At 42.4% G+C, this 70307-nt stretch overlaps 1 protein-coding gene across 1 annotated transcript; it reads left to right on the top strand.

Moving 5' to 3' along the window:
* Positions 1-26189: 26189 nt before the first annotated feature.
* anos1a (anosmin 1a) lies at positions 26190-44768 on the top strand. The gene is made up of 14 exons (XM_020504543.2): positions 26190-26524; positions 29069-29116; positions 34194-34253; positions 34581-34803; positions 35115-35299; positions 35505-35634; positions 36194-36405; positions 36830-36962; positions 40212-40343; positions 41792-41880; positions 42018-42189; positions 42447-42673; positions 43115-43256; positions 44096-44768. The coding sequence occupies exons 1-14, from the start codon at positions 26327-26329 to the stop codon at positions 44146-44148; spliced, it is 2004 nt and encodes a 667-aa protein (XP_020360132.1). The 5' UTR covers positions 26190-26326; the 3' UTR covers positions 44149-44768.
* Positions 44769-70307: the final 25539 nt, after the last annotated feature.

Genomic DNA, 70307 nt, shown 5'->3' with positions numbered 1-70307 from the left:
AAAAGCTGAAATGTCATCTTTCCATTTGAGTCAATAAGTATTCAACCCCCTTGTTGTTGAAAGCCTAAATAAGTTCAGGAGTACAAATTAGCTTAACAAGTCACACAAGTTGCATGAACTCACTGTGTGCAATACTATTGTTTAACATGATTTCTGAAAGACTACCTCGTCTCTGTACCCCACACATACAGTGAATTCTAAACACAGATTCAAACACAAAGACCCGTGAGGTTTTCCAATGCCCCGCAAAGAAGGGCACCTATTGGTAGATGGGGGAAAAAAAGAAAAAAAAAGCAGACATTGAATGTCCCTTTGAGCATGGTGAAGTTATAATTACACTTTGGATGGTGTATCAATACACCAAGTCACTTCCAAGTCCGGCTCCAGGCGTAAGTCGCTTATGTGTGTTTTTTTTGGAACTCAGTCGGGGTCTGAACTTATTGTTGCGAGTTAGAATAGTAGAATACACAAGGTGCAAGTTCAAAATATTGTTTTGTCTGTCACTGACAGTCACTCAATTAGCCATGTCAGCTAACAATTTTTAGATTGCTAAGTTTGACTGGCCAGTTATCTAAACTTGGGGCATGTTTGTAGAAATGCAGTAAATTTGCTTCAAAACGGCAAATAATTCTGTCTGCCACATGGCAAAATGAGTAGAATTGCATAGAACGTGTTATAAAATTTCTAAATTTTCTATCCACTGCATGGCAAAAGTGTAGAACTGCAGAAAACTTTCTTTAAAACAGCAAAAATGTCTCTGTGCCCCATGGCAAATGTGTAGAACTGCATGAAATTTGTTATTTATTTATTTTATTTAACCTTTATTTAACCAGGTAGGCTAGTTGAGAACAAGTTCTCATTTACAACTGCGACCTGGCCAAGATAAAGGAAAGCAGTGCGACACAAACAACAACACAGAGTTACACATGGAATAAACAAACATACAGTAAATAACACAATCGAAAAAGTCTATATACGGTGTGTGCAAATGAGGTAGGATAAGGGAGGTAAGGCAATAAATAGGCCATAGTGGCGAAATAATTACAATATAGCAATTAAACACTGGAGTGATAGGTGTGTAGAAGATGAGTGTACAAGTAGAGATACACGGGGTGCAAAGGAGCAAAATAAATAACAATATGGGGATGACGTAGTTGGATGGGCTATTTACAGATTAGCTATTGACAGGTGCAGTGATCTGTGAGCTGCTCTGACAGCTGGTGCTTAAAGCTAGTGAAGCAGATATGAGTCTCCAGCTGCAGTGATTATTGCAGTTCGTGCCAGTCATTGGCAGCAGAGAACTGGAAGGAAAGGCGACCAAAGGAGGAATTGGCTTTGGAGGTGACCTGTGAAATATACCTGCTGGAGCGCGTGCTATGGGTGGGTGCTCCAGCAAATAAAATTTGCTGTTTTAAAAAAAATCTCTGCCCCATGGCAAAATTATTAGAATTGCAGGTAATTTGCTTTAAAGGGCAACATTTCAACCTCATTTGCATTTTAGGGTTAGGGTTAGCACAATATCAGTGTCAACATATGTGAAATTGGCTCATTTCTAAGTTTTGTAGAATTAAATATAAAGTTGAAATGTTCTACCCGATGACATCATCAAAAGGTTAAAAAAAATGAAGCAATATGAGATTCAAGGTAATGTGGGGAGCAAGAAAATACCCTACCTTGTGCTAGATACTCGTTCAGGTGTCACGAATCCCTCCGGATCCCTCCGGAACTTTCATCACGCACACCTGTCCCTTATTCTCACTGATTAGTATTTGAATATATGTGCACTTTGGTTTCCATGGTCTTGTCGATTATTGTTACTATGTCTGCTGGTGCTGTGTGAGTACCTGTGCTGTGTGAGTACCTGTGCTGTGTGTTTTGGCTTTCGTGCCCTTGTGGATTGCGCAGATGATTACAGGTCTCGTCCTGTGGGTTAATCATTGTACGCGTGTGTATTTATTCAAGGTACTCCTCTCTCTTTTGTTTGGGTTTCAACCCTGTGTTTTTATTACGTGTTTGTTTGGTCTTCGTCGCCGTGCCCTTACACGGCACTCTGTAATTTGGGATTAATAAAAAAAACTATTACACATTCCTGCGCCTGTCTCCTGACTCTCTTCATACCACCGTGACATCCAGGTTTTGAAAATCACTGTTTTGTACTTCTAATCCTACCATGTGATGTCACAGAGAAGCATTTGTTTTAAGACATTGTCTTTTTAACCACAGATCATAGACGAGCACTGTTTTCACATTCACTGCCTTTATTTTTTCCCCTCATTAATCTACACACAATACCACATAATGACAAAACGGGTTTATAGAATTCTTTTGCTTATTTCTTTAAAAAAATACACATTTACATCAGTATTCAGACCCTTTATTCAGTACTTTGTTGAATCACCTTGCGCAGTGATTACAGCCTTGATTCTTCTTGGGTATGACGCTACAAGCTTGGCACACCTGTATTTAGGTAGTTTCTCCCATTCTTCTCTGCAGATCCTCTCAACCTTTGTCAGGTTGGATGGGGAGTGTTGCTGCACAGCTATTTTCAGGTCTCTCCAGAGATGTTTGATATCCGGGCTCTTACTGGGCCACTCAAGGACATTCAGAGACTTGTCCCGAAGCTGTGCCTCGACAAAATCCTGTCTCAAAGCTCTACGGACATTCCTTCTATGTCATGGCTTGGTTTTTGCTCTGACATGCACTGTCAACTGTGGGAACTTATATAGACAGTTGTGTGCCTTTCCAAATCATGTCCAATCAATTGAATTTACCACAGGTGGACTCGAATCAAGTTGTAGAAACATCTAAATAAGGTATTTCTGTTTTTTATTTTTAATACATTTGCAAAAATGTCTAAAAACCTGTTTTTGCTTTGTCATTATGGGGTATTGTGTGTAGATTGCTAAGGATTTTTAAAAGTCCATTTTAGAATAAGGCTGTAACGTAACAAAATGTGGAAAAAGTCAAGGGCTCTGAATACTTTCTGAAGGCACTGTATATAGACACTGGTTTGTTGCTGAAAATGATGAGGTTCATTTCCCTTTAAAAGTCTCCACATGGGTAGAATTGAAGGAAATGTGCTTTAAAAATGCTAAATGTATCTCTGCCAAATTGCAAAATTAGCAGAATTGTTTGAAATCTGTTATAAAATTGCTACATTTTCTCTCCACCCCATGACAAAATGTGTAGCACTGCAGAAAATGTGTTTTAAAACTGCAACATTTTCTGTACGTCTCATGACAAAATGGGTAGAATTGCAAATGAACTTTAAAACGTACATTTTTCTCTCTGCCGTCAAGAGGGGGGGGGGGTCTACTAAAACATTTTGCCCTCTTGGCCCCTCAACCAAATCTCACTTAGGGCCCAAAAAAGCTATATCCAGCCCTGATCACTACAAAGACAGGTGTCCTTCCTAACACGATACCAACCTAAATGACAGAGTGAATAGATGAAAGCCTGTTAAGAATAAAAAATATTTCAAATCATGCATCCTGTTAGCAATAAGGCACTAAATTAAACCTGCAAAAAATGTGGCAAAGAAGTTAAGTTTATGTCCTGAATACAAAGTGTTATGTTTCCAACACAACATATCACTGAATACCACTCATATTTTCAAGCATGGCGGTGGCTGCAACAGGTTATAGGTATGCTTGTCTTTGGCAAGGACTATGGAGTTTTTAAGTGTAAAAATAAACGTAATAGAGCTAAGCACAAGCAAAATTCTAGGTAAAAACCTGGTTGTTTGCTTTTCAACAGACCATGGGGAGACAAATTCACCTTTCAGCAGGACAAAAACATAAAACACAAGGCCAAATATACACTGCAGTTGCTTACCAAGACAACATTGAATGTTGCTGAGTTGCCTAGTTACAGGTTTGACTTAAATCTATGCTTGAAGAATTTTTTAAAAGAATAATGTGCAGATATTGTACAATCCAGGTGTGCAAAGCTCTTAGAGACTTACCCAGAAAGACTCACAGCTGTAATCTAACTTGTATTGAATCAGGGCTGTGAATATTTATGTAAATTAGATATTTCTGTATTTCATTTTCTCTAAATGTGCAAACATTTCTGAAAACATGTTTTCATTTTTTGTTATGGGGAATTGTGTGTAGATGGGTAATGAAAAAAAAGATTTAAACCATTTTCAATTTAAGGGGTATGAATACTTTCTGAAAGCACTGTATCCCACAGAAAGCTAAGTATTGAAATAACCAAATCTAGTTTACGTAATGATTTAGAGACTGAAAATATTCTGAATATACAGTGGGGCAAAAAATTATTTTGTCAGACACCAATTGTGCAAGTTCTCCCACTTAAAGATGAGAGGCCTGTAATTTTCATCATAGGTACACTTCAACTATGACAGACAAAATGACAACAACAAAAAAATCCAGAAAATCACATTGTAGGATTTTTTAATGAATTTATTTGCAAATTATGGTGGAAAATAAGTATTTGCTCAATAACAAAAGTTTATCTCAATACTTTGTTATATACCCTTTGTTGGCAATGACAGAGGTCAAACGTTTTCTGTAAGTCTTCACAAGGTTTTCACACACTGTTGCTGGTATTTTGGCCCATTCCTCCATGCAGATCTCCTCTAGAGCGGTGATGTTTTGGGACTGTTGCTGGGCAACACGGACTTTCAACTCCCTCCAAAGATTTTCTATGGGGTTGAGATCTGGAGATTGGCTAGGCCACTCCAGGACCTTGAAATGCTTCTTACGAAGACACTCCTTCGTTGCCCGGGCGGTGTGTTTGGGATCATTGTCATGCTGAAAGACCCAGCCACGTTTCATCTTCAATGCCCTTGCTGATGGAAGGAGGTTTTCACGCAAAATCTCAAAATACATGGCCCCATTCATTCTTTCCTTTACACGGATCAGTCGTCCTGGTCCCTTTGCAGAAAAACAGCCCCAAAGCATGATGTTTCCACCCCCATGCTTCACAGTAGGTATGGTGTTCTTTGGATGCAACTCAGCATTCTTTGTCCTCCAAACACAACGAATTGAGTTTTTACCAAAAAGTTATATTTTGGTTTCATCTGACCATCTGACATTCTCCCAATCTTCTTCTGGATCATCCAAATGCTCTTTAGCAAACTTCAGACGGGCCTGGACATGTACTGGCTTAAGCAGGGGGACACGTCTGGCACTGCAGGATTTGAGTCCCTGGCGGCGTAGTGTGTTACTGATGGTAGGCTTTGTTACTTTAGTCCCAGCTCTCTGCAGGTCATTCACTAGGTCCCCCCGTGTGGTTCTGGGATTTTTGGTCACCGTTCTTGTGATCATTTTGACCCCACGGGGTGAGATCTTGCGTGGAGCCCCAGATCGAGGGAGATTATCAGTGGTCTTGTATGTCTTCCATTTCCTAATAATTGCTCCCACAGTTGATTTCTTCAAACCAAGCTGCTTACCTATTGCAGATTCAGTCTTCCCAGCCTGGTGCAGGTCTACAATTTTGTTTCTGGTGTCCTTTGACAGCTCTTTGGTCTTGGCCATAGTGAAGTTTGGAGTGTGACAGATTGAGGTTGTGAACAGGTGTCTTTTATACTGATAACAAGTTCAAACAGGTGCCATTAATACAGGTAACGAGTGAAGGACAGAGGAGCCTCTTAAAGAAGAAGTTACAGGTCTGTGAGAGCCAGAAATCTTGCTTGTTTGTAGGTGACCAAATACTTATTTTCCACCATAATTTGCAAATAGATTCATAAAAAATCCTACAATGTTATTTTCTGGATTTCTCAATTTGTCTGTCATAGTTGAAGTGTACCTATGATGAAAATTACAGGCCTCTCTCATCTTTTTAAGTGGGAGAACTTGCACAATTGGTGGCTGACTAAATACATTTTTGCCCCACTATCTAATCAGATTTATGTAACCCTTTTTCTAAGCATGCATGTAGCATTTTAGCCAGTGATGTTCAATTCATGATAATCCAATTTAGGTTTGTGACTAAGTGTACTTTGTAGTGAAGAGGGTTGATGAGTAATGCGACCCTTTGTGATCAACCTATAAAAGTGTAATATAGGAGAAATGGTCTAGCTCAGAGAGTCGTACAGTGAATCACGCAGAGCACGACATACAATAGAAAGACCAACAGCAGCATAGAGAATTAACATGCCTATTTCAATAGGCCAACATAATGTGAAGGAGTTCTGGAGAATATATCAGATTTGTCATATTTGCTTGCTAGGCTTATACCCCGTATATCCATTTGATTCTATGTGTATTTTATTATATTCTATTTCTCTGGAAGCAAATAATGTAACGTTCGTCGGAAGAAGTGGACCAAGGTGCAGCGTGGTACATGTTCATGATACTTTATTTAATCTGAACACCAAACAAAACAACATCACGTTCTGAAGGCTACGCAGAGCTAACAAAAAAAAAAAACATCCCACAACCTAAGGTGGCCAAAGAGGCTGCCTACGTATGATTCCCAATCAGAGACAACGATAGACAGCTGTCCCTGATTGAGAACCATAGCCGGCCAAAACATAGAAACCCAAAACATAGAAATAAAGAACATAGAATGCCCACCCAAATCACACCCTGACCAACCCAAATAGAGACATAAAAACACTCTCTAATGTCAGGGCGTGACAAATAAAGTGAGAACATTCTTGTTTTAACCTGATTTTAAACGTACAGTATACTCCCATTTTATTTGGCATATTGTCAGTACAGTGCTGTAAAAAAAAGGATTTACTCCCTGTCTAATCTTCTCTATTGTTACATATTTTTTGATACTGAATGTTATCAGATCTTCAACCAAAACCTAATATTAGATAAAGGGAACCTGAGTGAACAAATAACACAACAATGATATACTTATTTCATAAACAAAGTTATGCAACACTCAATGCCCTTGTGTGAAAAAGTAAATAACCCCTTTCACTCAATAACTGGTTGTGCCACATTTAGTTGCAATGACTCCAACCAAATGTTTCCTGTAGTCGTTGATCAGTCTCTCACGTCAATGTGGAGGAATTTTGTCCCACCTTTCCATGCAGGACTGCTGTAACTCATCAACATTTGTAGGTTTTCAAGTCCTTTCACAACATCTCAAATGAGATTAGGTCTGGACTTTAACTAGGTCATTCCAAAACCTAATTTCTTAATTTTTTTGCCATTTTCATGTAGACTTGATTGTGTGTTTTGGATCATTGTCTTGCTGCATGACCCACCTTTGCTTCAGTTTCAGCTCACAGACGGATGGCCTGACATTCTCCTGTAGAATTCTCTGATACAGAGCAGAATTCGTGGTTCCTTCTATTAAGGCAAGTCGTCCAGATCCTGAGGCAGCAAAGCATTCTCAAACCATGACACGACAACCACCATGCTTGACCGGTGGTATAAGGTTCTTACTGTGGAATGCAGTGTTTTTTGGTTTTTTTTGCCAAGCAAAATGGGAGCCACTCAGACCTGCAGCATCAGGTAGGTTCACAGCGCAAGCTGCACAGCCTCCTCATCCTTTGGTTTGGCTTCTCTTCAAGGTTACCCACCACTTTGGCATGCTAGGAAGGCCTAACGTTTCAACTCTTTATATTTCCCCCTTTTTTCTTGTCAATGTTTTAATTGTAATTTTCAAAGCTTTACAGGTTTATTTCAAATAGTTCATCTTCTTTTCTTCTTCCCCCGCCTCCTTTTTCAACCCTTTAAAAAAAATGAAAAATAGGTGGAAGATGAAAAGGTGTGTTTAGCTACTGTAACTGCTATATAGCACAATCACATGGCTACATCACAATTACAGCTGATGCCAGTTCAGGATATTAAACCCAATGATCCTTTCATTTGAGTGATAGGCTACCCATTCCAGTACTGTATGTATTCACGTCTGACACTGCACCATTGTCCTTGCTTTAAAAATAACACTTAACATTTTTTAAATCTGGTTCTTTTCCCACAGCACTGTCTTTGTCAGTCAAATATTGCTGTATAACAGGAGGGGCCAGAGGAAGGAGAGTTACACTGAAACCTGCAGAGGTCTAGAAGGTAAGATGGGCGAAAGGGCACTGACCTCACACTTTTTGAACCTGTTTGAAACGTCTGTCTGAGCCTAGGACACAAAGACTTTCAGGCATTGAACAATATGTTAACTGTAGTGTCTATATAGGTTATACTGTTGAAATGTGTCTTTCTATCTCCTAGAACCACAGCCAAACATGAAAGTCTTTGCTTTTGGTCTCCTGCTCCTGGTGGCCGTCATCTATGGTAAATATCATCTCTTCATGTTGAACCATCCTAATGTTTTTATTTTCAAAAGTTCAGATAAAAAAACCTTGATAGTTGGTTGATAGTGTGCACTAGACTACACACTATGGCTATGGCCAGTGACTTTCAAGGTTGAGTTTTGGTTCATGTTTCTCTATTTCTCTCTCTTTCTCTCTCCCCTCTCTCAGGTGAGGCCCTGCAGTGCCATAACTGTATCCGGGCCACGCCAGTCAGTGGTGATTGTGTGGAGACCTGTCCTCCTGAGCTGGACTCCTGTGCTGAGCTGGACGCCTTCCCCTTATGGTGAGTCCCAGCACCATTCAGTCGGCATGGCATATAGCCACAATCACTGCAGAGACGCCACAGTGCCTTATTCATCCGACCAGAAATCAATCAAAGACATACACACACACACACTATTTACTAGGTAGACCTACAAGATTATCACTCAGTCGTCAGTCATTACCCACTGGACAAAAACTGGTTGAATCAACGTTGTTTCCAAGTCATTTTAACCCCCCAAAAATCTGTGATGACTAATTGGATTTGCAAAAGTTAATCAATCACCCAGCTTTTACCCTAAATCCAATGTCATGGTGACATTTCTTGTTGATTTCATGTTGAATTCACGTTAGTTGACAACTCAACCAAATGTAATCAGAACTAGATGTTGAACTGACGTCTGTGCCCAGTGGGTATCGTTATCATCATCTCTCTCCCCCCTCTCTATCTTTGTCTCTCTATTTCTCAAGAGAACACCTTCCAGAAGTCCTGCTTCAAGATGATAGAGTGCCTGAAGCTTGGTGTAAACAAGGGTCTGAGAGTCACCTGCTGCAACTGGGACAACTGCAACGTATAAGACCCATGGCCCATACTCACCTTCTGTATCATTGGTATGCGTGTGGCTGGAGCCCAGTTCAAATGGCAATGAAATACATTCAGTATAGCAAAATGACATTTGTTATCTTTTGTTCCTGATTTCAATATATGTCAAAATGTCATAAGAAGAACTTCTTTACATGTGATACGAATGATTCATCATCCAACACCACCTCTTACATAAACTACGCACACCAGTCAGTTGTTTTGTTGAGCTTTGATATTTCCAAAGGTTCTTTACACCCTGTCCCAATATGGAATGTCCCAGTGTGGAACATGACATTTCAAACCTTTGTCTTGTGAAATCTGGGAATGTCCATTCCTTTACAGAGAGACATAGGGGTACTACTTGTGCTAAACCTGAGTAAATAGATTGCCCAATATCTCACACAAGTGACTCATAGATAACAGCTTTATTAGCATACTATGCTGTATAAAAGGAGAAGAAGAAGGAGAGGAGAGTAAAGGAAGCTTAATACACCTAAAGGAAAAACAATCAGGTGAGCAACTACTCTACTATCTACAGCACCTAATAACTTTGTCTCATGATACTGTGCTACTGGGGTTGTGAAATGGTTGGTTGCAGAATGTTTCTGCACATTTCAAATAACCAAGACTTACATGTAGCAATTGTTGAACATCCCACCGCATAAAGGGAGTCTTTGGTGATGCCTTTTTTCTGTTGTCGGAACGACAGTTCAACAGACTCCTGAAGAAAGACAAAAGGAAAGATGAAAGCTATATGTTTTTCTCTCCTTCTCTTGCTGCTGGCATGTAGCTTTGGTGAGTCTGCCCATCAAGGTCTTCATCTTATTTCATGTCTTTATTTGACAGGGACAATGCCAAATAAACACATTCATCTGTACCAGATTAAAGCTTGCTTGCTTATTCTTATCTCCATTCTTTAATCTCCAGTCTCCCAGTTTACACAATGGATAACCAGGCTCCCTCTAATAAAACAGAGGTAATGTTGTTATTCTGTTTTCTCCAGGAGAGGGCCTGAAATGCAACCGTTGTGTTGGAAAAGGCTGCAGGAACACAGTGGAGACCTGCCGTATTGACCATGACACATGCGGCACGGTCTTATTCAAGCCCCCACTCCGTACGTATCTATTATCCCCATTCACTAGGCAGTATACCCTGAGTTTCATCTGTATATATCCCTTCACTAGGCACTTTACTATGTGTGTAACCCGAGGATCAGTAACCAATCGGTAAAACACTAAATACCTGATCCTTTTGATTGACATCTAAGGAAAACATTTGCTTTATCCAATCAAGAAAATGTGCTGGTTTGTGTCTTCTATATCTGGTGTCTTACCCTGTCTCGCTTCTCTCTCTACACAGCTATCTTGTACTTCAAGAGATGCATGAAGATGTCAGAATGCATGTTGCTGGGAAGCAACAAGGATATTGATGCCTTTTGCTGCACCAACAACCAATGCAACTGAGAGACACATACTCTGTCTAACATACTATACAGTCCATTTATTGTACTAAGCTGAATATCACTAATCAATGCACATGATTGAAACTGTTAAGAAGTAACATAAAGTTGAACTTTTTTCCAAACAGTTTGCATTTGAATTATTATTTATGTTTGACATAATTAACCTGTGATTAGCCAGGTGATGGCCTGGAACATGAGCACTGCACTAAGCAAGTTCATTTTATATATGATAAGTCATATACAAGTCATATACAGAACTAGTTTATAGTCTATATTATGTATTACCCAATACCACAGAAAATATAATATAAACTCCATTTAGTTGTTCTGTTGAGGGTTTGATATTTTAAGTTATCATTACACAATGGGAACAGAGCAGACCGTGGATAACTATAGTTTTAACTATGCTTTGCAGAATGTACGTTTTTCCGGGAAATTAACTATTTAAATATAGATCCCAAAAAATGACTACAGCTCTCAGAAATGGACCACTTTTTAAAACTATTTGAATGGATCTCTGAAAGTGACTAGTTTAACTATTTGAATACAGATCTGAGAAAGCAACTCCAAAAAGTATTTGAATACAGATCACAGGAAGTGACTACTTTTCTCAAACTATTTGATTGGCTGACTTCAACTAATCGCAGGGCTGTATTTGAAACTTTGGTTCCTGATTTCAACATGTCGAAATTTCATAAGTTGTTTACTTGTGATATGAATGATTCATCATCCAACACCAACTCTTACATAAACTACGCACACCAGTCAGTTGTTTTGTTGAGGTTTGATATTTCAAAAGTCTCTTTACACCCTGTCCCAATGTGGAACACAATTGCTGTTTTGTGGCACGCCCTTTAGTGTCTTGCACAATCTCTCGGGAAAACCTGGAATTTTAATTGATTTAGAAACAAACATTATTATTGCTACAGATGTAACATGCGCGCTGGGAGTCAGGAAGCAAGTTCAGGGAGTGAATAATATAATAAATTAAAACATAATACAAAACATGAACAGCGCACAGGCATGAAACTGAAACAACGACGCCTCGGGAAGGAACCAAAGGGAGTGACATACATAGGGAAGGTAATCAGGGAAGTGATGGAGTCCAGGTGAGTAATGACGCGCAGGTGCACGTAACGATGGTGACAGGTGTGAGCCATGATGAGCAGCCTGGTGACCTATAGGCCAGAGAGGGAGCACACGTGACAGTACCCCCTCCCCGACGCGCGGCTTCAGCCGCAGGATGTCAACCAAAATCACGATCCTAGGGATCAGGAGCGAACCAGTCACCTCACCTCTGCTGAGGCGCGGGAAACCTGTCAGTCCGGATGAGACGCGGGAGCATGGCAACCTAGAGTGCTGGAGAGCGCATACGTGACGGCACCCCCTCCCTGGCGCGTTCGGCTCCAGCTGCAGGACGCCAACCAAAGGGACGATCCCAGGGATCAGGAGTGGACCGGTCACCCCCGCTGATGTGTGGGAGCCCGTCGAGCCCGCTGAGGCGTGGGAGCCCGTCGATCCCACTGAGGCGTGGGAGCCCGACGAGCCCACTGAGGCGTGGGAGCCCGTCAAGCCCGCTGAGGCGTGGTAGCCGGTCGAGCCCGCCGAGGTGTGGGAATCAAACAAAACGGCTGAGGCCTTAGCTCCAGTTCTGACACCAGGACCCGACATCATCTCCAACACGAAAACAAAAAAAACTCCCTGATGCTTCCCTTTGGGCACAACTAAGATGGCGTAGCAGTGAAGACGTGCGTGTTTGTTTGTCCTCTCATGTACTTTTGTATTTTTTGTATTTTTCGTATTTTTTATTTTTTTGTATATATATTTCAATTTATTTTCAATCTCTTTTCGATTTTTAATTTGATTATACCTTCCGATAACCTGATAACTCACCCATTGTGATACGGAATCGCTATTATTAAAAATTTTAGAACACATTCAATAACCTCGCGGGAGCATGGTAACCTAGAGTGCTGGAGAGAGCATACGTGACGGTACCCCCTCCCTGGCGTGTTCGGCTCCAGCTGCAGGACGCCAACCAAAGGGACGATACCGGGGATCAGGAGTGGACCGGTCACCCCCGCTGAGGTGTGGGAGCCCGTCGAGCCCGCTGAGGTGTGGGAGCCCGTCGAGCCCGCTGAGGCGTGGGAGCCCGTTGAGCCCGCTGAGGCGTGGGAGCCCGTTGAGCCCACTGAGGCGTGGGAGCCCGTTGAGGCGTGGGAGCCCGTTGAGCCCGCTGATGCGTGGGAGCCCGTTGAGCCCACTGAGGTGTGGGAGCCCGTCGAGCCCGCTGAGGCGTGGGAGCCCGTTGAGCCCGCTGAGGCGTGGGAGCCCGTTGAGCCCGCTGAGGCGTGGGAGCCCGTTGAGCCCACTGAGGCGTGGGAGCCCGTTGAGCCCACTGAGGCGTGGGAGCCCGTATTTTTTGTATATGTATTTCAATTTATTTTCAATCTCTTTTCGATTTTTAATTCGATTATACCTTCCGATAACTTGATAACTCACCCATTGTGATACGGAATCGCTATTATTTTTAATTTTAGAACACATTCAAGAACCTCCAGCAGCTAACCAGCTAATTAGCTACAAGCTATTTAGTCATTGTTAGTCAATGCTAGCGGCTTTTACCTTCTGCACAGATACCAGCCCTGTTTTTAGCCTGAATAATACCTGCTAGTCTACCAGTATCGGACTGTCTATCCACAACAACGCCGGATTCCTGCCGTAATCCCTGGACCACTACTTCTGATCTTCACAGCTAGCTTGCAGCTAGCTAGCTCACAGCTTGCTTGCACTCACCATGGTACCCAGTACGGAAGCTATCCCTGAGGCCCACCTCCCGGCCTACTCAGCTGTTCACCCGAACCCCACTCATACACGGCTAGAGCCCAATACTCCTCCGGATCCTTGCTGTAAACTCTGGACCTTGGCACCGGATCACCACTGCTACCGATTGGATATAGTAACTAATGCCACTGCCACGAAGCTAGCACCAGTTAGCCGTCAGCCAGGCACATCTCCCGGCTAGCAAACTAAATTCCACAATACCTCTTTCGCCACCTGGCTTGGATTCTCTGTCGACGCAGCGCCCCGCCGCACCACCACGACTGGTCTGCCGACGAATACTCCGTCTGCATCCGGCCTCCGTTTGAGCAGACGCTCCTACTAGCCCAGGGCTACTAACTTTAAACGCCGTGTCGCTAGCGTAGGGGCGGCTTCCCTGTTCCATCTACTGTAGCTCCCTGGACACTATGATCACTTGGCTACATAGCTGATGCCTGCTGGACTGTCATTAATCACGGTACTCCATTCTGTTTATTAATTTTTTATCTGTCGGCCCCAGCCGCAAACTCAGGCTCTGTGTGTAGTTAATCCGACCTTCTTTGCCTAGTCATCGCCATTTTACCTGCTGTTGTTGTGTTAGCTGATGTTTTAGCTAGCTCTCCCAATCAACACCTGCGATTACTTTATGCCTCGCTGTATGTCTCTCTCAAATGTCAATATGCCTTGTATACTGTTGTTCAGGTTAGTTATCATTGTTTTAGTTTACAATGGAGCCCCTAGTTCCACTCTTCATACCTCTGATACCTCCTTTGTCCTACCTCCCACACATGTGGTGACCTCACCCATTACAAACAGCATGTCCAGAGATACAACCTCTCTTATCATCACCCAATACCTGGGCTTACCTCCGCTGTACCCACACCCCACCATTCCCCTGTCTGCGCAGTATGCCCTGAATATACTCTACCACGCCCAGAAATCTGCTCCTTTTATTCTTTGTCCCCAATGCTCTAGGCGACCAGTTTTGATAGCCGTTAGCCGCACCCTACTCCTCCTCTGTTCCGCAGGTGATGTGGAGGTAAACCCAGGCTCTGCATGTCCCCAGGCATCCTCATTTGTTGACTTCTGTGATCAAAAAAGCCTTGGTTTCATGCATGTCAACATCAGAAGCCTCCTCCCTAAGTTTGTTTTACTCACTGCTTTAGCACACTCTGCTAACCCTGATGTCCTTGCTGTGTCTGAATCCTGGCTCAGGAAGGCCAACTATAACATTTTCCGTCAAGATAGAACTGCCAAAGGGGGAGGAGTTGCAGTCTACTGCAGAGATAGCCTGAAAAGTAATTTCATACTTTCCAGGTCCATACCCAAACAGTTTGAACTTCTAATTTAAAAAATGAATCTCTCCAGAAATAAGTCTCACTGTTGCCGCCTGCTACCAACCCCCCTCAGCTCCCAGCTGTGCCCTGGACACCATTTGTGGATTGATCGCCCCCCATCTAGCTTCAGAGTTTGTTCTGTTAGGTGACCTAAACTGGGATATGCTTATTAACACCCCGGCAGTCCTATAATCTAAGCTAGATGCCCTCAATCTCACACAAATCATCAAGGAACCCACCAGGTACAACCCTAAATCTGTAAACAAGGGCAACCTCAAAGACGTTATCCTGACCAACTGGCCCTTCAAATACACCTCCGCTGTCTTCAATCAGGATCTCAGCGATCACTTCCTCATTGCCTGTATCCGCTACGGGTCCGCAGTCAAACGACCACCCCTAATCACTGTCAAACTCTCCCTAAAACATTTCAGCGAGCAGGCCTTTCTAATTTACCTGGCCCGGGTATCCTGGAAGGATATTGACCTCATTCCATCAGTCGAGGATGACTGGTCGTTCTTTAAAAGTAACTTCCTCACCATCTTAGATAAGCATGCTCCATTCAAAAAATGCAGAACTAAGAACAGATATAGCCCCTGGTTCACTCCAGACCTGACTGCCCTCGACCAACACAAAAACATCCTGTGGTGGACTGCAATAGCATCGAATAGTCCCCGCGATATGCAACTGTTCAGGGAAGTCAGGAACCAATACACACAGTCAGTCAGGAAAGCAAACGCCAGCTTTTTCAAGCAGAAATTTGCATCCTGTAGCTCTAACTCCAAAATGTTCTGGGACACTGTAAAGTCCATGGAGAACAAGAGCGCCTCCTCCCAGCTGCCCACTGCACTGAGGTTAGGTAACACGGTCACCACCGATAAATCCATGATCATCGAAAACTTCAACAAGCATTTCTCAACGGCTGGCCATGCCTTCCTCCTGGCTACTCCAACCTCGGCCAACAGCTCTGCCCCGCCCGCAGCTACTCGACCAAGCCTCCCCAGCTTCTCCTTCACCCAAATCCAGATAGCAGATGTTCTGAAAGAGCTGAAAAACCTGGACCCATACAATTCAGCTGGGCTTGACAATCTGGACCCTCTATTTCTGAAACTATCCGCCGCCATTGTCGCAACCCCTATTACCAGCCTGTTGAACCTCTCTTTCATATCATCTGAGATCCCCAAGGTCTGGAAAGCTGCCGCGGTCATCCCCCTCTTCAAAGGGGGAGACACCCTGGACCCAAACTGTTACAGACCTATATCCATCTAAGGTCTTCGAAAGCCAAGTCAACCAACAGATCACTGACCATCTCGAATCCCACCGTACCTTCTCCGCTGTGCAATCTGGTTTCCGAGCCGGTCACGGGTGCACCTCAGCCACGCTCAAGGTACTAAACAATATCATAACCGCCATCGATAAAAGACAGTACTGTGCAGCCGTCTTCATCGACCTGGCCAAGGCTTTCGACTCTGTTAATCACCATATTCTTATCGGCAGACTCAGTAGCCTCGGTTTTTCTAATGACTGCCTTGCCTGTTTCACCAACTACTTTGCAGACAGAGTTGAGTGTGTCAAATCGGAAGGCATGTTGTCCGGTCCTGCCGCAGTCTCTATGGGGGTGCCACAGGGTTCAATTCTCGGGCCGACTCTTTTCTCTGTATATATCAATGATGTTGCTCTTGCTGCGTGGGGATTCCCTGATCCACCTCTAAGCAGACGACACCATTCTGTATACTTCTGGCCCTTCCTTGGACACTGTGCTATCTAACCTCCAAACGAGCTTCAATGCCATACAACACTCCTTCCGTGGCCTCCAACTGCTCTTAAACGCTAGTAAAACCAAATGCATGCTTTTCAACTGCTCGCTGCCTGCACCCGCACTCCCGACTAGCATCACCACCCTGGATGGTTCCGACCTAGAATATGTGGACATCTATAAGTACCTAGGTGTCTGGTGAGACTGTAAACTCTCCTTCCAGACTCATATCAAACATCTCCAATCTAAAATCAAATCTAGAATCAGCTTTCTATTTCGCAACAAAGCCTCCTTCACTCACGCCGCCAAACCTACCCTAGTAAAACTGACTATCCTACCGATCCTCGACTTCGGCGATGTCATCTTCAAAATAGCTTCCAATACTCTACTCGGCAAACTGGATGCAGTTTATCACAGTGCCATCCGTTTTGTTACTAAAGCACCTTATACCGCCCACCACTGCGACCTGTATGCTCTAGTCGGCTGGCCCTCGCTACATATTTGTCGCCAGACCCACTGGCTCCCGTTCATCTACAAGTTCATGCTAGGTAAAGCTCCGCCTTATCTCAGTTCACTGGTCACGATGGCAACACCCACCCATAGCACGTGCTCCAGTAGGTGTATCTCACTGATCATCCCTAAAGCCAACACCTCATTTGACCGCCTTTCCTTCCAGTTCTCTGCTGCCTGTGACTGGAACGAATTGCAAAAATCGTTGAAGTTGGAGACTTTTATCTCCCTCACCAACTTTAAACATCTGCTATCTGAGCAGCTAACCGATCGCTGCAGCTGTACATTATCCATCGGTAAATAGCCCACCCAATTTACCTACCTCATCCCCATACTGTTTTCATTTATTTACTTTTTTGCTCTTTTCCACACCAGTATCTCTACCTGCACATGACCATCTGATTATTTATCACTCCACTGTTAATCTGCTAAATTGTAATTATTCGCCTACCTCCTCATCCCTTTTGCACACAATGTACATAGACCCTTTTTTTCTTTCTTGTTTTCTACTGTGTTATTGACTTGTTTTGTTGTTTACTCCATCTGTAACTCTGTGTTGTTGTCTGTTCACACTGCTATGCTTTATCTTGGCCAGGTCGCAGTTGTAAATGAGAACTTGTTCTCAACTAGCCTATCTGGTTAAATAAAGGTGAAATAATTTTTTTTAAAGAAAATTGGTGAAGCGTCATTCTGTAACATGTGCGCTGGGAGTCGGGAATCAAGTTCAGGGAGTGAATCATTTAATAAATAAATGAAAACAATACAGAACATGAACAACGCACAGACATGAAACAGAAACAATGACGCCTCAGGAAGGAATCAAAGGGAGTGACATATACAGGAAAGGTAATCAGCGAAGTGATGGAGTCCAGGTGAGTCTAATGACATACAAGTGCGCGTAACGATGGTGACAGGTGTGCGCCATGATGAGCAGCCTGGTGACCTAGAGGCCAGAGAGGGAGCACACGTGACAGCGAAATCATATTCCAAGTTTTATATTTCCATTTTACAACAAATTACATTTTCATCAAAAATCCCACACAGCTATTTTTAGAGTATATATAGAGTAGGCTAAGGGAACTACTTGTGATAAACCTGAGTAAATATTGCCAATATCTCACACAAGTGACTCATAGATTAGCATATTATGCTGTATAAAAGGAGAATGAGAGGAAAGTAAAGTATTACTACAACAGACACTACCACTACTGTAATGTATTTGAAAACCATACATACAGTACTTGGAAACAAGCTAGGAAACACACCACATTTTCTTCAGGATATGTACTTTTCAGTGATCACTGTTAGCCTAAAGAGTTTATTAGATAGATAGAACTACAGCTAGCTATCAGTTGACCTGAATATAAACATATTCTACATAGTTCTTCAACTACCACAAAAACACTTTTATAGAGCAGCCATCTCTTGATGCACCATCATATTTCTCCCGGCAAATAATAGCTTCAAACTTTCCAATCATTATATAATCATTCAACTTCATTCACACTGAACATTTTACAAAAGTAAATTGTGCATCTACTCATCTAAAACCCACAGCATGTATGATTTAGAGTTGCTTTACTTTCCTAAGAGTGCTGTCCACATGAACCTTCTTTTTATTCCCATCTTCTGACATCTTCGCTTTGTCCTATGTCGTTCTTCTTTTAGTTTTCACACGCAACAACTCTAGTTTAGAAATGTTTGTGATATAGCTGCCCCGCAATCTAATATAATATGGTTGATATAGTAGTCTATCAAAGTAATCAAACAAATCATTTGACTACAGTGCCTTCAGAAAGTATCATATCCCTTGACATATTGAACTTTTGTTGTGTTACTGCCACAATGTATTAAATAAATTCTTTTTTTATCTCACCCATCTACACACAATACCCCATAATTACAAAGTGAAAACATGTTTTTAGAATTGTAGCAAATAAAAATGAAATACAGAAATATCTAATTTACATTTGTATTCAACCCACTGAGTCAATACATGTTAGGATCACCTGTGGCAGCGATTACAGCTGTGAGTCTTTCTGGGTAAGTCTCTAAGAGCTTTGCACACCTGGATTGTACAATATTTGCACATTATTCTTTACAAAACATTACAAGCTTTGTCAGGTTGGTTGTTGATCATTGCTAGACAGCCATTTTCAAGTCTTGCCATAGATTTTGAAGCCAATTTCAGTTAAAAATTTAACTAGGCCACTCAGAAACATTCAATGTTGTCTTGGTAAACAGCTCCAGTGTATATTTGGCCTTGTGTTTTAGGTTATTGTTCTACTGAAAGGTGAATTTGTCTCCCAGGGTCTGTTGGAAAGAAAACTGAACCCGGTTTTCCTCTAGGACTTTTCCTGTGCTTAGCTCTATTCCGTTTATTTTTACACTTAGAAACTCCCTAGTCCTTGCCGAAGACAAGCATACCTATAACCTGTTGCAGCCACCACCATGCTTGAAAATATGAGTGTTATTCAGTGATGTGTTGGATTTGCCCCAAACATAATACTTTGTATTCAGGACATAAAGTTAACTTGTCTTAATTATGTGGCTTAATTTCTTTGCCACATTTTTTGCAGTTTTAATTTAGTGCCTTATTGCTAACAGGATGCATGATTTGGAGTATTTGTATTCTGTACAGGCTTCCTTCTTTTCACTGTTGATTGTTGTGTTACATTCACTGGACCAATTAAACTTCATGTACAATTACCATCTAGTTTTATTCATGTATTTGACAGGGACCATGCCAATTAAACACATGGGCCAGATTAAAGCTAGATTGCTTATTCTCATCTCCATTATCTCATTTTACACCATAAATAACCAGATTCATCACAATAAAACGTAGATGATGCAGTTCTTCGGTTTTTCCAGGAGAGGGCCTGAGATGCAACCTTTGTATTGCCAATGGCTGCAGAAACACAGTGGAAACCTGCCGTATTGACCATGACTCCTGCGCCACGGTCATATTCAAGTACCCACTTCGTCCGTACGTATCTATTATCCCCATTCACTAGGCAGGCAGTATACCCTGAGTTTCATCTGTGTATATCCCTTCACTAGGCACTTTACTATGTGTGTAACCCGAGGATCAGTAACCAATCGGTAAAACACTAAATACCTGATCCTTTTGATTGACATCTAAGGAAAACATTTGCTTTATCCAATCAAGAAAATGTGCTAGTTTGTGTCTTCTATATCTGGTGTCTTACCCTGTCTCGCTTCTCTCTCTCCACAGCTATCTTGTACTTCAAGAGATGCATGAAGATGTCAGAATGCATGTTGATGGGAAGCAACAAGGACATTGATGCCTTTTGCTGCACCACCAACCAATGCAACTGAGAGACACATACTCTGTCTAACATACTATACAGTCCATTTATTGTACTAAGCTGAATATCACTAATCAATGCACATGATTGAAACTGTCAAGAAGTTTGTTCCAAACAGTTTGCATTTAATTATTATTTATGTTTGACATAATTAACCTGTGATTAGCCAGGTGATGGCCTGGAACATGAGCACTGCACTGAGCAAGTTTAGTTTATAGCTGATACATACAGGACTAGTTTATAGGCTATATGATGTATTACCCAGTAACACAACGTAAAATATAGACTCCATCCAGCTGTTCTGTTGAGGGTTTGATATCTTAAAATTGTCATTACACACCCTGTCCCGATGTTGAATGTCCCAATGGGGAACAGAGCAGACCTTGGATAACTCTGCATTGTGGAAAGTCACTATTTATCCAGTGGAGCAAATAGCTTCTTAGGAGGTAACTACAACTATTTAAATACAGATCCCAAGAATGACTACTTTTTAAAACTATTTGTATTTTCAAATACACCACAAAATATAATGATTTTCGGCCCAGGTCTGGAACAGTCACTGTTATGTGGCACTGGTCGCTGTAAACTTTCTTGTCTTGCGTAATCTGTTCTGAAAATCCAGGAATTCCCAGTCTGATATTCAGATCCAGACCAGAGGACATCTAGGAAATGCTGTGCTAAGGAAGGACAGCTCCGCACACATCGAAAGGAAACTTAACCAGGTCAGAGATTCTGTTTGAGTTGTAACCTACCTGCAACTACTTCCCTATTTACTGCTCATAACGACGCACTATAACAGAGCTTCAAAATCGCCACGAGAACAAACAGAGACACTAAAATGCTTTAAAAGTTGTCAGGTGTCACAAATATTTGTCTCAATTAAATTGTGCTACTTGGGTTTCACCATGTCTATCATTATACACATGTGAAGCAGTGGGACAGGACCAACTGTATACATCTGTCACACTACGCGCTCTTTGATGACATATGTTCTATCGTTAAAACGACAGCTCAAAAGACACCTGAAGAGAAGGAAATATGAAAGTGGTGTGTGTTTGTCTCCTTCTCCTGTCTTAAAGCTACGATGAGTCTGCCCAAAAAGAGTACTCTTATGTTTTACTAGGTATGATAAACTGTCTCACTGAATACTTGCTTGGTTATTAACCAGACTGAACTATTGTGACATCATTTTTTTTAGCATTGTTTATCATGGAGCGTTCAGTCAGGTTTAACCAAGCTACTGAACAATTATTTTCACCATTGTTTAAAGTGGAGCGTTCAGTCAGGTTTAACCTAGCTACTAAACTACACCAGAGATAATGCTGGTCTACTGTATGTCCAGGAGAGGGCCTAAGGTGCAACAAATGTCTTGACAGTGGAGACCACAGCCGAGACACAGGGGAGACCTGCCAAAGCGGAAAAAAAAGGTCTGCACAAGAATCGCTCAAACACTCACTTCGCATTTAGCTCCCTCCTTCACTTGGCCACTTTACCTTGTGTTTCATCGGTGCGACCTACCAAGGTTAAATGATCAGTAAAACACACACATTTTGGAGTAGGAGTGCTGATCCTGGATCAGTTTAGCCTTTTAGATCATAATGAATAAGATTATATGGACACGGAAGACCTATTCCTGGATCAGAACTCTGAAATGCTTTATAAATACAGGCCCAGGTTATGTCTCTTAGATATCTGGTATTTTCAATCCTCTCCACAGCTCCCTAAACATTTAAGAGATGCATGCAGATGTCAGAATGCCAGATGTTTGGAGACGAGAGTGAGAGCATTCATGGCTGGTGCTGTCCCTCCCGCCTACGCAACTGAGAAAACCGTTGACTACCATAGTTGATTCTATAATTTGGTGTGATGTCTGGCACCGCAAGAGTACCACATATGTAGTCCATTTACCATCTATTACTGTTGTTCTGAAGCAGTTACAAAATGAAAGTTGCTTCGTTCCCCAACAATTTGATTTGTTTATTGATGTCAGCTTTAACTTGAATGCATGATTCAGTTTGATAAAATAGATGGGCCTATACAGATATCATCTGACTCTTTAGCATGTGATTGGTCAGGTAAGTTGATGGCATAAAATATGAGCACTGAGCAGGACTATTTGCCACCACCCAAGGCTTGAGCTGCTCTGCCGTTACTATAGTGACCAAGTGGGAAAGATCCAGGTGGCATTTCGAGAAGACTTCCCATGGCAGCCTGCCGTGTCACAATTCCCAGATCACTACACCATCTTTATCAGGTACTTCACATATAAAGTTGTATTTACGTAACAGTGAAAAGACAGTTTATATGAGGACAGCACTGTGTTTACACTAGAGTTTCACAGACACCTGTGAAGCACAAGAACTCAGATGAGATTATTACATTCTTGTGGTGACATTTACATAACCATTCTATAATACCTGGTAAAGAAAATATCTTGGACTATCCTGTGTTTGGTTATGCAGTGATGATGAGAGTCTTGGCTATATCTTTCCTTCTTCTGATGAGTTCTATTTGTGGTATGTGAGTGAATAGAATGATCCGGAGATAACTTCAAAAGAACACTGAAACTCTTCCACTCTGTGTAAACTGAGTTTGTGGTCCGGTGTCGCCCAGACACTCCCAATGACGATGTGTGTGGAGACGTCTCATTTATCACTTGGTTATTGGAATGAATTATTTCAGATCAAATGTGAAAAAGCCACAAATCAAGGTTCCACTCACTCTAATTCCTCCTCGTCCCCAATATCTCTATTGGGGAAAATCATCTACAACATTACGATCAGTGAAATCTTGTTTTTATATCGTTTGTGTATGTTTGTTGATGTTGGGATTGCATCTGTTTTGTGTCCGATAGTCCACCTCTCTCTCCTTGTAACGGTGTCATGTTTCTGAGGATTCAGCAGCAGCAAGGAGTGTGGACATCTCCAGTGAATCGAGGGAGGACTCCTCCACACCCACTGCTGCAAATATGACCTCTGTAACCACTAAAGAGAGTGCATTTAAAATGTCTCCTCTCCTCATCCATTTGTTATATCACACACAGCCTAAAAATAAAATGAATAAATATCTGCATGTTTACACAGTTCGTGGATCTTTTTCTGGGGTTATAGTCTTAGGTTGCAGATGTTTTTTAGGTTGCAGTTTCACACTTAAACCCAGGAAATATTACCACATAATTACAACATGATTTCTTGGCCGATTTGTCAACAGTGAAAAGAAACTGGTACATAATTCACCCACTAGATGTCAACAGAGCTCCGGGTTCCATCATAGTCCAATAAAAAGAGCTTATGGTTTAGGTGGACACAGCATAAAGATCACTCCATTGTGACAGACATGCATTATTAATACGCTGAATGAAACTACATTTATCAGTTTCCTACAAAACATTGTGATCATGCATTTGAGATGAATAAAACCAAAATGTATTAATAATTCAAACTCGATACAGATAATGATTATTTGGATGTGTCCCAAATGGCACCATTTCCCTATATAGAGCATTCATTTTGACCAGGGCTCATAGGGCTCGTGCACTACTCTGAACAGGGCCCATAAGGTGAAACGTAGTGCACTGTGTAGGGAATATGGTGCCATTTGGGACTCAGCCCTAGTGTCAAGAGACTCTGTGTAGTGGTGTATTGACTAAAACACCCATGCTGAGAGACAAGCTTTGTCTGTGTCAATAGTTATTGATTTATTTCATTACACTCCAATAACCGATCGTTACACCTCCTAGGGAATTGTATGATCGCGCTCCAAATGTGATTGTTGTTTTCTAAATACTAACACAGTCGGGGCAATATTTGTATTTGTAAACAAAGGTTGCCAACGAAAATCCCCCCACTCGCACACACATGCACACACACACTCGCGCACACACACACACACACACACACACACACACACACACACACACACACACACACACACACACACACACACACACACACACACACACACACACACACACACACACACACACACACACACACAAACACACACACACACAAACGTTGATGGCTGAAGTAGGCAACTCATATCATGTCCATTCCTCCCTTCTCACATAGACACAGGGGTTCCCTGACCCTTGTTTTATGACCCATATTGTAGGGGACACCCCATTGGCAGAGGCTTCCCCCAGTCAGGAAAGGAAACCACCAGGGTTGTGGAAAATACCATTCAGCAGCCTGAAGGAGACTACAGGACCCCACACCAACTAGCTACTTCTTCCACCACATAATTGCAAGGATCCCCTCTCTGCACACACGCATGCATATAAGTACATTTTCTTTAACATTTTTTTTAAAGGAGCAGGGGGTATTCCTCCTCTTGAAAGTTGCAGTGTGGTTGGACCAGCAGGTGAATAAAATGTACATGCGTAATTTATTGAGTAACTCTGGCATTGCCTGATATATAGCCTTAGAGTTTAAAAGGGTCATCTGTAGTTGAAACAATAACAAAGTGGCTACTCTGCCTCTGTTTTGGTAAAAATAAAGAGCTCTTGATGCAAGGACTGAAAAAATATAGGTTGAAGTTTATTTTGAGGCTATATAGTGTTTGTTTACATGTACAATGTTTGCACACATTGAAGTAAAACAAGCTTATATTTTTGGTTCTGAGGCATTAGAAATTAGGCATTTATAAGTTATGTTCTTCTTATTTTATGAGCCCAAAATGGATGTAGCATCTGTGGATTGCCCCTTTAAGATACAGTCACACACTGTTACTCAGCGTTGCATGACCAAGGATTTGAGAGGGGCCCCTCAATACATGATTTCATTTAAACATGCAATTGCGGTCCAAATGACAGAAGACAGAGACTGAGTTACCAAACTCTTCACATTTTACTCTCCGCAATCTCCCTCTGTGTAAACTAAAGCTACTGTGAATGGACAGATTGAACCTGACTCTGGTTCTGAACTGCAGCCAGTGTCAGAAACGCTCCTCACCTGTAGACTAATTATGACACTGTAATTAGTAGACAGCACAGCTGCTGTGATTCCACACAGCTCAGCACAGCTCCACTCTATAAAACCTAACATAGAAGAGGTGTGGGCCAGTCATTATCACCCCAGGAGGCTAACGCACCAAGCAAAGACTATTTTTTCAACGAGCATGAGCAAATAATACCAACTACGGGAAGATTCCTTCAATATTTCCTACACGTCATATTCTCTCCTTTCCGTGGGCCAGAAAACAGTGCCAAAACGTGGAGAGATACTTTGTGAGATATGGTAGTGGTTAGTTTTTATAGTTTTGCCCATAAAAATGTTGTTCTCTGCTACCGGTGAAAATGATGGGGATCCCTGGAAGCTGTGTAACTTCCCGCCCCCCAGATAGGTTTCCATGAGGCAACAAACGTGTTAGTTAGGAAAGTTTCAATGAATGAACAAATGAATTACTTAATGAATAAATTTATGAAAATGAAGGGATGAATCCCAAATAAGACACAACGAATATGTAGAAAATTGTTTTTTTCAGTACAGTCAAGGATAACATTTAAGAGATTATGAAGTGATTGTTGCAATTCTATGTTTTTTTTGGGGCTCCAGAAAATGCATTGGGCAAGACCATAAACAGGTGTAGTGAGTTGCAGGTGAACAGGAGCTCTGAGGGGTGGTTTCTGTCGATTTTGTTAATGTATAATTACCATGTATCAAAATTCATTCTTCTTTAGAAGCAGGACATTATCATTAAAGATAATACTAGACCTAGTTTTATAATGTGAAGTAAATGAGCCCTTACATTTAGATTGTAATTTTGGAGGCTATTTGGCAATCATCATTTAAAATATGTCAGTAATTAAACAATTAGATGGCATCAGTCCAAACTCATCACACACATCATACCTGAGATCATTTGCCGTTTATGGGAGATGTTTTCCAATGTCTGGCTTGAGCTCAGATCCTGACTCCTCCCTTCGACGTAGAAGTTTCATCAGTTTCCCGTGCTGCATCCACAAAACTGTCATAAACCCGTCCCGTCGCGACGAGGGGAAACACGCAAGAGAAAAGTCCTCGACGATGTCATTATTCGAAAGTCGAGGTGTGTTTGCGAGTCTTTGTTGGTGGAGTATCTTGTTCTTGAGTGTCAATGCGAAGACGCGGAAGAAAGACGAGACCCAGTCGACGAACGACATCTACCGAGGGAGATGTGCGTCCAGGTGCCTCAGCTTGCACAGCACGCGCATAGCGACGCTCTCCAAACAATCTCAGGTGGAGGTAAGGCCAAAACAAGCGGGCGAGCATGCTGCTGTCTTCATGGAATAAAGTCAAAGTTGGATCAAAAGAAGGCAATCCGAATTTTTCTACTGCATTCTATAATATTCCATTGACTTTTTATGCGTAAATGTTTTAATAAACAAGAATGTGCTTGAAATAGACCACCCATTTAATGAACGTGTTTTTATTTTTTATTTTATTTGTTGATTTTGTTGATTATTAACGATAACTGAAGTTTTGTTTTTGGCCTCATAACTGCTTTAGATTTGGTAAGTTTGCAAGCAAACTAGACACAATATATGGAGACAATTCAGTACCAATGTTCTGACAGGAAACGGACTATACACTGTACTCCTCATTAGAAAGTTCTCTTTAATTAACATGTCCCATTTTTTAAATCTGACTCTGCCTTGAGAAGTGGAGCAACCTACTGGCTGATGGAAAGAGATGGAGGCTTGTTATCCTAATTATGTCCATACCAAGCCCATCACTACCCATCCAGTCCCAAGCCTACCACACTGTGACTGAGCCACCCATGTCACATGATCAAGTTCATGTCCTCCTCCTCCTTGGATAACATACAGTACATGCAGATAACTTAGCCTTAGCAGTGAACATGCCCAGTTACTCACTCTTCAGCCTCAGGATTTGGAAGGATGGCCCCGTGAGAATATCCGCTAGTATACTCCCACATAGTAGGCCTATATAGTTGCCTGAATGAATTGATCCATAGAGAATATGGAATGGGGAACTAGTGAGATTAGCTATGGTTTATTATCATAGGACTGGAACTGCACTGACATCAGATCATTAGCCACACGGTCAAGCACTTGTGACCTCTCGAAGGGTCAGGATATGACCTTTAACCTGTTTAATCACTACTTCCCCACGGATCATGTAGCAGGGTCAATGTTAGATTGCAAGGGCAGTCCATCTATTCCCTCTGTGATGGAATTCCTGTCATAGATCAAAGATCAAATCTACCCATTGTAGGAGTGGATAGGATACTATGTCATGTCAGCCTATAAAATGGCTAATTCTTATTGCCAGACTTGGGTATAGCTACAGTACGCTTCAGCTATACGTTTTCATCAATTCGACACATTGTAATGGACAGATGAATGTGACTAAAATGAAGCATATTGTCTCTGTTGAAAGCAGCCATGGAAATACATATTGGTACAGATTGTTGAATCTATCGTAACTTTCCATATTGAAAAGTCCCTTTCTGTCCCTTTTTTTGATGGAGACTTTTTAACATGACATAATCTACCCCGGACGGTGACTTCAAATCATGTTAATGCCACCATCAATCAGGATTAGTAGTGCACTATATAAGGAATAGGGTGCCATTTGGGATGTGGCCTTACCCTTGATTTCCAGTCTTTCACGTGTAATATTTCGGAAACAATTGTCTGACTTGTGAGACTAGTTCTGATTTGCGTCAGAGGTCATATTGTGCTCCATTGAGTCAAAGTGACATAACAAAATGCCCTTATCTGTCCTGACTTCCATGTCTCTTGGGCTGCCATAGTAGCCTTCATAACATGGGTATGATGAATTGAATGAGTCCCCAATGGTACCCTATTCCGTTCATAGTGCACTACTTTTGACCAGAACCCTATAGGCCCTGTTCAAAAATAGTGCACTATAATGGAAATATGGTTCCATTTGTGATGCAGGCATTCATTGACCTGATAATGACAGAGAAGTCAGATGACTATCTGTCTTTAGCCTTGCCTGCACTGGACACAGCTGTCTTTTTTACCCACAACCACCCCTTCCAGACCCTTGTGCCTGCAATGGACAGATGAAGGCTAGGGTGCCTGTGATTGGCCTGCTCGGTCTCCTCAGACATTTGCTCACTAAAGGTCACTTTCACTTTAGGTCACTTTCTTTGCCACTTCAAAAGCCGTGTTGCCAACATGAATGGGTAAACCAATCATGTTTGTACACTTTCGACTTTTGTTACATGGTAGTTATGACAGTAGTTAAGACTAACTTTTACAGTACTGACTGTCCTCTACTCTCTCCCTAGTAATTACACTACTGACTGCCCTCTACTCTCTTCTCTGCCTAGTAATTACACTACTGACTGTCCTCTACTCTCTTCTCTCCCTAGTAATTACACTACTGACTGCCCTCTACTCTCTTCTCTGCCTAGTAATTACACTACTGACTGTCCTCTACTCTCTTCTCTCCCTAGTAATTACACTACTGACTGCCCTCTACTCTCTTCTCTCCCTAGTAATTACACTACTGACTGCCCTCTACTCTCTTCTCTCCCTAGTAATTACACTACTGACTGCCCTCTACTCTCTTCTCTCCCTAGTAATTACACTACTGACTGCCCTCTACTCTCTTCTCTCCCTAGTAATTACACTACTGACTGCCCTCTATTCTCTTCTCTCCCTAGTAATTACACTACTGACTGCCCTCTATTCTCTTCTCTCCCTAGTAATTACACTACTGACTGCCCTCTACTCTCTTCTCTCCCTAGTAATTACTCTACTGACTGCCCTCTACTCTCTTCTCTCCCTACAGAACAATGGATCCCTGGGCTGGTGTCAAAATCATAAACAGTGTGCCAAGGTAACGTACAGATGTTTACATCCGCACCTTACCTAACATGACAGAAATCACACAAACTGATCTATTTTCAGAGGACAAACTCTCAGGGAAAGTCAGCAGCTGAACAAATAGCATGATACATCATTGTCATAGTGGTTCTTACACAGTACTCTATTTACCATGCAATGCCATACATCACTGTGTCAGCCAATATACTGCAGCTAGCTATGTACTGTTCATCTGTAGGTCACAGAACCGACATAATATATGATTGCAACGTATAGCGACAGGTGCTTTAGATGGATGCTTGGCTGTTAAGCTCTTAGTCTCTCCACTTTGTATTTTCATCAAATACATTTCTGTATATCCCTTTCTGGAAGTCATAATTGTCCTTGGGTAATGAGGTCCACTCATTTTTGATAATGAGGACAGTAACGTTCTCTAACAGCCCTTCGGTATACTATCCCCACAGTGTACAGAAGTGAAGCTGACATGTAGATTTTGTGCTCATTCCACAAGGCTTCAGTATACTGTAGTATACGAAAATAGAATGGTTGCACAGTTGTCATATCTCATAATGAAAACAGTAGTCAAATACCATTATGAAAAGTATTATCTCATGTTGTTGATTAATTTAATGTTTTTTTTTCAATAACACGTTCATACTCGTAGCTATTTATTCTGAAGACACATTCCTAATTAGTTTTGAAATGTCTTTGTGATTGCTTTGTTTACTACAGTATAACACTCTCGCTAGTTGTGTGTTTGTGTCACCATACGGGAGAAAAGCACAACAACACACGTCTCTCTCTGGGACAGACAGACAGACACACCCCAGGGTTTTGCTCGCAGCAGAAACATAGTCAGCCAACCACTGACCTCTCTTGGTGGGTCCATGAAAACATTTGGCCAACTGCTCAGCAGATTTCTCCAGAACTCCGGAGATAGTTTTCACTCAAACTTTAAACCAGGTCAATCCCTGTAGCGTGATAGCATCCTCCACACTATGTCCATGTAATATAGCCTGGAACCGAAACCGATATGCTCTGTTTTTAATGGTGAAACTGAGCATATCAGTTTGGATACCAGGCTACAGATAATAAAATGTCAGCGCTCTCCTTGTTTTCTTGAAGAGTGAAAATGCTATTTTATTCACACAAAGAAAGTAATAATGATATTCTATTCTCGTTAAGAAAGAACACAGCCAATTAGAGTTCTCTTCCTCGTAGAATGTTCAATACACGGCAGCTAGTTGCCAAATTAGAGGCTCTGAAGTAGAGATGAAGAATCCATTTATTCTCACTAAGGAGATCTTAATGTCTCTGCGGTCTCACTTTAAAAGTAAACTTGCTTTGCTTTCAGTTCCGTTACGTGTCGCCAATGGTTCTGTATGTCACTCGAACTCAACATTAGATTTGATTTGATAGGCTGCCCAAGGATTCCAGTCTGAAGTTTAAGGTGTTCCTGAAATGTCACTGCCTACTATGTAAGCTGTACTGTAGTTCCAGCTCAACCACAACATTGGAAGTCAGACCCTCATGTTTTGCAGTATTTGATTACAGGAGACGATTTGTTTTCGCTGCGTAAGCCATCGGATGTCTGCATTTGGTGATTGCTTGCAGCAGTGTTTACGGCTACACTGAAAGTCCACCCACAACGTATCGGAGACAACAACAGTGCTGCCATTTTTTTTTTAAAGCCCTCAATGATTACATCCAGTAGAGCTATGATAATGTTTGGTCACAATAGTCCGATCATCCTCTACTTTGCCCATGCACACTCAGCATCACGTTGTCTCCATGGACCTCCCTGGTAACGATGAGTGACTGTTAATCCGCCTGTCACTATCTCTTCGAGGCAGGCAGTCAATTAAGGCTACTATAGATGATTACCATAGCCTGACAAAATAGAGTCCGGTCACATCTTCATTTAAAGGCTTAGCAGGGGATGACAGGATCGCTTCAGTGCCTCATTTAGGGGAACCGTGGACGGTCATAATTGCCATGCCATTACACCGGGCTGCCCGTCAGCCTCTCAGCTCTGCAGATATGAATGCTTAGTTGAAGTCATTATTTTTTTTTTTATCACCTCACGACAAGCCACGGCTCCTTCAGATTGGCGTTTAGGCAGCACTTGGGAGTCATTAGTGTACTAACTAACACTTACTGGTCTAGCAGTTAGGATGATGTGGCCCTAAGCACTAAAAATAAGGCTGAAATGGCACCCTACTCCATATATAGTGCACTACTTTTGAATGCACACCACATGAATGCATCTTCCACCACAGACACGACCATGTGAAATAATGAGCAGTGTTAGCACTACAGAGAGGTGGCACGGGCTTGTCCTCTTGAGAAAGACTCTGGAACCCCCTCAAAGCCTGTTCAAGTTGTAGAAACACGAAGGGAGCGACAAATGCGAGGTCTCTTTCCTCCGGGGAGGGTGTCATCTGGGCACTGTATCAAACACTGTTGTGTGCTACAGTACAGCCAGGGCGCCTCCCAAATGGCACCCTTTCCCCTCTTTAGTTTATTTATTTTGACCAGGGCCCATAAGGCGCTGGTCAAAAGGAGTGCACCGTATAGAGAACAGGGTACCATTTGGGAAGCAGGCTCAGTCTCCCCCAACAGAACAGCAGCGTTATGCACGGTCAGCAGAGAAGTCACTGGGGCTATTATTTACCGTCGTTCACAAAGGAAACGGTTCACTCTTGTCTTACTACATCCTGAAATGGCCATGTGCACTCTGCTGGTGCATTTCCTGTTTTCCCTGGTTCCTTTGTTAAACAGAGCAGGTTTTCCTGTGTTCAAAATGGAGAGTAAGCATTATTGACTTTCAAATGTCTTATCAAATTTATGCCATCAAGGGGTAACACTCCTTTGTCTTTTGCCATCAGTGGAAGAGAGTCCTTAGGTGTTCTGTAAATTCCTAGGCATTCTATCAGAGTCCTCGAGCTCTGCTTTATTTGCGGTCGGTCGCTAGTGGAAAGGATTTGCTTGGTTTGAGTTTGAAATGGGGCGGAAAACGAAGCGTAGCCGAGGCACAATAAGAAAGAGGAGACGAGAGTCTGAGCGTCAGTTGGGATTAGAGGAAGAACCTCCCATTGGAGACCAGAGAAGGGAGATAAGAGATGACAGGACAGGGACAGTCATAGTACAGCATGGCCCTAGGCTATGGCGGGGAGCCGAGGATCTAGACCCTATGGGAGAGCTTTAGACATGGATAACATTGTAGTATGGAGGGACTGTAGGAGAGAGAAAGCAAGGGCAGGGCACTACAGGAGAGTAGAGGGGTAAGAGCGTGCTAGCTGAATGTATGAGCAATGTATGAGCATGTGTTACTGAATTGGAAAGGGTACAACGTCAGGCTTTAGCAGTTTCAGGATGTTCCTTCCATGGAAGTAGCAGTGGAGCCTGGGGCTAGCTCGGCAGGGTCTCCGCATTTCCCCCTCCATAAAGTGGGCACCTCAGCTGCATTTAAACGTGTGCCCCCTTCCTTCACATTATTCAGAGTTTCCGACAACTACCAACACTTTCCACCCCTCACACACTTACTCTCACACACACGCTCACACACACACACACACACACACACACACACACACACACACACACACGCTCATGTTTTCACAGCAACTGAAGATAAATGTGTTTCCCACTCTCATTCCGACCAAAACGTTGCCCCAGGACAACTCCGATCTTCACGCCTTGAAAACTTTCAACAACGCATTACATGGCTGAGGTTTTCTCTAGAAGGTTGTAGGAGTGTATTGGACTTGCTGTTATACTTGTATCAAGGCATAAGTAAGTAAAAACCATAACCATAAGCATACCGAGTTTATAGACTGAACACAAATATAAACGCAAAAGTGTTGGTCCCGTGTTTCATGAGCTGAAATAAAAGATCCCAGAGATTACCAAGAACAATCCATCCACCAGACGTGGCATATCAATAAACTGATTAAACAGCATGATAATTACAAAAGTACACCTTGTGCTGGGGACAATAAAAGGCCACTCTAAAATGTGCAGTTTTGTCACACAACACAATGCCACACATGTCTGAAGTTGAGGGAGTGTGCAATTGGATTGCTGACTGCAGGAATGTCCACCAGCGCTGTTGCCAGAGAACTGAATGTTCATTTCTCTACCATAAGCCGCCTCCAACGTCTTTTTAGAGAATTTGGCAGTATGTTCAACCGGCCTCACAACCGCAGACCACTTGTAACCACGCCAGCCCAGAACCTCCACATCCGGCTTCTTCACCTGCGGGATCATCTGAGACCAGCCCCCCCGGACAGCTGATGAAACTGAGGAGTATTTCTGCCCTTTTTGTGGAGAAAAACTCATTCTGATTGGCTAGGCCTGGCTCCCAAGTGGGTCGGCCTATGCCCTGCCAGGCCCACACATGGCTGGCTGTGCCCCTGCCAAGTCATGTGAAGTCTATAGATTAGATTAGGGCCTAATTTATTTATTTTAAATTGACTGATTCCCTTATATGAACTGTAACTCAGAAGAGTGACATCACATATCAAATGGATATTGTTACTGTAATATGGTAACTTTCAAATTACCCCTAGATGCAACATTCCCAACTGCCTTTCCTCCATAGCTACCAGCCACTGTGTTTCATTGCAGCATGAAATTGAAAATATGAATATTCCCCTGGGCAGTCTAACCTGGGTTACTCATGCAGGAAGAGTGTCTCTCGGGGGACAAGGACATTAGTACAGATCTACAAGCCGCTACAGGAAGCACATAGTTAACAAACACACTGTGGAAGAGTGGTGTTCTTTGATTTTCAAACATCCTATTTATTTCTTGCTTATAATGATGTTCCCCAAATTAAATGTAGGTCCAGCAACCAGCGGTCAAGTTCTTTTAGCTGTTCTCTCCTCAAGAGAGGCAGGAACACCGACAAAGCCACAGATGTCAGATACATACAAAGATTCATCCCAATAATCCTCAAACTGCTAAAGTTTGTGGCAAGTTTGTGGTGACACGTTTTTACAGTAATAAGCTGCTTCAGAAATCCCCTGTGGTGGCAGGGATGGTGTAACAAGCCCTTACCTCCACCTCTGTTTCTCTCACCTTCAAAGTGCCTGGAACCCTGCAAGGCCTCCTGGGACCTGAAGAGCCAATGCCGGGAGCTTTGTGAGGTATGATGACCTTTGACAGCCTCCCATTTCGTTAAGTTAGGGGGGGAGGAACGCGTTGAGGAGAGGCTTCATGTTGAGAGGCTAAATTAGTAGAGTTCAGTTCAGATTCTCCTCCATAGGAATATTTTCAGCAAATGTAATCAGACAGAGACATCTTTTACCTCCGTGCTTCCTCAATTTCATTACTCAGTCAAAAGTAATCAGAAACTGATCTTTTTCCTACAATTTCTGCACAGTTTTTCCTACAGTTTTTTTTGGCAATGTTATTTTAGTAGTAAAGCATCTGTGCTTTCTAACACTCTTCTCTCTCTCAATCCTCCACCCCAGCGCTCATTTCCCAAGAAGCACTGGGAGTGTGTGACGAGTTGTGAGTTCCTGCGCTCGGTGGTGGCAGTGAAGCAGGGTGACTGCCCTGCCCCTGAAAAGGCCAGCGGATTCGCGGCGGCGTGCGTGGAGGGATGCGAGGAGGACAGAGAGTGCTCTGCCCAGAAGAAGTGCTGTTCCAACGGCTGTGGGCACACCTGCCAACCTCCCAAGAACCTTTACAAAGGTACAGCAACCTCCAGTACACACAGTAGAAACTACAGTATGTACATTTTTTGTTGGTTGGTTACAACCAATATATTATCTGCAACCAATTTGTGGGCCAATTCAAAGATGAGATTTAAAAAAATAAAAAAAACTTTTGCTTAGATAATTCACTGATGTCATGTAAGGTTAGAATCTATCTATGTGAAAAATCTGTCGATGTGCCCTTGAGCAAGGCACTTAACCCTAATTGCTCTGGATAAGAACGCCTGCTAAATGACTAAAATTGAATGATCACATGTGACATTGAAATGACCCACCTCACCCTTCCAGGAGCCCCTCTGAAGCCCAGAAAGGAGCTGGGTTTTAAGGAGCTGAGGTCTGGTCAGATGGAGGTCAGCTGGTCCACCCGATTCAACGTGTCAGCCGAGCCGGTCGTCTACGTGCTCCAGAGGAGGTGGAACTACGGGATCCAACCCAGCGAGGACACTGCTACACAGTGGGAGGGGGTAGCTCAGGTTAGTCAGCCTTTTTGGGGATGCTTACTTATTGATACTCTATTTAGTTGATTATAAAGGGACAAATTAATGTAATCTACTTAGAATTCAAAGTCTGGCAATGCATTGATTGTGCATGAAGTTAAACAACGCTCTGTCTCTGTTTTACTCTCTCTCTCTCTCTCTCACACGCTCTTTTGCTCTCTCTCTCTCTCTCTCTCTCTAGACCATGGAGGTGAAAGCGCGGCTGGCTGACATCCGGGCAGGCCGGTGGTACCAGTTCAGAGTGGCAGCAGTGAACGTCCACGGGACCAGAGGGTTCACCACTCCCAGTCGCCACATCCACACCAAGAAAGGTCAGGCAGATATCAGCCAGAGTGTGTTTGTGTGTGTGTGTCTGCTTGCGTGTGTATGTGAGGCTGGCTTAATCACCCTGGGGTGATATTGCACTGACTGTAATGAAGATGAATACAGACTAATTACATTGGCTTTTGGCCATTTCTGAAGTGCTGTATTGTGCTTTAGCTCCGTAGAGCTGTAATACCTTCCAGTCAATATATGAATATCTTTAATAGACAGTTACTAAAGCTTCATGTATTTGGCAGCTGTAATGTCATTAACCTTTTTACTGCAGTGGGCTAAATCCGGGTCACACAGATTCTTAGTAGTCTTAAACAAACCTACTTTGAAACAAAAGTATACACCTCACACACATAGTTATGGGCTTAAAATAAAGAATCAACTGTACCATGTCAGATATGAAGTTGAACTGTATTACGTTTTGAGTTTGTATCCCAATATTACACCTTAAAACACATAAATATAACAAAACGCTTTGACATAGAAACACCGGAAACACTACTGATGTCTACTTCAGACCAATGGCACCTGATTGATTAACGATGTCTTCCCCAGACCCCTCCAGACCCCCTGCCCCATCTGAGCTGAGGATGTCCAACATGACCTTTGGCCCCGGCGGCAGGGCGGTGTCGGTCCGGCTGTGCTGGTCCATCCCCTCAGATCTGGATGTCCCTGTACACCACTACAGGGTGTCCTGGAGCTGGGCCACAGGCAGCACTGGGGCCACAGCACCACCTAAGACCAAGAGGAGGAAGCTGGTCAATGGGGTAAGTCATAGAGTAAGTCCCCTACCCTGACATTTTGGGCCCATGGGATAGGTCAGTCATGTCAATAGAAATGGAATGACGTGCTCTGAGGTGCTTTGGCGGTATAGTCATTCTACTTCTAAGGTCATAGCCTCTACACTCCTAGAAAAAAGGTGCTATCTATAAACTAAAAGGGTTCTTCGGCTGTCCCCATAGGATAACCCTTTGAAGAACCCTTTTTGGTTCCAGGAACCTGGTACCTGGAACCTGGCTTTGATGCCATAAACTCTCCAATCGGATGGTGCTTAGTGCGTACACACCAAACCAAGCAATTGTATAGTTGTCGCCTCTGGCAAATGAATCGCAAACCTTTGTTGTGTGGATACAGAGGACACAGAACGGTCTTCCTGACCCCATAACCCCTCTGTTCTGTTTGTGTATCCAGGGGCAGAGCTATGTGGAGCTGGAGAGTCTGCGAGCTAACAGGAGTTACAGTGTGGAGCTACAGGCTGTGTCCTATTGGGGACAGACCCCACTGAAAAGTCCCAAAGCCAGCCTGCACTTCAACACACGACACAGTATGTCAACAACAGTCAATGCTTATCAGCTCCCAAATTCTGGGAACATTCTCAAAGTTCCCAGGTTTTTACAGAAATCCCAGTTGGAGGGTTTACAGAATTGAGCAACTCCTATTAAATATTTACCCAGTATCAGGAGGTTGGAAGCGTGATACAATACATGAACAAAAGTCTACTTGTCGAACATCTTATTCCAAAGTTGCTAGGGCTGTTATGGTGACCGTATTACCGTGACACCGCCGGTCACGAGTCATGACGGCAGTCAAATTCCACAAGACCGTTTATCATGGTAATTAGGCTTCTTCAAGCTCTGATGCTGCTGATGGTCATTAATAGCCTACCAAACTTGCTAACTGCCTGGTACTCAGCACCAATGCAATTGAAATCGAACATCTAAAACAAACACTTCATGAGAGCCAATGAGCTCATATTGCGCAACATTTCAATAGGCTATGCAAAAATAAATAATCATCATTAGAGTCTCATCATGCAGCCTTAGAATGTATTAAAAATCTAAACTTATAGCCCAACGTCTGTATCATAACTCTAAATGAAGCATAGGAGGGAGGACCTGTTTCGTTAACCGCTCAGCACAGAATAGCCGCAAGTGCGCACTCCCTCAAATTGTTTGGAGAAAATATGCTTTCTATTTTATTCAGCTCTGTTGAATTGTATTCTTCATACTGTTAAATAATATAAAATAATGCCACGGAATTCTAAGCACATCTTGTCTGCTAAATGAACTAGTGTTCTCTAGCCCACAGCCATATGGCACAGACACATGCATGCACGCGCACTATACATACACATGGATTTAGTACTGTAGATATGTGGTAGTGGTGGAGTAGGGGCCTGGGGGAACACAGTGCGTTGTGAAATCTGTGAATGTATAGTAATGTTTTAAAATTGTATGCTTTGGCAGCAGCAAATGGGGATCCATAATAAATACAAATATGGCATAGCCAGATCAGGGCCTAACATAAGGACAACTCAGAGTATGCTATTCTGTTCTTCTGAAATAGACTACAGTTTCTTTAGACCTGTATAAAATAAATATTGGCTTTATTGTGATGGTGTAGACTATATTACATGGATTTAGTGGACTTTTTCAAATGTAGGTGTTCTAAAGGTCTGAATCAGTGGCTTTTAGGTTGCGTAGAAGCCAGGAGATGCTAAATGTGTTTGTGTTAATTAGCGGTCAATTACTGTGAGACCAGCAGTTATTTGCTTGACAATCACCGGCTGACAAAATTTCATGATTGCCACAGTTGAGAAATAAGTAGTTGGTCTCCCCTTTGTTGCTATAACAGCCTCCACTCTTCTGGGAAGGCTTTCCACTAGATGTTGGAAAATTGATGCGGTGACTTGCTTCCACTCAGCCGCAAGCGCATTAGTGAGGTCAGGCACTGATGTTGGGCGATCAGGCCTGGTTCACAGTCGGGGTTCCAATTCATCCCAAAAGTGTTCGATGGAGTTGAGGTCAGGGCTCTGTGCAGGCTAGTCAAGTTCTTCCACACCAATTTTATTTATTTATTTATTTTACCTTTTATTTAACTAGGCAAGTCAGTTAAGAACAAATTCTTATTTTCAATGACGGCCTAGGAACAGTGGGTTAACTGCCTGTTCAGGGGCAGAACGACAGATTTGTACCTTGTCAGCTCGGGGGTTTGAACTTGCAACCTTCTGGTTACTAGTCCACCGCTCCCCCCCCCCCCCCCTTTTTTCTCCCCAATTTCGTGGTACCCAGTTGGTAGTCTGTCTTGTCTCATCGCTGCAACTCCCGTGCTGCAACTACCGAATTTCGAGAGCCGTGTGTGAAACACAACCCAACCAAGCCGCACTGTGTCTTGACACAATGCCCACTTAACCCCGTAAGCCAGCCACACCAAAGTGTTGGTGGAAACACCGTACACCTTGTGACCGTGTCAGCGTGCACTGCCGGCCAAACCCTTCCCTAACCCGGACAACGCTGGGCCAAATGTGTGCCACCCCATGGGTCTCTCGGTAGCGGACGGCTGCGACAGAGTCTGTACTCAAATCCAGAATCTTTAGTGGCACAGCTAGCACTGCAATGTGTGCAGTGCCTTAGACCACTGCGCCCCTCGGGGGGCCAACAAACCATTTCTGTATGGACCTCGCTTTGTGCAAGGGGGAATTGTCATGCTGAAACAGGAAAAGGTCTTCCCCAAACTGTTGCCACAAAGTTGGACGCACATAATCGTCTAGAATGTCATTGTATGCTGTAGCGTTAGGATTTCCCTTCACTGGAACTAAGGGGCCTAGCCTGAACCATGAAAAACAGCCACAGACCATTATTCCTCGTCCACCAAACTTTACAGTTGGCTCTATGCATTGGTCCAGGTAGCATTCTCCCGGCATCCGCCAAACCCAGATTCGTCAGTCGGACTGCAAGACGGTGATTTATCACTCCATTATACCACTCCAGCTTGGCATTGTGCATGGTGATCTTAGGCTTGTGTGCGGCTGCTTGGCCATGGAAACCCATTTCATGAAGCTCCCGACTAATAGTTATTGTGCTGACATTGCTTCCAGAAGCGGTTTGGACCTCGGTATTCAGTGTTGCAACCGAGGACAGGCGATCTTTACACGCTTCAGCACTCTGCGGTTTCGTTCTGTGAGCTTGTATGGCCTACCACTTCATGGCTGAGCCGTTGTTGCTCCTAGACGTTTCCACTTCACAATAACAGCACTTACAGTTGACTGGGGCAGCTCTAGCAGGGCGGAAATTTTACGAACTGACTTGTTAGAAAGGTGGCATCTTATGACAGTGCCACGTTGAAAGTCACTGGTCTTACTGAAGAGCTCATTCTACTACCAATGTTTGTCTATGGAGATTGCATGGCTGTGGGCTCAATTTTAGAGATCTGTCAACAACGGGTGTTGCTGAAATAGCTAAATCCACTAATTTGAAAGGGTGTCCACATACTTTTGTATATATAGTGTATGTACATTGTGATCATTGATCATGTCCCTGCTTATAATTAGCTGGGTATCTGGACAGAAAAGGATGATTGAGGATCTTTTTACTGAAGAATGTGTTTGTTTCCTGTAAATGTGTTTTGCTTTCCGTGTATTGATGTGTATATCGGTGTGTATATTGATGTGTATACAGGGCTGATCTGTGTAAGTAAGGGTAAAGAAGGAAATATATAGTATTTTGGCCATATAGTGTATGTTTGCATCGGATCTAACATCGCTTTGTTCCCATTTTCATTGTTCCACAATCAGGGCAGGAGCAGACGTCTGGCGCCCGCCCAGTCCCCGTCCCCGAGGGCCTTATCCCTGATGTGTTGGATGTGGGCACCCCCTTCTACCAGGACGACCAGCTGCAGGTCCGGGTCTACTGGCAGAGGAGCACAGGTGTGCAGGGGGAGACACAGCCACACACACACAAAGGCACGCATGTGTGCATGCATGCACGAACACACACACACACACACAGTCACACGCATCCACACACACACATTTGATTTGGCCTTTGACAAGAACAGCAGTGTTGCTGAGGAAATAATCCTCTAACCACCACCTCCCTATCGTTATGTAAACAGAGAGATTATCGTAAATGTACAGGCTGCTTGTGGGTAATTAAACACAAAACAAAAGACTGCTTTCTTACAAGCTGATAAGATGCACAGAAGTACATCCGGAATCCTGTTCATGCAGGAACATGAGCAGAGTAAGCTAGCATTGCATGTGCCCTGGCTACCCACGGCACACACACTGGGCTACCCACGGCACACACACTGGGCTACCCAGAGCACACACACTGGGCTACCCAGAGCACACACACTGGGCTACCCAGAGCACACACACTGGGCTACCCATGGCACACACACTGGGCTACCCATGGCACACACACTGGGCTACCCAGAGCACACACACTGGGCTACCCAGAGCACACACACTGGGCTACCCAGAGCACACACACTGGGCTACCCAGAGCACACACACTGGGCTACCCAGAGCACACACACTGGGCTACCCACGGCACACACACTGGGCTACCCAGAGCACACACACTGGGCTACCCACGGCACACACACTGGGCTACCCAGAGCACACACACTGGGCTACCCAGAGCACACACACTGGGCTACCCAGAGCACACACACTGGGCTACCCATGGCACACACACTGGGCTACCCATGGCACACACACTGGGCTACCCAGAGCACACACACTGGGCTACCCAGAGCACACACACTGGGCTACCCACGGCACACACACTGGGCTACCCACGGCACACACACTGGGCTACCCACGGCACACACACTGGGCTACCCAGAGCACACACACTGGGCTACCCACGGCACACACACTGGGCTACCCACGGCACACACACGGGGCTACCCAGAGCACACACACTGGGCTACCCAGAGCACACACACTGGGCTACCCACGGCACACACACTGGGCTACCCACGGCACACACACTGGGCTACCCAGAGCACACACACTGGGCTACCCACGGCACACACACTGGGCTACCCAGAGCACACACACTGGGCTACCCAGAGCACACACACTGGGCTACCCACGGCACACACACTGGGCTACCCAGAGCACACACACTGGGCTACCCAGAGCACACACACCGGGCTACCCAAAGAGCCAACTGAGGAACGGCTTCTCTTACATTTTGCGTGAAATAATCTGTTCTGTCTGAACAAGTTGAGCTTTATAGAAGTGAACTATTGATTCTTATTTTGAAAGGCCAATGTGTGCTTTGTCACCAATGTTATGCGACAAATCGGCAGTTGATTGAGGATGAATGATCATTGATTTATTCTACTTTCCATCTCTCTCAGATCCCACTGTAGCTCGGTATCGTGTCCAGTGGGTACCAGAGTACTGTGGACACAACCAGACCAAAGGAGTGGACAAGATCATCACACGGGTAACCAGTTTCATTCAGCCATACAACCGATTTATATGGTGTATCTTCAATTAAGACAAAGGGTATCTATCTCTATTGGAGTTACAGTGTAGGCTGCTCTCATCATATCTGTGTCCGCTGTCTTTAACCTCTTATAGGAGGGCTTTGCCAGCCTCCCCGGCCTGCTCTTCTCCTGTAAGTACAGAGTGAACCTCCAGCCACTGGGTACTAAGGGACGTGCCCAAGCAGAAACCACCTTCTTCTACACCCCCTCCTGTGCCACCATCAGGGCCAAGAGCCCCAAACACATATCCTGTCCCGGCCAGGAAGGTGAGACACCACTGACCACCCAAAGACGACTTTAGTCAATTTGTCATTAACCCTAGTGACCCTTCAGTTCACATGTCCATTGGTGTACCTCTCTATGTTTGAGATCAACTACATTGAAGTCGGACTGTGCAGAATCACTGATCTACATATCACCTTGCATCCTAAATAACTAGTCAGTATGTGATCAAGATTTGCAATTCTGCACATCGCTTTGCTCAAACTGATCCCCTCAAACACTCTGTACGTTTGTCCCATAGGAGCTCCTCCTCCTCCTCCCAAGGTGCTGTCCAAGGCAGAGAACCTGACCGCCTCCTTCATGGCCCACAAGGGTAACGTCACAGCTGTGTTTACATGGGAGGTATCTACGCCACTCCCACCCCAACAGCTCCACGGGTTCCAGGTCACATGGGCAGAAGTGACCTCAGCCAGTCGCCATAACAACCTTCCCAACAGCCTAATCTCACAGTCCCAGATACTACCACCAGTAAGTCCATCAGTATAAACCCAAATAGTGCTGCCCCACTGGGCACAGACGTAAATTCAGCGTCTTTGCCACGTTGGTTCAACATAATTTCATTGAAATGACGTGGAAACAACATCGATTCAACCAGTGTCTCCCCAGTGGGGTGCCACCATAACCGGAAACCCATATCAACTCAATGAATTAGCCCACCTTTATGCAACAAATCTGACCATTTGTCTCAGGAAATCTAAATCCCTGCAATAACCAACAAATGTCAAAGTAATCCATCTTCATTTTCACAAATTCCCATGATTTGTTGCGGTTTAAATGTGTAGCGTCACGGCAAAGGGTGGATGTGTAGTAGAGTAAGGTGACCAAAACATCCATATAGGAAAAAGACAACCAGCTCCCCCGTTTCACGGTTAATAAGCCCCTGTATTGCTGTCTTCCCTCTTCTCTCAGGAGCGTAATGTCCTGGTAGTGTCAGGTCTGCAGCTAGCCACCCTCTACAGGTTGGAGATCCAGCTAATTGGAGCCGGAGGAGAGGGTCCTGCCACCACCAAGACTTTTTGCACTCCCACCACCTCACCAGTCCAGCTGCACAGTAAGATCATTGATTGGATAATCTTGCTCTTTTCCAGATGCTAAAAGAGTATTACAATGAGAATACGCACATGCATAACCACTGATAACTGACGTTCTCTTAAATATGGCCAGTTTGATAGGTGATAGAAAATGTCATGTAAAAAAAAAGAAAATGTGGTGATTTTGCAGTCTGACTATGGTTGCAAAGGGGGAGCATATTACTGGAAACTTTAAAAGTCTACCATTAAACTATCATAATTTTGGTAACTTTCAAGGAATGTATGGAATTTTACAAGATGACATCTTTTTGGGTGCCGCCGACTATCACAGGTGTCTGTAATTATCTCTGGCGCTCTGTGTGGCCTCATGTAAAATATATTACAAAAAATCCAACAAGATGATTTTAAAATAAAAAAAACGATTTCAGCATGAAATATCCTTTATATTTTTTACACACTTATTTATTTAACTATATCAATATGTTTATGTTGTAAATGTTTGGGGTACAAACTGGTTGTAGTTGTGAAAAAAGACAATAGTTGGAAGAGTTGCTGAGTTAATTGAAAATAATGCCATTGTTGATTTAGATGCTTTTTTTCATTAATGACGCTATTTTCTCTTGAACCATGTGGTCTATCCACTAGAAACTCATGGACAATATGGACACAGATATAATAAATGTATACTTTATATGTGAATAAAAATATGTTTTTGTTATTCAAGTATAAATCACCAAAGATGCCATAGATTACCTGTTAATTACCATTATTACCGAAGAATCTGGTAACTTTAGTAAATTACCGGTAGGTTTGCAACCCTAACTCTGACCGTATCGTTGACTTGTTTGGCCTATCTCAGGACCTAGACTCAGGAACCATCACCAGCTCCAGCCCAACATAGAGAGGCACTGACCAGGGCTGACCAGACTGCACAGGACTAACCTCCCAGACTCAGGACACTGGAGAACAGCCACCAACAGAAGAGAGAAGTGTTCTCTTTCAGACACTACTCAGTCATGCCTCTACTGTTGTATGTACACTCTACCAATCAAAGAAATTGCTAACAAGTAGCCCACCGATAAACAGTTCACCCAACCCTTCAATGAGGGAATGCTTCTGAATTTTGCATGTGTCGTTATACAGTAGATTAAGATTCCTTAGAGACCTTGGCTTTGCATGTAAAATCCTAGTGTTTCTGGCATTAAATTATTTGTATTACAACCTCCCTGTCTCCGACAAATAGACAATGACTTGTCACTGTTAATTAATACATTTTTTAAATATAAAAGCAATGTTTTTTTACGTTTTAATAGGCTGAAGATGCCATTTTGTGCCCCAACTCATGTACTGTAAATGGTGTACATACAGTTTGTCTATAATTTATTTATGTCTACAATGGTTTTATTTGTATGTATTACTGTACACAGTTGTCTTTGTGTTACTTTTGACTGTGTATGTTCTTTCCAGTTCACCCTTTTGTAAACTGACATACCCTGTATAGAGATGTATAAGTAAATTCCATGTCAAAAAGTGTCGTCGTCTGTGCATATTTTATACTGTATGGTTCAAAAGTCCATAGTTATAAACCAGAGAAAATGAACGACCATTGTGTTTCTATTGACATGATGGCTTGTTTGGTGTGCAAACAAAAGGTTAGCTAGTGAAACACAGGTCTCCTGGGGACATGTGGAAACACAAACACACCACCCGGCAACGCAGTCTGTCAGCGTTCTATACCCATGGTGCATGGCGTCACACTTATCCCCATTCAACCCAACCAACCAACTCTGTGTTTCTGCTTGTCTAACTACTGTATGTGTGCACATGTGTCTGAATATGACTCTGCTATGGTATCTAGCTCTCATTTATATATACAATGCTCGAAAAAATAAAGGGAACACTTAAACAACACAATGTAACTCCAAGTCAATCACACTTCTGTGAAATCAAACTGTCCACTTAGGAAACAACACTGATTGACAATAAATTTCACATGCTGTTGTGCAAATGGAATAGACAACAGGTGGAAATTAAAGGCAATTAGCAAGACACCCCCAATAAAGGAGTGGTTCTGCAGGTGGTGACCACAGACCACTTCTCAGTTCCTATGCTTCCTGGCTGATGTTTTGGTCACTTTTGAATGCTGGCGGTGCTTTCACTCTAGTGGTAGCATGAGACGGAGTCTACAACCGTGGCTCAGGTAGTGCAGCTCATCCAGGATGGCACATCAATGCGAGCTGTGGCAAGAAGGTTTGCTGTGTCTGTCAGAGTAGTGTCCAGAGCATGGAGGCGCTACCAGGAGACAGGCCAGTACATCAGGAGCCGTGGAGGAGGCCGTTGGAGGGCAACAACCCAGCAGCAGGACCGCTACCTCCGCCTTTGTGCAAGGAGGAGCAGAAGGAGCAATGCCAGAGCCCTGAAAAATGACCTCCAGCAGGCCACAAATGTGCATGTGTCTGCTCAAACGGTCAGAAACAGACTCCATGAGGGTGGTATGAGGGCCCGACATCCACAGGTGGGGGTTGTGCTTACAGCCCAACACCGTGCAGGACGTTTGGCATTTGCCAGAGAACACCAAGATTGGCAAATTCGCCACTGGTGCCCTGTGCTCTTCACAGATGAAAGCAGGGTCACACTGAGCACGTGACAGATGTGACAGAGCCTGGAGACGCCGTGGAGAACGTTCTGCTGCCTGCAACATCCTCCAGCATGACAGGTTTGGCGGTGGGTCAGTCATGGTGTGGGGTGGCATTTCTTTGGGGGGCCGCACAGCCCTCCATGTGCTCGCCAGAGGTAGCCTGACTGCCATTAGGTACCGAGATGAGATCCTCAGACCCCTTGTGAGACCATATGCTGGTGCGGTTGGCCCTGGGTTCCTCCTAATGCAAGACAATGCTAGACCTCATGTGGCTGGAGTGTGTCAGCAGTTCCTGCAAGAGGAAGGCATTGATGCTATGGACTGGCCCGCCCGTTCCCCAGACCTGAATCCAATTGAGCACATCTGGGACATCATGTCTCGCTCCATCCACCAACACCACGTTGCACCACAGACTGTCCAGGAGTTGGCGGATGCTTTAGTCCAGGTATGGGAGGAGATCCCTCAGGAGACCATCCGCCACCTCATCAGGAGCATGCCCAGGCGTTGTAGGGAGGTCATACAGGCACGTGGAGGCCACACACACTACTGAGCCTCATTTTGACTTGTTTTAAGGACATTACATCAAAGTTGGATCAGCCTGTAGTGTGGTTTTCCACTTTAATTTTGAGTGTGACTCCAAATCCAGACCTCCATGGGTTGATACATTTGATTTCCTTTGATACTTTTTGTGTGATTTTGTTGTCAGCACATTCAACTATGTAAAGAAACAAGTATTTAATACGAATATTTCATTCATTCAGATCTAGGATGTGTTATTTTAGTGTTCCCTTTATTTTTTTGAGCAGTGTATTTTACATCTTCGGGGTCCTTAAATTTTTATTTTTAGCCTATGAGAGTTGTTGGTTCAAGCGTTGAAGCCTTCCTTACTGCTCTATATGTTTAATGCTGATTTAATTTGCTGTCTTTAATTTGCTATCATCCAGTTTTTATGCAAGTAAAGTCATGACAGCTGTGATGGAAACAGGAATTTTCTGTAAAATTGTATAGATGCTAACAAATCATTTATTCGTTCGACATGGTGGCATGTTTTTGTTTCGGTCAAATGTATTATTCGACAAATGGTGGTGGAAATGCCTTTAATACGCAATTATTGATATAATTGGAAGTAAACTTGTGGTCCTGCCACTACAATTCAGGAAACCTCGCAGTTTAAATTGGGCTAAAGATGAAATAAATAATGAACTTCACAGGGTGGTAAAAATGCATTGTATGAGCTTGATGCTCCTTTCCAATAAATGTGGAGGGTTTTATTCTGGTGACATGATGATTGACGCTTGACAACCGTTTAGACAAATAAAAACATACTCGCTCTCATCCATAATCTCTTCGTGTAGACTAGCCTACCTGCAGCGCCTACCCGCACTGTATCTGCGAGCTGTTGGCTACATCGCTTTTATCCATAATCTCTTCGTGTAGACTAGCCTACCTGCAGCGCCTACCCGCACAGTATCTGCGAGCTGTTGGCTACATCGCTTTTATCCATAATCTCTTCGTGTAGACTAGCCTACCTGCAGCGCCTACCCGCACTGTATCTGCGAGCTGTTGGCTACATCCCATGTGCTAAAACCAGAGTAGGCACATTTGCTATTTAACAATGTCAGTGACAAAACTATCCATAGAGTTGAAATGCGATGGAAATACATTGAACACTAGATTTATATTCGGTACATGAAAACTTCAGCTAAAAAGTACATTTTGTGTGCACTATGTCATCACACACTGTTTTTTAAAATCTGCCACAAGTCAGTTTGATGGAAACAACTGGATGGAAAAATGCGCATATTTTCTTAATGCAGATTTGAGAATATTCATATGAGGTTTACATATGAGGTTACATTCCAATTGGATGTAAACCTAGTTTATGGCAGGCAGTGGAAGCTCCTCAGAGGAAATAGGGGAGGACCATCCTCAGTGAATACATTTTTAGATAAAACTATACTAAATACATTCACGTCCCCAAATAATTGATTAAAAGATACTGTTTTGCAATGAAGGTCTACAGTAGTTAAACATCACTCTGTGGGGTAGCACCTTTGTGTAGTCGGAGGAAAGCTAGCTTCCGTCCTCCTCTTGGTACATTGACTTCACATAGGAGGCTCTTGGTCCTCACCCCCTTCCATAGATGTACACAGTAATTATGACAACTTCAGGGGGATGTCCTCCAACCCATCAAAGCTCTTGGAGCATGAACTGACATGTTGTCCACCCTATCAAATGATCAGAGAATGAATATAGTAGTGAAAGCATAAGCTACAGCTAGCTAGCACTGCAGTGCATAACATTTGGTGAGTAGTTGACTCAAAGAGAGAAAGACAATAGTTTAACAGTTTTCAACAAATTCAATAAAGGAGAAGCAAGAGAGAGAGCGTGGAAGAGAGATTTAATCATTTTTTTTCACTTTCAGTTTCACTTAGCTAGCAAATGCACATGGCTAGTTAAGCTTACTCAAACACCCGGCTCAAACAGAGGGATACTATGTTAGCTAGCTGGCTATGACTATTCAACACAACACTGGAACTCTACCAAGTCAATGTAAGCTTTGGTTTTATTAATTTATTGCCACGGGGCCCGCTGGTGTAACTGCTAAACTGCTTACTGACTGTACACTGTATGATTGTAGCGGGTTTACTAACACATTAGTTCTGTTAGCTATGTTGACTAGGATGTTACTTTAGCTAATATGGGGACAAAAATGTAGGACGTGTGCAGCGGTTTTGATATGATTTGGTTGGAAATGTTTTTTTCACATGGTCACATACAGCTGATGTGTTCTGCATTGATGTCCACAAACAAAGGGAAAAGGTGAGAGGAGGAGAGTGCATAGATGTGAGAAGGAATGCAACGTGGCTGCTATGAAAGTGAACTGTGTTTACGTGTGATTAGGGTTGTATTCATTCCACTGATTATGTTGAAAAATGTTTCTTAAACAGAAGCAAATGAAACAGGGCTAAAAATATCTGAATTTGTCCAATAGAAACTCTCCTTTGCAACTGTTGGACTGATGATTACACCCTTGATAAGCTAGATGCAGGCAAGAGTGTGCAAGGCGGTATTGAACGTGTCACTGTCTGTCACCTTTTCGCTCAACCTTTGCGCACCTACGTTGTAAACTTTCATTCATAGGCTAGGTTATAGCAACCTCATGATGGGTAAATTTTAGTATCATGTAGTAGCATAAACCTATTGATGTTACATTGAACTGGGTGAATGGAATATGAATGACAGTCATCCAATATGCTGTAATAGAAACAAGGCCTCCATCATCGTAAGCGGCACTGACCGCCACTGATGGCAGGTAATGCTGTAAAACATTTGAACAGTAAACGGTTGAATGGTCTAGTATACACTGTACTCGGAGTCCTGAAAGGCCTTGCTGCAAACATAACCACATCTATCCAGTTCCATTCTTGTTCGGGATTTATGACTGTTTCAAGAGTATGGTCCCTCATGTTTATGACCTTCCCTAGGGAGAGGGGAAGAGAGAGAGAAAGGAAGTAGACACATAGAGGGAGAGATGGAGGATGGAGGAAAAAGTGAGAACACAGGATATATATCAAAACAGTTTAGAAGGCATGGTTCAAGTATATAAATATATTTCCCATATTTGTTTGACTGTTTTAGCACCTAGCAGCAAATGTCAATATCCTAGCAACTAATTAACTTCAAAATATACAGTACCAGTGTCATGACTCCTACCGAAGGTGGCTCCCCTTCCCGTTTGGGTGGCGCTCGGCGGTCTTCGTCACCGGCCTACTAGCTGCCACTGATTCTTTCCTCCCCCCCCTTGTCTGTTTATTGGTTACACCTGCTGTTTATTTGGTGATTAGCCAGCCGGCCCGCCTGCTCTTTGTGCGGGATTGTTTGTGTGACTAGTGTGCACGTTAGAGGTTTATGTGTTTTCCTGTTCATGGGTTTTTTGCTGGACTGTTTTAGTCCCCGTGTTTGGGGCATTTGTTTTTGTGTGCGCCCTGTGTTTTCGTGGGGTGGCTTATGTTCGCCATTTGTGCATTAAATAGCACTACCCTGAACTATCTGCTTCCTGCGCCTGACTTCGTACCCACTACACCCAGATCGTTACAACCAGTCAAAGATTTGTGTACACCTACTCATTCAAGGTTTTCTACAGTGTAGAATAATAGTGAAGACATCAAAACTACAAAACAATGCATATGGAATCATGTAGTAACCAAAAACGTGTTAAACAATTCAAAATAGATTTTAGATTCTTCAAAGTAGCCAACCATTGCCTTGAAGATCGCCAAGAGTGTGCAAAGCTTTCTTTCAACCAGCTTCATGAGGAATGCTTTTCTAATAGTCAAGAAGGAGTTCCCACATATGCTGAGCACTTGTTGGCTGCTTTTTTTCACTCTGCGGTCCAACTCATCCCAAACCATCTCAATTGGGTTGAGGTCAGGTGATTGTGGAGGCCAGGTCATCTGATGTAGCACTCCATCATTCTCCGTCTTGGTTAAATAGCCCTTACACAGCCTAGAGGTGTGTTTTGGGTCATTGTCCTGTTGAAAAACAAATGAATAAGCGCAGACCAGATGGGATGGCGTATCCCTGCAGAATGCTGTGTAAGTGTGCCTTGAATTCTAAATCAATCAAAGACAGTGTCACCAGCAGAGCACCATCACACCACCTCCTCCATGCTTCATGTTGGAAACCACACATGCAAAGATCATCCGTTCACCTACTCTGCATTTCACAAAGACACGGAGGTTGGAACCAAACATCTCTAATTTGGACTCATCAGACCAAAGGACAGATTTCCACCAGTCTAATGTCTGTTGCTCGTGTTTGGTGGCCCAAGAAAGTATTTTCTTCTTATTGGTGTCCTTTAGTAGTGGTTTCTTTGAAGCAATTCAATCATGAAGGCCTGATACACGCAGTCTCCTCTGAACAGCTGATGTTAAGATGTGTCTGTTACTTGAACTCTGGGAAGCATTTATTTGGGCTGCAATTTCTGAGGCTGGTAACTCTAATGAATGCATCCTCTACAGCAGAGGTAACTTCCTTTCCTGTGGCCGTCCTGAGAGCCAGGTTCATCATAGCGCTTGATGGGTTTTGCGACTGCACTTGAATAAACTTTAAAAGTTCTTAAAATTTTAAGCATTGACTGACCTTCATGTCTTTAAAGTATTGATGGACTGTTGTTTCTTGCTTATTTGAGCTGTTCTTGCCATAATATGGACTTGGTCTTTTACCAAATAGTGTTATCTTCTGTATACCAATCCTACCTTGTCACAACACAACTGATTGGCTCAAACGCATTAAGAAGGAAAGATATTCCACAAATGAACTTTTAACAAGGCACACCTGTTCATTTAAATGCATTTCAGGTGACTACCTCAAGAAGCTGGATGAGAGAATGCCAAGAGTGTGCAAAGCTGTCATCAAGGCAAAGAGTAGCTACTTTGATGAATCTCAAAAATAAAATATATTTTGATTTGTTGAACACTTTTTTTGGTTACTACACGATTCCATGTGTGTTATTTCATAGTTTTGATGTCTTCACTACTTTCTACAATGTAGAAAATAGTCAAACTAAAGAAAAACCCTGGAATGAGTAGGTGTGTGTCACGACATCGCCCGAAGTCGGTCCCTCTGCTTGTTCGGGCGGCGTTCGGCGGTCGACATCACCGATCTTCTAGCCATCACTGATCCATTTTTAATTTTCCATTGGTTTTGTCTTGTCTTCCATCACACCTGGTTCCAATCCCATCAATTACATATTGTGTATTTAACCCTCCTTGTCGGTGATTGTATGTTTGTGCTAGTTATGTGTTGGTGCGTGACGGATTTAGTACCCACTTTTATTATTTTTGTATATTTAGGTTTTTGGAGTTTGTGAGCACTTATTAAACGACTCCGTTTATACCAAGTTTGTTCTCCTGCGCCTGACTTTCCTGCCACCAACACTTACCCCCTTTACCATAATCAAGGTTGTATCCCCCATATACAGTGCCTTCAAAGTGTTCACACCCCTTGATTTTTTCCAAATTTTGTTAGGTTACAGCCTTATTCTAAAATTTATCAAATTGTTTTTTCCATCAATCTACACACAATACCCCATAATGACAATGGAAAAACTGTAAAAAATAAATAAAAAATCTGCTAATTTATTGAAAATTAAAAAATGAAATATCACATTTATATAAGTACTCAGACCCTTCACTCAGTATTTTGTTGAATCACCTTTGGTAGCAATTACAGCCTTGAATCTTCTTGGGTATGACGCTACAAGCTCGATCCTGACTAGTCTCCCAGTCCCTGCTGCTGAAAAACACCTCCACAGCATGCTGCTGCCTCCACCATGCTTCACTGTAGGGATGGTGCCAGGTTTCCTCCAGACATGATGCATGGCATTCAGGACAAAGAGTTTCATCAGACCAGAGAATCTTGTTTCACATGGTCTGAGAGTCTTTAGATGCCTTTTGGCAAACTCCAGGCGGGCTGTCAATGTGGCGTCCGTCTGGCCACTCTACCATAAAGTCCTGATTGGTGGAGTGCTGCAGAAATGGTTGTCCCTCTGGAAGTTTCTCCCATTTCCACAGAGGAACTCCAGAGCTCTGTCAGAGTCACCATCGGGTTCTTGGTCACCTCCCTGAGCAAGGCCCTTCTCCCCCGATTGCTCAGTTTGGGCTGGCAGCGAGCTCTGTGAAGAGTCTTGGTGGTTCCAAACTTCTTCCATTTAAGAATGATGGAGGCCACTGTGTTCTTGGGGACCTTCAATGCTGCAGACATGTTTTGCTACCCTTCCCTAGATCTGTGCCTCGACACAATCCTATCTCGGAGCTCTACAGACAATTACTTCAACCTCATGGCTTTTTTTCTCTGACATGCACTGTCAACTGTGGGACCTTATATAGACAGCTGGGTGCCTTTCCAAATCATGTCCAATCAATTGCATTTACCACAGGTGGACTCTAATCAAGTTGTAGAAACATCTCAAGGATGATCAATGGAAACAGGAGTCTCATAGCAAAGGATCTGATTACTTATGTAAATTTAAATAAACTGTTTTAGCTTTGTCATTATGGAATATTGTGTGTATGTGTGTAGTTTGATTTTTATTTTTTTATTTAATACATTTTAGAATAAAGCTAATGTAACAAAGGGTGGAAAAAGTCAAGTGGTCTGAATACTTTCCGAAGGCACTGTATATAACATTCTATTGGTGGCAAGAACTTTGTATAATAAATTAAATTGGGAAATTATAAGATTAGAATCTGGCATGGTTTTGTGTATCAATTCACAAACCATGTGCCATGGAATCGGTACATCGAAAATCTCTTCCCAACGACTTTGCAATCTATATGGCACAGCTGTCCTTTTTTTGGTCCTTAAATGAAACTGGTATATATTTTTTATTTATCACAAGTTTCTTTAACCAATTTTGGTCTTAAAGGCAGGGCTGACAGACAAGTTCCTTACTTTTCCCCCTTGCACTTGCCTCTTCCATTTTTGCGGTAATGCTGCAATTAGTTGGTTGTAATTTTGGGGAGAGCAGACATTTCCATATATTTTTGTTAGCTGCATGTGCGACAACTCCAACAGTCCTATTTATGATATACTATACAAAGAGTATACCGTACTTTTTTTTTTTAATGTATATATTGATATTTAATTTTTTTACAATTAGTATATTTTAGTTTAACCACAATATTTATTGTATTATTTGTTCTGTCGTTTCTGGTGGATTAAACTGAAATTGCAACTAAACTTTCTATGGCTTGTTTTAAAAGTAGTGATGTTTTGGAGATTATTTTGTTTGCAACCTCTTACTTTCAGTTATTTGAAATCTGAATAAAGGGAAAGGGCCATTCTTGAACATAGGGTGAGACATTTTTACTAATTTGCTAGCGAACCAGATTGGATTTAAGTATAACTTTTGTTTGACTGATGCCTTTAGTGAGAGGTCTAATGCTTTAATATTTAATCATTTTTGCAGTCTGAATTCATATCCATTATATAAATAGGACCTTTGTATTTTGTCTGGCTTGCCGTTCCAAATCAAATGGAATATTTTTTGCTCATGTAATAAATAAAAAAACAGGTCACTAGGTGTAGGCAAGACCATAAGCAGATAGGTAAACTGGAATATAACTAAGGAGTTATTCAGAATGATTTTTCGACAAATAGACAGGTATTTTCCTTTCCATGGTAGCAAGATCATTTCCTTGCTAATGAATTACTTAAAAATCATACAATGTGATTTTCTGGATTTTTGTTTTAGATTCCGTCTCTCACAGTTGAAGTGTACCTATGATAAAAATGACAGACCTCTACATGCTTTGTAAGTAGGAAAACCTGCAAAATTGGCAGTGTATCAAATACTAGTTCTCCCCACTGTATATGAGTATTGTTTTTTAAGTATAAATGACCAAAGTTACCATACATTGCCATAGATTACCTGGTAATTACCAATATTACCTAAGACGCCGTAATTTTGGTAAATTACTAGTAGGTTTGCAATACTAACCCTGCCCTTACTGTTGACTTGTTTGGCTTATCTCAATGTAACCATTCAGGACCAAGACTCAGGAATCATCACCAGCATTAAAAAATATTTAAAGAGTGATATTATTTTACATTTTAATAGGCTGAAGATATTGTGTCCCATCTCTCAGGTACTGTAAATGCTGTACATACATTTTGTCAAAAAATTTGTCTACAGTGGTTTATTTGTATGTATTACTGTGTTTGTTCTTTCCAATTCACCATTTAGAAAACTGACATACTCTGTATAGAGATGTTTTAAGTAAAAATAAATTCCATGTCAAGAATTGCCCTGTCTGTGCATAATGTATCTTATACTGTATGATTCAAAAGTCCATAGTTATAAACCAGAGAAAATGAACGACCATTGTGTTTCTATTGACATGATGGCTTGTTTGGTGTGCAAACAAAAGGTTAGCTAGTGAAACACAGGTCTCCTGGGGACATGTGGAAACACAAACACACCACCCGGCAACGCAGTCTGTCAGCGTTCTATACCCATGGTGCATGGCGTCACACTTATCCCCATTCAACCCAACCAACTGGGTCTCTGTGTTTCTGTCTGTCTAAATACAGAATGTGTGCAAATGCATCTGAATATGACTGCTATGGTGTCTCTCTCTCTCGCGCGCTATCCCTCTCTATTTTATATCTTTGGGGTCCTTAACCTTTTAATTTTTTATCCTATGAGGGAGTTGTTGGTTCACAGATTGAAGAAAGCCATCCTTGCTGCTCTTTATCCTAATGCAGATATAATTTTCTGTCTATGGCATGTAACGGTGTAAAACACTTGTATGAACAGTAAACAGCTGAACACTCTGGTAAACACTGTACCTGGAGTCTATTTAGTATAAGGAATGAATGGCCTTGCTCTGAACATAACCAACTCTATCCAGCTCCATCCTGCTTCAGGATTAATGACTGTGTTTTAAGACCGTGGTCCCTCTATGCCCCAAACACATTTATGACCTTCCCTAGAGAGACAGAGTGAGAGCAAGAGAGATAAGGCAGAAACATAGAGGGAGCGATGGCAAAAGAGAGGAGGAAGGAAGGAAGGAAGGAAGGAAGGAAGGAAGGAAGGAAGGAAGGAAGGAAGGAAGGAAGGAAGGAAGGAAGGAAGGAAGGAAGGAAGGAAGGAAGGAAGGAAGGAAGGAAGGAAGGAAGGAAGGAAGGAAGGAAGGAAGGAAGGAAGGAAGGAAGGAAGGAAGGAAGGAAGGAAGGAAGGAAGGAAAAAGGGAAAACATGGGATGTACAGTTGAAGTCAGAAGTTTACATACACTTTAGCCAAATACCTTTAAAATCAGTTTTTCACAATTCTTGATATTTAATCCTCGTAAAAAAATCCCTGTCTTAGGTCAGTTAGGTTCACCACTTTATTTTAAGAATGTGAAATGTCAGAATAAAAGTAGAGAGAATTATTTATTTCAGCTTTTATTTCTTTCATCACATTCCCAGTGGGTCAGAAGCTTACATACACTCAATTAGTATTTGGTATCATTGCCTTTAAATTGTTTAACTTGGGTCAAACGTTTCGGGTAGCCTTCCACAAGCTTCCCACAATAAGTTAGGTGAATTTTGGCCCATTCCTCCTAACAGAGCTGGTGTAACTGAGTCAGGTTTGTAGGCCTCCTTGCTCGCACACGGTTTTTCAGTTCTACCCACACATTTTCTATAGGATTGAGGTCAGGGCTTTGTGATGGCCACTCCAATATCTTGACTTTGTTATACTTAAGCCATTTTGCCACAACTTTGGAAGTGTGCTTGGGGTCATTGTCCATTTGGAAGACCCATTTGCGACCAAGCTTTAACTTTCTGACTGATGTCTTGAGATGTTGCTTCAATATATCCACATCATTTTTCTTGCTCATGATGCCATCTATTTTGTGAAGTGCACTAGTCCCTCCTGCAGCAAAGCACCCCCACAACATGATGCTGCCACCCCTGTGCTTCACGGTTGGGATGTTGTTCTTTGGCTTGCAAGCCTCCCCCTTTTTCCTCCAAACATAACGATGGTCATTATGGCCAAACAGTTCTATTTTTGTTTCATCAGACCAGAGGACATTTCTCCAAAAAGTACGATCCTTGTCCCCATGTGCAGTTGCAAACTGTAGTCTGGCTTTTTTATGGCGGTTTTGGAGCAGTGGCTTCTTCCTGTCTGAGCGGCCTTTCAGGTAATGTCGATATAGGACTCGTTTTACTATGGATATAGATACTTTTGTACCTGTTTCCTCCAGGATCTTCACAAGGTCATTTGCTGTTGTTCTGGGATTGATTTGCACTTTTTGCAGCAAAGTACGTTCATCTCTAGGAGACAGAACGCGTCAACTTCCTGAGCAGTAGGACGGCTGCATGGTCCCATGATGTTTATACTTGTGTACTATTGTTTGTACAGATGAACGTGGTACCTTCAGGCATTTGGAAATTGCTCCCAAGGATGAACCAGACTTGTGGAGGTCTACAATTTTTCTTTTGATTTTCCCATGATGTCAAGTAAAGAGGAACTGAGTTTGAAGGTAGGCCTTGAAATACATCCACAGGTACATCAATTATATCAATAAGCCTATCAGAAGCTTCTAAAGCCATAACATAATTTTCTGGAATTTTCCAAGCTGTTTAAAGGCTCAGTCAACATAATGTACAGCAGAGTCAACTTCTGACCCAATGGAATTGTGATACAGTATATTATAAGTGAAATTATCTGTCTGTAAACAATTGTAGGAGGAATTAGTAGATGTCCTAACTGATTTGTCAAAACTACAGTTTGTTAACAAGAAATTTGTGGAGTGGTTGAAAATCGAGTTTTAATGACTCCAACCTAAGTGTATGTAAACTTCCGACTTCAACTGTGTATGAAAGTTTAGACGGCAAATTAAAAATGTTAAAAGATATTTCACATATTTCTTTAACTATTTTAGCACCTAGCAACTAACTTCAAAATGATAACCGAGCAACAAACTAACTTCAAAATATTTATTTTTAGCATTGGCCTTATCCTTCACCTGATACCTCCACCTTTGTCCTCTGTTTTTACCACCATGACACAAACCTGTATCCTCATTGGGGAAAAATCATTCTAAATCATTCTACAAGGTCATCTTTGTGACTGAGGAAATATCCAATGTTGATATGTCAAGCTTATGTTACTGTATGTATTAGTGTTATACTGGTAACTGCCAAAATAATGGAAACATGTGAGTAAACGAGGACTACAAAGCCTATTGAAAGCAGGTGCTTTCACACAGGTGTAGTTCCTGAGTTAAGTAAGCAATTAACATGCCATCATACCTGGGGTCATGTAAAAAAATGCTGGACAGGCCATTATTTTTTGCAATTATTTTGGGTACCATGGCTATGCCCCCATCCACACGGAACGAGTGGTCACTAAATGGTTTGATGAGCATGTAAGCAACGTAAACCAAATGCCATGGCTGTCTAAGTCATCAGATCTCCACCCAATTGAAAACTTATGGGAGATTCTGGAGCGGCGCCTTAGACAGTGTTTTACAACCCATCAAGAAAACACCAAATGATGGAATTTCACTTGGAAGAATGGTGTCGCATCCCTCATAGAGTTCCATACAATTGTAGAATCTATACCAAGGTGCAGTGAAGCTATTCTGACTGGCTTGTGGTGGCCCAATGCCCTTCTAAGACACTTTATGTTGGTGTTTCCTTTATTTTGGCAGTTACATGTCCGCATTAACGGAGGCTGTTGTCACAAACACAAAATCTTGTGTGGTTTAGAGGAATTTATTCAAACCAACTCCTCAGAGTCACCTTCAAAGCAGCTCTTGTATGTCTTTTTTTAAATGTCCCATGTGAAATGTATGTATAAATTAATGATCTGACACCATACTGAGCTGTGGGATTAGCGTTGGCTGAAAGCAGCATGGTGCCCGGAGAGGAATGCTTTATGTTCCCGTTATGTTTGTTACAGAGAGAGTAATTCATTCCTTTCATTATAAAAAAATGGCTCTTTTGAGAGAACGCAACATCTGTTAGGGACTCACTAGGCCTGAAGTGTGAGAGGAGAGGAGGAGGACGGATGCTGCCTCTCTCCTCCCTTGTTCAGGACATCAGCATGGTCCTCTACCATTGCATATGTTGGCTGGTTTGGATAACATTATATTATGGGGTAACATAACACCACATAGCATAACATAAGGGTTTACAAATGAATTCATTGTGGCAGATTGATTGTGGCACAATACAGTTGACAACAGTATAAAAATAATTGAATCCCATTTTATTTGTCACACGTGCCGAATACAAGAGGTGTAGCCCTTACAGTGAAATGCTTACTTACAAGCCTAAATAAACTGATGTAAAAAACAAAAACAAAAAATGTTAGAAAATAGAAAAATAACTACTAATTAAAGAACAACAATAAAATAACAGTAACGAGGCTACAGTATATACAGGGGCTACCGGTACAAAGTCAATGTGAGGGGGCACCGGTTAGTTGAGGAAATGTAGATAATATGTACACTACCGTTCAAAAGTTTGGGGTCACTTAGAAATGTCCTTATTTTTTAAAGAAAAGCAACATATTTGTCCATTAAAATAACATCAAATTGATCAGAAATACAGTGTAGACATGGTTAATTTTGTAAATGACTATTGTAACTGGAAACAGATGATTTTTAATGGAATATCTACATAGGCATACAGATGCCCATTTTCAGCAGCCATCACTCCTGTGTTCCAATGGCATGTTGTGTTAGCTATTCCAAGTTTATCATTTTAAAAGGCTAATTGATCATTAGAAAACCCTTTTGCAATTATGTTAGTACAGCTGAAAACTGTTGTCCTGATTAAAGAAGCAATATAACTGGCTTTTTTTAGACTAGTTGAGTATCTGGAGCATCAGCATTTGTGGGTTCGATTACAGGCTCAACATGGCCAGAAACAAAGACCTTTCTTCTGAAACTTGTCAGTCTATTCTTGTTCTAAGAAATGAAGGCTATTCCATGCGAGAAATTGCCATGAAACTGAAGATCTACTCCCTTCACAGAACAGCACAAACTGTCTCTAACCAGAATAGAAAGAGGAGTGGGAGGCCCCGGTGCACAACTGAGCAAGAGGACAAGTACATTAGAGTGTCTAGTTTGAGAAACAGATGCCTCACAAGTCCTCAACTGGCAGCTTCATTAAATAGTACCCTCAAGTCTCATGGCTTGGGGGTAGAAGCTATTAAGTAGCCTTTTGGACCTAGACTTGGCGCTCCGGTACAGCTTGCCGTGCGAGCGGAGAGAACAGTCTATGACTAGGGTGACTGGAGTCTTTGGCAATTTGACACTCTGGGGGTGTCAAATGGGGGCGTGCTCGGCCCTCCTTTTCCTGTAGTCCACAATCATCTCCTTTGTCTTGATCCAAGCCCCATCAGGTCAAATACTACAAAGATAGAGTAGGGGGTTAAAGGCCTTAATTAAAACCAAAATCCTTCTCTTGGCCTGTACCTTGATGTGGTGAGAGGGCTTCCAACTAAACCAGGCCCATGTTATTGAACCCCTGACTGAGACTGTCTGCCTGTTGGGAACAAGTGACAGGAAGAACTAGCCACAGCACCTGATCGAACATCTCTTGATTCTGCCTCTTTCCTCTCTCCTCATCCTTTAACTCTTTCTCTCCTCTCCCTCCAGATGAAATTCTGTATCTAGGGATGTCTGATTGCCCAACAATCTGACCACTCATCCCATCCCCTCCTCCATCTCATTACATTGTCTAAAGCTACTGTCACTGTCATGTTGTCATTATCTGCTAATAAAGTTTGCTAGCCGTATCATACTGGGCATATAATATGTAAAATACACAGATGAACTAAAAACCACTAGTACTGCAAACACTCAGAACAAAGAGAGCAGCAGTGCTTGCACTTCGCAGTCTCCCATTTCAAGTCCCCCTTCCGAGACTGCCTGTTGAGAACAAGTGACAGGCAGAACCTCCCAACCACACAGCACCCACCCCTTTATTCCACACACCAGAATTAAGTATTTCAGTCTGAGTGTACAAAAAAATGACCAGTGAAAATAAATTAAATGACACAAATGTACCAAGAAACGATCAAAATGTATGTATTAAAATCTTACATTTTCCCAGGATGGTTTTCACAGCTGTTTCACAAGGTGTTCATTCCTGGAAGTTTCCTTTGATGGTATGTATTTCTTCCACATTATTCATTGCTGTATCCTAGGACCTACAATAGATACATATATATATATAATCAACCACTAGGGTGTACTAATGAGCTATGCGAGATAGAACAAAAATGAAACATAGTAGAGGACTACTGAAATGATATTATTTCAGTGTAGACAAGGGTAAGGCAGGATGAAATAAAAACATGACAGTCAGACAAGCCAGTGTATGACTCAAACGGATTTGCATACGAATGGAGTGGAAATTAGCTGACTTCGTGATCTGTAAGGTAAGTAACTTTAATGTGTCAAGCAGATTACACGTTTACACATGGATTTCATGTTGTAATGTTAACAAGGTACCAAAAAGTAGTTAGAATGAATGTTTTCATTTCATTAGCTAAACAAAACTTGTTTAAACAGCGAAATTGTCACAGACATCACGGCCTTGTTTGCATAGCGATGATGAAAAGAACGTCATTTAGGCTGTAATGATCTCCAAAATTCTATTCATTAGGTCATCACACTGTTGATATAGCAACGGACGGACGGACGGGGGGGCCGTCAGGAAGTCCAGGATCCAGTTGCAGAGGGATGTGTTTATTCCCAGGGTCCTTAGCTTAGTGATAAGCTTTAAGGGCACTATGGTGTTGAACGCTGAGCTGTAGTCAATGAATAACATTCTCACGTAGGTGTTCCTTTTGTCCAGGTGGGTAAGGGCAGTGTGGAGTGCACCATCTGTGGATCTGTTGGGGCAGTATGCAAATTGGAGTGGGTCTAGGGTTTCTGGGATAATGGTGTTGATGTGAGCCAGCATTTCAAATCACTTCATGGCTACAGACGTGAGTGCTAAGGGTCGGTAGTGTTCTTGGGCACAGGCACTATGGTGGTCTGCTTGAAACATGTTGGTATTACAGACTTGGTCAGGGACAGGTTGAAAATGTCAGTGAAGACACTTGCCAATTGGTCAGCGCATGCACAGAGTACACGTCCTGGTAATCCGTCTGGCCCTGCGGCCTTGTGAATGTTGACCTATTTAAAGATCTTACTCACATCGGCTACGGAGAGAGTGATCACACAGTCATCTGAAACAGCTGATGCTCTCATGCATGCTTCAGTGTTGCTTGCTTCAAAGCGTGCATAGAAGTTATTTAGCTCGTCTGGTATGCTTGTGTCACTGGACAGCTTGCAACTGAGCTTCCATAATAGTTTGCAAGCCCTGCCACATCCGACGAGCATCGGAGCTGGTGTAGTAGGGTTGAATCTTAGTCCTGTATTGATGCTTTGCCTGTTTGATGGTTCGTCGGAGGGCACAGTGAGATTTCTTATAAGCATTCAGGTTAGAGTGAGTGGTGCAGAGGTTTAAGGCACTGCATCTCAGTGCTAAAGGCATCACTACAGACCCTGGTTCAATTCCAGGCTGTATCACAAACGGCTGTGATTGTGAGTCCCATAGGGCGGTGCACAATTGGCCCAGCGCTGTCCTGGTTAGGGTTTGGCGTTGTCCTGGTTAGGGTTTGGCAGGGGTAGGCCGTCATTGTAAATAAGAAATTGTTCTTAACTGACTTGCCTAGTTAAATAAAGGTTAAATAAAAATAAGAGTCCCGCTCCTTGAAATTAAAGCGGCTTCTGGTTGGGGTATGTACGTACAGTCACTGTGGGGACAATGTCATCGATGAAGCCAGTGACTGATGTGGTGTACTCCTCAATGCCATCAGAAGAATCCTGGAACATATTCCAGTCTGTGATAGGAAAACAGTCCTGTAGCTTAGCATCTTCTTCATCTGACAACTTCTGTATTGAGCGAGTTACTGGTACTTCCTGTTTTTGCTTGTATACTTGCTGTAGTGTGTATATTGGTTATATTTTATCCAATACACTATACACTAGAACCTTTAATGTAACTACAAATCATATAGTGTGCAATATTGATCGCACAACACATATAGACAGCAAGTATGCTATCCAAGTGGTTTGTGAGTGAGTGCCTTGCTTGTTGAGTAGTGAGCAGCAAAATGTACAAGGTCAAGCAGGACTAGCAGATTTAATTAGGAATGTTCCTGTTAATTCTAATTAATAAAAAGTCCTTGAAATGGAAGTGTGATTTCCAATGTAACCTAATATGATGTGCTCTGGATTGTAAAGGGGGGACCACTCTCTGTCTCTCCCTTTCTCTCTTTCTCTCCCCCTTCTCTCTCGCTCTCCTCTTTCTTGCTCTCTCCCTCTCTCTTAGAGGACATGCATGATCTGTCGTGATGTGTGCACAATACTGAGATGCTGGAAATTCTAATCTAGAGACACAGCCTGTCAGTAAGGGGGACAGTCCAAGGTCCAGACAGAATATCCCTCTAATAAAAGCAGAGATGATACTGTGGGTTATGTCAGGGAGATGGTTATGGATGAGAAATGCATTGTGTGTAATTTATGGCATGGTTTATAGCTAATTGTTTTTAAACTCAGCAATAGGGCAACAATGATTTATTGTACATGCAGGAGAATCACTTTTTTTTAAAGTACTGGTGTGCACTCATGCATAACGTATAGGGTTTAAACCATTTTCTATGATCACATTTTTACAAGCTCAGCATGGTAACTGCATTTATTACCTGTAGAATGAATAGTAGCTCGAAGAGGTTTATGTACCGTGTTGTTATGGAATATGTACGCGGTTAGGAACTACAGGGCAATGGCAACACCCTGTATAACAGTTGTTGGTGTTGAAGATGCTGTGCTTTCTGTAAACCCTGGCTGGGTTGATTAAGTGGGCTGGGAGTAAAATACGTCACCTTCATTCTTCATTGGACCTGCAAGACAATGAAACAGCAGACTTCACCTCGAGGGCATTCTCTGTCTCCCATTGTTTCGAAAACGCTGTGTTGAAGGTCATCAACTCACTCAACTCACTTGTGCTGTATCTTCCATCCTGACAGGGTTTTCTTCTTTTCGAACAAATGGGCACTGCGATCAGCCAAAAGAGAGAGAATGAGAGAGATGAATTACCTCAGAAAGAAAGGGAGAGAGAGAGAAGATGGAGAGAGATAGGGATAGAGAGAGAGGAATAGAGAGAGGTGGCTTGAGAAAGACAGATTGAGAGAGAAAGGGATAGAAAGCGAGAGAGAGAGAGAGAGAGCAAGTGGGGGGGGGGGGGGTGATGGCAGCTCTGATAGGTTGTTAAAGCACGCATTGACACTTAATCTAAACCAGAGGGGCTGGCAGCAGCAGTTAGAAGTGATGAGGAGTCAAGGTAATACATTACAAATGGACATTCTTCCCGAGCTGCTATGCCAAAAGCAGGGTTTAATACAGGTGTGTAGCAGAGGGAAAAATGTATGCAAAAATAGAGAAAAGTACTGGATTGGAACAATACATCAATATCACATAGGGATGGTTCATCTTACAATGCAAGACGCCAAACAACTAAATAATACAAATATGTATGTAGAAGTATGTATACTCTGCACGATTTAGCCTAGCCTTGATTCCCAGGTTTCATCAACAATGAGACTTGGAAGGATGGCATCGCGAGACTAGCTTATTAAACCAAATTTCCTCACTCTCTTTGGTCTGCTATGTGTATTAAGCCAGTCATAAATGTCATTTTGACGGTGACAGTGAGAGCTAGGTCACCACTACAGAAGTCTACCTTGCCGGGGTCCAACCACACAACCTTGGCCGCATTGATCCGAATTCCTATACCCTTAGCAACAAGCCAACAACGCTGCACATCAATGTTCTAACTGACCAACTCATTGAATAAACATGGATATTGATTGATATGATCTGTTGCACATAAGGGGTATCTGAGCTCCAATTGTCATGTTTATGGGGATTAACATGTCTTTGAGAAAGTGTCAGCACAGTATGTGTAAAGCGTACTCACTGTGACTGTAGAATTAGAGAATAGACCATAGAAATGTGAATAATTCTGTGGCTGTGAGCCTGTGACTGCATTTCTGAGGAGATAGAGTATTTGATGTGGAAAATGAATACTTGAGAATGAAAGTATGACCTGACTTAGGGCTTCCGTCAACACAGACCATGTTACTATACCCTAACCAAGGAGGAGATGAATCAAAGAGCATGACATTCTATACCGTATTTTCCACCTTCCTCATTAGTGAACTATTAAAAGTGCTATAGCAGTAGGACTGAGAAAACATCAGCTTGAGTGTTGAAGTGTTATCAAAGTTCAGACACACTTGCACGCATACAGACTCTCACCCACTCTCCCACACACACACACACACACACACACACACATACACGATTGCGCGCACCAACTCCCCTCAGAATATCCACAGTCTCTTTGAAAAGAGAATATGGCGGTTTCATAATTCTGATTTGTGCTTCATGGCAGATCTCCTGCATGTGATCTTCAGGGATCTATTACTTGGACGCTTCCAACAGTCAGGAAGAGGCCTAGCAGAGGATATTCCCATTGGAAGAGCTGCTTCTAACGCTGATAGATTCAAGCTGCCTCCCAAATGGCACTCCTGGTTAAAAGTACTGCACTCTATAGGGAATAGGGTGCCATTTGGGATGGAGCCTCAGCAGAGTAGGTTTCCGAAGAGAGGGCAGCCTGACCCACAGATATTGATAGACTTTAATATCACATAGTATTGCATGATCTCTGGCCTCTCCTCTGCATTTCCATTACGCCTATCAACGTGTAGGTGCTTATAATATGGTAGGTATTGAAACAAAATCGGCAGAGACACTTTACACGTGTAATAATCACTGAATTAGTTGCTGATTGGTATGAATTATGAATCCAACTCCCTCTGCCCCCTATCTGATGGCATCTTCAGAGAATCATTCATTAGTTTCATATAAACAAACCGGGACCTGTTACGGTATTGACAATATAATGACAAACTTGAGTCTCTGCCATGGCCTCAATGGTCGTTGTTTACGTGCCATGACGAGCATTCACATCAATAAGGAAACAAATGGAGTTCTTTGTAAGCGTAGTGGAATAGAGTCAGTGCTGTCCTCAGTAGAGATGAATGATGAAAGAGCTGGGTACCTGGTTTCTCTCCCCTCTCCTTCATATAACACTAATGATGTAGTCATACACATCAGATTTGGACAAAGCTTGTGATCCACTGCCAGTTACCTTATTAAACACTAGGCTACAGAGCCTTGCAAAAGTATTCATCCCTCTTGGCGTTTTTCCTATTTTGTTTCATTACAACCTGTAATTTAAATGGATTTTTATTTGGATTTCATGTCATGGACATACAAAAATAGTCCATATTGGAGAAGTGAAATAACATGTTTCAAAAAATTCAAAACAATAAAAAACGGAAAAGTGGTGTGTGCATATGTATTCCCCCCCTTTGCTATGAAGCCCCTAAATAATATCTGGGGCAACCAAATAGCTTCAGAAGTCGCATTATTAGTTAAATAAAGTCCACCTGTGTGCAATCTAAGTGCCACATGATCTGTCACATGATCTCAGTATATACACACACCTGTTCTGAAAGGCCCCAGAGTCTGCAACACCACGAAGCAAGGGGCACCACCAAGCAAGCGGCACCATGAAGACCAAGGAGCTCTCCAAACAGGTCAGGGACAAAGTTTTTGAGCAGTGACAAAGTGAACAATTATAAAAATAGCCAAAAAATAAATACATCTGTCAAATCTAGCTAACATGTAGTTCTCGGCATGTACAGTATGTACTGTAGGATGCATTTTATTTTTGGCAGTGAAACGAGGCTACTATGCGCAACTATGCGTAACTATAGTAACTGTAGTAACTGTAGTTATGCATGCTCAAGTTTTCAGTTTTTTGGTCTTATTTCACAATAAAAAAAAAGTGCATCTTCAAAGTGTTGTGTAAATCAAATGATACAAAGCCCCCCCCCAAAAAAATCCATTTTAATTCCAGGTTGTAAGGCAATGAAATAGGAAAAATGCCAAGGGGGGTGAATACTTTCGCGAGCCCCTGTACTTTACTCTAGATCAGGTATTCCCAAACTGGTGTACGCATACCAATGCCGTCGGGGTTAAGCCAAATAAAAATGTGATTCACGTTTAATAAATGTGTTTTACATTATTTTATGAATTGTTTTCAACAGTCAATTAAATTTTCCAACTGGGCTATACATTTGGGTGAGTTTTTCTCTCTCGCCTGAGTAGCCTCGTTTCACTGCCAAAAATAAAATGCATCCTACAGTACATACATGCCGAGAACTACGTTAGCTAGATTTGACAGATGTTTTTATAATTGTTCACTTTGTCACTGCTCAAAAGCTTTGTCTTACAGTAATAATATCACTGTTGTTAGACGGTCCTAAATACAGTTAATTATGAGTTATTGACAGATATGTCAAGCACCACTGGCTATACGTCAGCACCGGAGGCGTGTGTGTTCATCGATTTCTACATGATGTGCTGTCAGGGATCTGAAGCCTGGCCAGCTCAGTAAATGACGAATGGATGACAAAGTCATAGTTAGTCACAGTTATAATGAATTATTAACCTACTAACAGTAGAGTGCTGCTTAATTCAGCATGCAGTGGTCTAATAAACATTTATATTGGTTCATCTAGGAAAGTGGGCTGCCCACAGGGTCTCTCAGACAAAGGTGGTGCATTTTGAGAATATACTATAACATGAGAACACTGTTTCAGGATTCCACAGACTGACGAGCTGTGTCAAACAGATTGTTCTAGGTGGAAAGGAAGATCAGAAATGTGTCTGCCTGCAGTTTTAGTAAAGTCCTGCATTTGTGTGAAATTTAAGTACTTGGACTGCAGACCACAGTGTAAAAAACATCTAGTTGTTTCAATGAAATGCATAAGTAACTTGGTTCCACAGCCTTTTTTTGTTTACGCAACTTTTCAGTCAAAGTGTTACCCGAACGTAACATTTTTAGTTGGCGCAAACTTAGCTCCAACATGAGAAAACTATAGGCAAAAACTTAAAATGATGTGTTTGCTCAAATTGTCTCATATGTTAATTCAACTAGAAATTATTATTTGGGCATCTTACCAGAAAAAAGGCTGTGGAATTTGTTACACACAACAGTGGTAATAACAATGTTTCCAACTTAAATATTTTAACCACATGATTACCTGGGGCACATTCATTTAGAGTCATTTATATTCAACATGTCCTCAGCTGGGATTTGTATTCACATCCTCTTGTTTTCACAGCACACCAAGCGTCCTGCTATGCCACCATGTCTGTGTCAATAACTGATTTCACCTGTATTGCTACACTTTGCCATTCAAAGTAAATATCCGTTCTGTTAAAAGTACACCCAAGAAAAACTATTTTATTCATCATGGTGATTAAGGAGAGCTACAGTGCTTTCAAATAGTATTCAAACCTCTTGGCTATTTCAAAGTTTTGATGTGTTACAACATTTAGATTTTGTGTCAGTGATCTGCACACAACACCCCATTTATGGGTAGCAGGTAGCCTAGTGCTTAAGAACATTGGGCCACTAACCAAAAGATTGCTGGTTCAAATCCCTGAGCTGCTAAGTTGGGAAAAACCTGCTATTATGTCCTTGAGCAAGGTTGTTAACCTTCAACAACAACTGCTCCCTGGATGCTGATGAGGTTGATTAAAGCAGCCTCCTGTCTTTAGTCAATAAGTATTCAACCCTGTTGTTATGGTAAGCTTAAATAACTTCAGGAGTAAAGATTTACTTAACAAGTCAGATAATATGTTGCATGGACTCACTCTGTGTGCAATAATGGTGTTCAACATGATTTTAAAATGACTACCCCATCTCTGTACACCACACATACAATTATCTGTCAGGTTCCTCAGTCAAGCAGTGAACTTCAAGTATAGATTCAACAACAACGAACAGGGAGGTTTTCCAACGCCTCGCAAATAAGGGCACCTGTTGGTAGATGGTTAAAACATTTTTAAAGCATACATTGAATATCCCTTAGAGCATGGTGAAGTTATTAATTACACTTTGGATGGGGTATACACCCAGTCACTACAAAGATACAGGCGTCCTTCCTAACTCAGTAGACAGAGAGGAAGGAAACCGCTCAGGGATTTCAGCATGAGGCCATTGGTGATTAAACCAGTTACAGAGTTAAATGGCTGTGATAGGAGAAAACTGAGGATGGATCAACAAAGAAATCCTCAATACAAAGCATTATGTTTGGAGAAAAATCCAAGACAACACATCACTGAGTACCACTCTTCATATTTTCAAGCATGGTGGTGGCTGCATCATGTTATGGGTATGCTTGTCATCGGAAAGGACTAGGGAGTTTTTTTAGGATAAAAATACATGAAAGAGCTAAGCACAGGCAATGTCCTAGAGGAAAACCTGGTTCAAACTGCTTTCCAACAGACTTTATATTTTTTCTTCCACTTTGACATTACAGAGTATTTTATGTAGATCGTTGACCATAAAAATGACAATTAAATTCATTTTAATCCCACTTTGTAGCACAACAAAATGTGGAAAAGGGATTTGAATACTTTCTGAAGGCACTATAAGTTTGGGCCGACCTTTTTTTCTCCTTCAGGTAACACAAATTTGAGTAAACCAAAAAAAGGCTGTGGAACCATTTACTTAATAATACTTAGTTGAAATTATTAGATTTGTGGGATTAAAAAAAAATTAAAATTACAGTGTGCAGGCTGTTGAGGTATTGGAGATGGAAATCAAACTACTTGTTTTCGAAGTAAGACTGGGAAATCAGTCCTCACGTTCAGTGGTTAGTTAAGGCTCTGTGTGCCAAAGGTCAAATAGGGTGTGCTTATATTTGTCCTGCTTCACTGCATGTGCAAGTGGGTAACCTGTACGAGTGTGAGGTGTGAAATGGAAATGTGTATTTTTGCATATCCCAACTTCCCCTGAGACACCCTCGGAGAGTGGGGTCATTGCCAGGGATCAGCCATTATTGACCGCAACCCTCGGGCTAAGTGCCTTGCTTAAGGATAGATCGACCAATTTTTTTACAACTTGTCATTTCAGAGATTCAAAATCGAAACCTTTTGTTTACTGGTCCAACGTTCTAACTGCTGCCAATCGAGGGAGTATTTTGTTAACTTTGTTGTTGAGGTACTTAATGTTAAACCACCAAACTGTTACAACGTTCAATATTTAACAGTTGTGCATGCATTGCGTGTGTGTGTGTGTGTGTGATTGTATGTAGTACTGCTGTGATCCTCATGCACAAGCCTGGTCTGTGCTTCAGTGCTAATTTTGTTGACAGTCTATCACACACACACACACACACACACACACACACACACACACACACACACACACACACACACACACACACACACACACACACACACACACACACACACACACACACACACACCACACACACACACACACAGCTCTGACAAACAGTTTAAGGCCTTGTGTGTCTTTCCCGGCTTCGACCTAAACCCTGCTTGTGAGCGATGAGGTTTAGCCACCCCACTGGGAAAACCACAAAACACTCTCAGATATTTGACTTGACAGCACAAAAAAAAAAAACTCTCCAAAATAAATGGCTTCAAATGGCACATCGATAGTTGTTTGCTGTCCACATATCTTGCATTTTGTATCTCCTCGCACCCAATCATGCGTTTGCATTTTGTATCTGCTCGCACCCAATCATGCTTTTACATTTTTTTAAATGCTTTTGTTCTTTATAGTAATGTAAGTACTCATAATTCCAATTAGATTTTATAGAGGCTGTCTGATTCTAGTTCAAATACGGCATAACTGTGAACTAAATCAAACACTCTAACCATCTGTTGTGGTTGCGGCATGACCGGAGGGCTGCAGACAA

This window comes from Oncorhynchus kisutch, linkage group LG16, assembly GCF_002021735.2.
Source record: "Oncorhynchus kisutch isolate 150728-3 linkage group LG16, Okis_V2, whole genome shotgun sequence".
Lineage (NCBI taxonomy): Eukaryota > Metazoa > Chordata > Actinopteri > Salmoniformes > Salmonidae > Oncorhynchus > Oncorhynchus kisutch.
The sequence above is the reverse complement of the archived record's forward strand: the minus strand, read 5'-3'. Positions and strand labels throughout refer to the sequence as shown.

What these genes read in the sequence shown, in the direction of transcription:
- anos1a (XM_020504543.2), top strand. Translation starts at nt 26,327, where the DNA reads ATGTCATTATTCGAAAGTCGAGGTGTGTTTGCGAGTCTTTGTTGGTGG. An exon ending in AGTGGGAGGGGGTAGCTCAG is followed by an intron (nt 35,300 to 35,504) that starts GTTAGTCAGCCT and finishes CTCTCTCTCTAG; the next exon opens with ACCATGGAGGTGAAAGCGCG. An exon ending in CTACTGGCAGAGGAGCACAG is followed by an intron (nt 40,344 to 41,791) that starts GTGTGCAGGGGG and finishes CATCTCTCTCAG; the next exon opens with ATCCCACTGTAGCTCGGTAT.